We start from the raw sequence: 72089 nt of genomic DNA on the forward strand, positions 1-72089 counted from the left end.
GCCTTGGAGGACTTTCACAGTGTGTCATAGTAGTTACTAGCAGAGATCTGGCCCATGATCAGAGCAGATTGATGGACTGTTGTAGAATTGCTCAGAAAGGAAAGGAGATTCAGACTTGCCAGAGGGCTGCCATAGGATGAGTCTGGGAGAAGATGACTGAGATCCTTCAACTCAGGAATACCTCTCCTTCTTTCTCTCTTTCTTTGTAAAAATACTGTTCACAGGGGTTACAGTTACATGAGTAAGGTAATGAGTACATTTCTTATGGTGCATTGTTATCTCCTCCTTTGTTTTTCCCCTACCATCCCTCCAGTCATCCCCAACTCCTCACTCTCTCCCGCTGAAGCATTAAAGTCTGTTTTCAACATAGTTGTACATCTCATTGTTACAATGGCTCAACCTGTATCCCTATTTCAGCATTTTGTTATTTCCCTTCCCCTCCCCAAATTAGAAAAATGTATAAACAAGATGCAGGGCACTGGAATCAAATACCATGAAAACAGGAGTTATCACATGGGGGAAGAACATGCCAAAGAAACAAAAATAAAATTATTTGTGTCTCCATCTTGTGATTCATTTCACTTAGCATCATCTTATATGGTCATATGTATATAGCTTTTGACCTTTTCTGCATGTCCTAGACACATACTAGTTATTGCAAATAAGGGAAAACATGGGATCTATGTTTCTTTGGGCCTGGCTTACTTCACTTAATGTAATTTTTTCCTGTCTTTCCATTTCTGAACAAATGGGGGCAATGTCATTCTTTTTGATGGAGGTATAAAATTCCATTGTGTGTGTGTGTGTGTGTGTGTGTGCGCGCGCGCGCACATGTGTATGTGTGTATATAGCACATTTTCTTGATCAATTCATCTCCTGGGGGGCATCTGGGTTGGTTCCATATCTTAGCTATGGTGAATAATGCTGAGATAAACATACTTGTGCTAGTAGGTTTAGTGTAGCCTTGTTTCTAAACGTTTGGGTAAATGTCCAAAAGTGGGATTGCTGGGTCATAGGGGAGCTCTATATGGATTTTTTTTGAGGAACCTCCATAATGCTTTCCAAAGTAGTTGAACAAGTTTACACTCCCACCAACAATGTAGTAGGGTTCTCTTTTGGCCATATCTCCTCCACCATCTGTTGTTATTAGATTTCTTGATTCTAGCCATTCTAACTGGGGTGAGGTAGAATCTCAATGTTGTTTTAATTTGCATTTCTTTTATGGCTAGAGAAGTTGAGCATTTCCTCATGTGCCTATTGGCCATTCTTATTTCCTTTCAGAGAAGTTTCTCTCTAAGTCTTTAGCCTATTTATTCATTGGGCAGTTGTTTTTTTGAGGATTTGTTGTTGGAGGATTTAATTTTTTGAGTTCTAAGTATGTTTTAGATATGAAACCCTTGTCCATTGTATGGCTAGTAAAGATCTTCTCCCAGTCTTGCTAGCTATGTCCTTTGCCATGCAGAAGCTCTGTAGTTTCATACAATCCCATTTGTCCAACCTTTCTTTGATTTGTTGTGTTTCTGGGTTTCTATTAAGAGAATTTCAGCCTGTGCCAAGGAGCCCTAAGGTTTCTCCTATTCCATCCTGTAATGTTTTCAGAGTGTCTGCTTTGACTCCGAGGTCTTTGATCCATTTGGAGTTGATTCTGGTGCAGGGTGATATATAAGGATCCAGCTTTAGTTTTCTACAAGTAGTTAACCAGTTTTGCCAGCACCATTTACTGAAGAGGCTGTCTTTCTTCCATTCTATTTTTTTTACCTCCCTTATCAAAGATTAGGTGGCTGTAGATCTGTGGGTTCATTTCTGAGTCTTCAATTCTATTCCATTGGTCCTGAGGTCTGTTCTTGTGCCAGTACCAAGCTGTTTTGATTACTATGGCTTTGTAGTAGAGTTTGAAATTTGGTATTGATATTCCTCCAGCACTGTTCTTTCTGCTAAGGTTCATTTTTGCTATTCAGGGTCTTCTGTTGTTCCATATGAATTTTTGTGTTGCTTCTTCTATTTTGTTGAAGAATGACGTTGGAATATTGATAGGGATGGCATTGAATTTGTAGATAGCCTTTGGCAGTATTGCTATTTTCACAATGTTAATCCTCCCAATCCAGGATCATGGGGGGGTTTTCCCAATTCTTTAGTTCTACTTTAGTTTCTTTCTCAGTTTTTTAAATTTTTCACCTTAAAAGTTCCTTCACTTCTTTTTATTTTTTTGGGTCCAGTCGTGGGGCCTGAACTCTGGGCCTAGACACTGTCCCTGAGCTCTTCAGCTCAAGGCTAGCGCTCTACTACTTGAGCCACAGCGACAGTTCCCACTTTTTTCTTTTTGCTTATGTGGTGCTGAGGAATCTAACCCAGGGCCTCATGCATGCAAGGCAAGCACTCTACCACTGAGCTACCTTCCCAGCCCTGTTCACTTTTGTTTAAACTCCTAGGTATTTTATTTTTTGTGGGGCTATTACAAAAGGAGTTGTTTTCCTGATTTTAGTTGCACTCTTTTCATTGTTGGCTTACAGAAAAGCCATTGATTTTTGAGGGTTAATTTTTTTTTTTTGGTCCGGTCCTGGGGCCTGAACTCTGGGTCTGGGCGCTGTCCCTCAGCTCTTCAGCTCAAGGCTAGCACTCTACCACTTGAGCCACAGAGCCAATCGAACCCAGGGCCTTGAGCATGCAAGGCAAGTGCTCTACCACTGAGCCACCTTCCCAGCCCCTTGAGGGTTAATTTTATACCCTGCTACTTTGCCAAAGTTTTGGATCAGCTCTAGTAATTTGGGAGTAGAGTCCATGGGGTTCTTTAAATACAAGATCTTGTCATCTGCCAAGAGGGAGAGTTTTACTTCATCTTTTCCTATTTGGATCTCCTTTATGTTTTCATCTTGTATAATTTCTGTAGCTAGGCATTGTAATACTAAATTGAAGAGGAGTAGAGAGAGTGGACCTCCTTATCTCATTGCTGAGTTCAGAGGAAAGGACTTTAGCTTTTTGCCATTAAGTATAATGCTGGCTGTAGGTTTGTCATACACAGCCTTTATTATATTGAGGAATGTTCCATTGATTCCTAGCTTTTCGAGAGTTCTCATCATAAAGGGGTGTTGGATCTTGTCAAATGATTTTTCTGTATCTATTGAGAAATCATATGGGTCTTATCCTTGTTCTTGTTGATGTGATGAATTATATTAATTGCTTTGTATATATTGATCCAGCTTTGGATCGCTGAAATGAATCCGGTTTGATCATGGTGTATAATTTTTTTGATGAGTTGTTGAAGTCGATTGGCCAACATTTTGTTGAGAAGTTTTGCATCGATGTTCATCAAAGAAATGAGTCAATAGTTCTCTTTCTTTAATGAGTCCCAACCTGGTTTTTGGGATGAGGGTTATGATGGCTTCATAGAAAGAGTTTGGCAGTGAACTTTCACTTTCAAGTTCATTGAAGAGTTGGAGGAGTATTGGTATGGGTTCTGCTTTGAAGGCCTTGTAGAATTCAGATGTAAATCCATCCGGTCCTGGGCTTTTCTTGGGTGTGAGGTCTCTTATTGCTGCTTCTATTTTGATGCTTCATATGGGTCTGTTGGTTTAAATCATCTTGGTTTAGTTTGTGCATGTCAATCTTTGCTAGAAAGTGGTCCATTTCTCCCAGATTCTCAAATTTATTAGCATAAAGGTTTGGGAAGTATTCCCTTATAATGTTCTGAATCTTTGTTGTTTCTGTGGTAATGTTTCCATTCTCATCTCTGAGTTTGTTTATTTGAGTGGTTCTGTTCTTTTTCTGATAAGATTTGCTAAGGATCTGTCAATTTTGTTAATTTTTTCAAAGAATTAACTATTTTGTTGATTCTATGTTTTTTTGGGAATCTAGTTTATTTAATTCTGATTTAATTTTAATTGTTTGTTTCCATCTACTGGATTGGGGTTTAACTTGTTGCTCTTTTTCAAGGAGCTTCAGGTGCCTCATTAAATTGTTGTTTTCAGATCTCTCCATTTTGTTGATGTAGGAACTCAGAGCTATGAACTTGCCTCTGAGTACTGCATTTGCTGTGTCCCAGAGGAGCTGGTAATTTGTGTTTTCATTTTTGTAAAATATCATGAACATCTGAATTTCCTTTCTAATCTCTTCCATGATGCACTGGTGGTTCAAGAGTGTGTTGTTCAAAATCGTTTAAATAGGGATATATGTGGTCCCATTGCAACAATGAGACGTACAAGTCATTATGTCGAAAATGAACTTTAGAACTCTGGTTGGGGGGGGAGGAGGGTTGTGTAGGGGGATAGGGGTAAAATGGGATGGGAAGGGGAAACAAAGGAGGAGGCTACAATGCTTGATCAGAAATGTACTCATTATCATTACATTACATTATCATGTAATTGTAACCCCTGTACAGTATTTTCACAATAAAAAAGTTCATTATCATTACATTACATTATCATGTAATTGTAACCCCTGTACAGTATTTTCACACAAAAAAAGTTCCTATAAAAAAAAGAGTGTGTTGTTCAGCCTCCATGTGTTCTTTGGTGGCTTTTGGTGTTGAGTTCTAATTATTCCATTGTGGTCTGAGAGAATGTAGGGCATAATTTCAATGTTTCTGAGTTTGAACAAATTTCCTTTGTGACCTAAAATGTCTATTTTGGACAATGTTCCATGTGCTGCTCTTCTTTCTTATATTACCTCCTCTTTATTCCTCTTTTCTCCTCTATGAAAAAAGCAATTTCACTTTTTGATCTACATCTGTACTGCTCCACCCCAAGTGACAGATAGTAAGACCACCAGCAAATTCAGTTTCCTTGCCACCCCATCAATGTTTATTTTCTATTTCCAAAGTCAACAGATTTGAAGTTTCAGAATCTTGTGTGGTGGGTTTGCTCAATCATAAATAATCTCCTCAGTGAGGTAGAGGACACTATTCAAATGGGCCTCTTCTAACCCTTTGCTCAGTAGGGTACTGGGTTTCCTTTTCCCTCCACAGGTACTACAAGCTTCCTGACTACCACTCCCTGCTCTGTTTCTAGGATTTCCTGAATGCCACCATGCACTTCCTGAAGACACCAACAACCTATGGAGTGGAACTCTCCAAGGTTGTGATCTCGGGAGACAGCACTGGAGCTACCATGTTGGCATTTGTCAGCCAGGCCTTGGTGGGCAGAACAGATATTTTAAAGCTCTGGGCTCAGATCTTTATTTACCTTGCTCTTCAGGGCAGCAATTTGCAGTTACCATCAGATCAACAGAACAAAAACTTTCCCATTGTTGCCAGAGACCTCTGCTGATATTTTACAATTGACCCCTCCTGGAAAAGTTCCTTGTGAAAGGTACTTGTGTTCCTGCCAATATCTGGAAGAAGTATAAGAAATGGCTGAGCACTGACAATCTCCCTGGATGGTTCAGAAACAAAGACTGCCAACCTGAATTTCATGCACCTTTTAAAGAGGCTGCCTAACTGGAAACCAGACATATTTTTGAGGTAGAAAATGCATCCCCCATAGCTGATTACCAGATTATTGTTCATCTTCCTGAGGCTCTCCTAGTAACCTGTGAGTGGGACATCTTCTGAAATGAAGGCCTGCTGTATGAGAAGCGTTTGGAAGACCAAGGAGTCCTTGTGACCTGGTACTACACAGAAGGTGGTTTCCATGGATGCCTAATATCATTTGATAGTATGTTTTTCTTCTCCCCCTAATCTGAAAAAATTATGTGTTCCATAGTCAAATACCTAAGGGAAATATGATGGAATTGTTGTGTTTCTCTGTGGTAATGAATTTACCTAGTGCCTACAAGGTCCTGGGCTCAATTTGCAGCACCAAAAATGGAGGAGAAAAGAAAACAAGAAACAAGAAAATAAACACCACCAAGTAAACAGAAAGCCAGAATACATGGCACTAACCAGGAGGCCCTGAGTAAGTAGACACTTGAATGATCTCTCCACCAGATGAGGTCTTAGTGAAGTTCTATAACACTGAGGAAAATGATACTTAATAATGCATGGTCCAGGTCATGAGGATGAGAGAACAAGAAAGGTCACCTGGCTTCATAAACATAGAATTTGAACCTGTCTCCAGCACCCAAAATATCTAGTGTCTCAGTTGGCAAAATTCTCTGCCATTCTCATTCAGAGGATGACTATCAAAGGAAGAGAAAATGGCTTTGGGTTTGGTCTTTTCTTTGCAGCATATGAGCCTGTGCAGAATAAATTGCACTTATTTGTCATGCTCTCACTGGGTAAATCCATGCTCTAGATGACAAAGCTTTCCAGGGGCACACTCTTACTAAAGGTAGAGTCACCTCATTACTCCTGAAGTCATCATCTGTCAAACAAAGTCCAACTCGCAATGCCTCCAGCTGATCTGTAGAACAGGTTACCCTTGGGATGGACTACAAAAGAGGGCTTTATAGGAAAGAGAGAGAGAGAGAAGGAGGAAAATGAAGAGAAATGGCAGTCAAATATGAGTTCCGATAAGCTTCAAGCTTTGTGTAGTTCAAGTCTTTAATCAGAATCTTTGAGGTAGATCCCTGACTCCCAAGAACCAGGATCTTAGGGCCAAGTTTTTCATGGGAAGTGTAGAGGGATGTGAACGCCCATCCCTAAGGGACTTGGGTACAGACTCTTTTCTCAGGAGAGATTGTGTGTCCTGCAGGTGGTTAGAGAGTACATAGTTCTTGCTTCTCCAGTGTCATTCTCTCTGTTCATAGATAACTGATGGGGACCTCTTATTGCCGCAGGGTCAGCTGCAGTAGTGGCTGCAAGAACAATGTGCATCTGCGAGAGCCCCAGCCCCATTGTGGTCCTGATGCAGGGAAGAGATGAAGCTGGAAGATCTCTTCCGTGCTAACATCACTTCTCTGGGTGCCAATACTGTGTTAGTCACACTTTTCATTCCTATAACTAATGCACAAAGAACCATTTAAGATAGGAAGCATTGATGGGGGTCTGTGTAATTCAGAGCTTTTCAGAAGTTCAATCAATAGTGGTGGAGAGGATATTGCAAAGCTAGTCCCATCATGGCAGTCAAGAAGCAGAAAGAGAAAACAGAGATGAAGAATGGAGGGAGGTTAGGAGGAAGAGAGAAGAGTGTACACCCACTGGCTTTCTGCTTTCCTCGTTTTTGTGAGTCTGGTCCCTTTGGGATATTGCATCCTAAATTCACATGGGTCTTTCTCCTTTATTTAATTCTCTCTAGGAACATCCTCATAGAGAACAATATGCTTTTCTAATCTCTCACACATCTTTCTATGCAATTAAGTTGTCAATCAAGAATAATCAACCTAAACAGCAATGATGACACTCTTCTCTAATACCAGAAGGCATGTGGTGGCATCACAGGCATAGCAAACTCTGCTAAACTCTGGGCTACATAGCAAGTTCATGTCTGAAAATAATGAAACACATGATTTATGGTGCCCATCCCCCTCATCCTCTATGATTGATGGAGGCTGTTGTCGTTTAGGTCTCTTGTGTGCACATGTGAAATTAAATTGTATTGGGCTATTCGCAAACGAAGCAGACATAGTTCTTGTTTTACATACCAGCAACTTCCTGAGTACAGTCCCTGAGCTTTTTTGCTCAGTTCCACTTCTGTTTTTCTGGTGGTTAGTTGGAGATAAGAACCTCATGGACATTCCTGCCCAGGCTGGTTTTAAACCATGATCCTGAGGTTTCAGCCTCCTTGGTAGCTAGCTCTACAGGCATGAGCCACAGGCACATGGCTACATTGGCCCCTTCAATGGGCAGGGATATATCCTTCTCTTTCTACAAAACAAATGTATTACAAGTTTGGTAACAATGAACACATTATATCTCCGTATAACATGCTTTATGAAGGTCAAAGGTCTCACATAGCTCAGCTAAGTTCTGGCTTATGGCTCCACTGGGCTTCCAGGAACATGTTGGAGTTCTGTCTCAACAGTCTGAAGTAGAAATGATCCATATTCAACCTTCTGTTGTTGGGTAGAGTACAAACTCCTCAGGTGAGAGATTGAGAGCCTGTGTTTTTTTCTAGCTGTTGGCCAGATGTCAGCTCTCCTGTCTTCTCAAATCCACTTAGACTTCTCTCCTGACTTTCTCTAAATGGCTGCTTCTCCATAAACAAGCAGGAGGGACAGACTGGAGAAAGATAGTCACCAGAACTACTCATGGAGTCACAAACATGTAGTTGTGTGCATTCAGTCACCAATGCTGTTTGCTCAGAAGCAAGTCGGAGGGCTGGTGACACACAGGATATGAATCACATGCATGGAGGTTAGAGACCTTAGGACCTGCTCTACATGGCAGCTATTTGTTTGGAATAACAACGTCATTTGTGAGTTAGGGGTTGGTCTCCACTAGTAACAGATTATCATTGGATAGCATTAAGAATCATATCAGCCTTGATAGAATGGCTTACTGTATACCTATCCCACATCCCTTTGACTACCCATGTTCACAAACATAGTCACTTATTACAACACAAATGTATTGCCTTGCAGTCTGAGGTCAGAAATCCAAAATGTGTCTACACAGTTGCTTTCTTTATTTAGGCACTATGTAAACCTGTTTTAATTTTAAAGCAGACTTCGTGTGTGTGTGTGTGTGTGTGTGTGTGTGTGTGTGTGTGTGTGTGTGTGTGAGTGTGTGTGTGAGTGTGTGCACGCGTACATGCAAGTGGATGTGCACTTACCAAAACATCTATTTAGGGGTAAAGGAAATTTGCTCTAAAATGGTAGAATCCTTCATTGTGATTCTCCTACATGTATCACTGGAACTTCAGATCATGAGTCTAAGTTCAAGGTTTGTTTTCACTACAGCCTAGGCTGCCCTCAGTGCTGAGGCTCCATTTCTTTGCTAAATGTTGTACTGGGAATAGTTCCACTAGAGTCTATAATGTAGATTATGTACAGTGTAGAGTAGATAGAATGTACATTGTGCAATTATGTACAATGTAGGGTATACAGGTTGCAAGAGCCATTCTCATGCCTTCAAAAGTCCATATTTGAGGAATTACCTGGCCACTAAAATTTACTTATAATCTCAAGATTAAATTTGGATGCACTGAGTATCTTACTCAGTTGTATATACTTCAGAACTGCAAAACCTTTGAGTCACTGAACAGACAAAAGTTCCCCATTGAAGGCGAATGAGGTGTAGCTGTACTTCTACTTATATCAGCCCTCATACTATAAAAGAGTTCTCTTTTGAGGTATATTTATCTCACAGTTTTCGTGTGTGTGTGTGTGTGTGTGTGTGTGTGTGTGTGTGTGCGTGCGTGTGTGTGTGTGTGTGTGTGTGTGTGTGTGTGTGTGGTGGAGACAGTCATTTTGTCAAATAACCCCTCTTGGTGCTGGACCTCTAGCGACTTGACTTGTTTCTATATTCTGAATGTATGCATGACTATACCGATGGATGCATGACTAAATGCATGAAAGTGACAGTTTGCAAATGAACAAATGGATGAATAGATGTGTCCATGGAGAGATTGGTGCATGTGTGTTGAAAATTGTCCCAGTACAGAGCCTATCTTTTACCTTGTGCTGAACCTTCCTTGAGTGATGATCATTTACTACCCCCTTGTGGTGAAAATTACCATGGCTGTTCTAGAGCTAACAGCATGGCAATGATAGCCTGTCTCCAATGAGGGAGTAAACGCTGGGTATGTGCCATATGTAGTCCTGGCCCTTGTCCAGGAGCACTCTTCCTTGTCACATTCCCCTGGGAGTTTGCACCCCAGCTCTTCAGGTACTTACTGAATGTAGACAAAGCTCAGATGGTCTCTAAGCTTATGAGACAGACACCAAACACCTAATCTTCCAATGTACTATGGTGTGTGTGTGTGTGTATCTATATCTATCTATCTATCTATCTATAGTTGTTTTTGTTGTTGGTCGTGGGGCTTGAACTCTGGACTTGGGCACTATCCCTCAGCTCTTCAGCTCAAGGTGAGCACTCTACCGCTTGAGCCACAGCGCCACTTCCAGTTTTCTAGTGGTTTATTGGACATATGAGTCTCATGGACTTTCTTGCCTGGGCTGGCTTTGAACTGTGATCCTCAGATCTCAGCCTCCTGAGTAGCTAGGATTACAGGCATGAGCCACTTGTGCCCCCATTAGCAGCAAAGAAAGCAGGTGCCCAAAAGGCTAAGTGCTGTGTGCAAGTGCCAAGCTGGAGCCTGGCTCCAAATTTATTACTATGTTCAATATGACAGGTTGGGTCATTCCTTCAGGCATTGTAAAATATTGCATCTAACTACTACTTCTCTGGAAGATGATGGGTCATGGTACCCAAAGGCAATGTTTCACTTACCTGGTTAGTTCATGTAGGACGGGCTGACAGATGCATAGCTCTGAGGCAGGGGTGATAGGAGACACAGGAGAACAGAAAAGATGGCAGATGGCAGAAGTGGGAGTGAAGCCAGCCAGGACATGTTGGTGGCCATGTCTTCCTTCCTTAGTTCACTTCAGGTCCTCGAACCTTCCTGGTCCCCAGTTTCCCAAAACATAGAGCTTAATAAATGTTGCACAATGTGAGCCTAAAGGTCATCTTGAGCACCAACATTTAATTAGTAGGGTGAGGACATATGTCTGGTTTTGCCCAAGCAGACAGTTCCAGGGTCATTTTGGAAGAAGCAAGAACAGAAGCAGGGAGAGAACATCACTGTCACAAGCTGCAGCCTTGAGGCTCTGATAGGAAAGTGCTAGACTTGTTCTTGTCATACAGCATTTTACCACAGTGTAACCTACTCACCTGGGAGGGAGATTTGGTACTATATCAATGGGATGAGTGGTCCAAACTTACTGCTTGATTTTCCAAGGCGTTGGAACATCCCCTGACTATCAATGAGAGAGGTGTGATTTCAGAGATAACCTGGCCCATGGAGCCATGGAGACAGAATCTGTATTTTTTTAATTTTCAGAAAAATGACCATCGCTGAGGAGATCGAGGAGAGGCCATGCTGCACCTAATTCTAGTTTACATAGTATTTAATGCAACTTAATATTACCTAGCCAGTTATTGGCAGAGATACAAGCACCTTTCACCAAGGCATTTTCTGAGGAGGGGTCAATTGTAAAATATTGGCAGAAACACAAAATGAGGTCTCTGGAAACAATGGGAAAGTTGTTGTTCTGTTGAAAGGGTGATAACTGCAAATTGATGCCCTAGAGCGTAGGGTTAGTCAAGATCTTAGCCTAGCGATTTGGAATATCTGTTCTGTATACAAGGCCTGGGTGACGAAAGTCACAGTGGTATCTCCAACACTGTCTCCAGAGACCACAACCCAGGAGGGAAGTGGATGGTGGCATTCAGGCAATCAGGGAAACAGACCAGGTAGTGGTAGTCAGGAAGCTTACAGTACCTGTGGAGGGAAAAGGAAACTCAGTACCCTTGTGAGCAGGGGATTACAAGAGGCCTTTCGAACCATGTTTTCTACCCACAGAGGATTAAGTCCTCTGAATGTTTCTCAAAACTAAAATCCTCATTTACATTGTGTGTGTGTGTGTGTGTGTTTGTGTGTGTGTGTGTGTGTGTGTGTGTGTGTGTGTGTGTGTGTGTGTGTGTAGTGTGGAGGAAATAGATCACTGATGGTGCCTCTGAAGTCTACCTTGTGTCTCTCTCTGCTTTCTGGTTTGTACATAGGGAACAATGCCATGCTGTCTTGCTTCCACCATTTTTAGCTTATAGCAACTTCATAGCAGTAGAGCAATTTGGTCATGGCCTTATATATCTGAAACTCTTATGTAAAATAAATCTTTGAGAGATAGCTAGAATGATAACGTTCTGAGAAGGAAAGAAAATTTGCCAGAGAAATGGGAATGTTGCAGTGACCACAGGATAATATCATTCTTAAGACCTTGGAAGTGGTAAAAGAAATATAAGAAAATGTTTGGTATGAAAGGTGGCAAGTGCCCAGAAATGCTCCTATGAGAGTGAGATTGGTAATACTGAGAGAAGCTCTGATGACTAGAATACCAATAAGAATGTACCCTGAGAGACTGAGTTCATGAGGTTGCAGATGGAAAATGTTCCATTGACAATCAATGCCTTTCATGCTGCAGTATGGCAAAGCACTTGCCTGCATTTTGTCCATGCCTTAAGCTTTTGTGAGAGACTAAGTATAAAGTTAAAGGGCTCATTAGAAAGAGTGATATTGTACTATTTGTAAAGAAATGGAAAGATCTGGAGAAAAGTTGTTATGTGAAGTCAGGCCCTTTCATGTGGAAACTAGATTTAGCCTATAAATTTATAAGTAAATACATTGGAATGTAACCAAGTGTATACAAATTTATTAACTGAAATACAATAGATTCAATTGAGAAGTCAAATAGTGTAATTCCTTAAAAAGGCAAAATCAAAGTTCAGCAAAATGGAAACCAGGAAGCATGACTGCAAACAGAACACAATAAGATCCTCTTGTTTCCAATTCCTGGACTTCATTTTAATATGCTTCATTTTAATATGCACTTAGAGATTGGGTTATTGTGATCCCCTGCTATGAATATCATAGACATTTTCTACTTACTACAAATGAGGGAAACCATGCAACCTACATTTCTTTGGGCCAGGCGTGCTTCACTTAGTGAAGGTATTTCCTTCAGGTATTTCCATTTCCTTACAAATGATATTTTTTTCTGATGGAAACATAGACCTCCACTGTGTATATAAACCACATTTTCTTGATCTGTTCATCTACAGAGGGGCATCTGGGTTGGTTCCAGGTCTTAGCTATGGTAAACAATGCTGCAATGAAAATGGTTGTGATGGTAGCTTTAGTATGGCCTTAATTGTGGTCATTTGGGTAAATCAGTTCTCAGGAATGGGATCACTGGGTCATAGGGGAGCTTTATGTTTAGTTTTTTAAGGAACCTCCATACTGCTTTCTGGAGTGGTTGAACAAGTTTCCTCTCCCACATACAGTGGAGTAACATTCCCTTTGGCCACATTCCCACCAGCATCTGTTGTTATTAGATTTCTTGATAATGGCCATTCTAAGTGGGGTAAGGTGGAAATGAATGTTCTTTTGATATACATTTCTTTTAAGGCCAGAAGTGTTGAGATTTCTCCATGTGACTATTGGCCATTTGTATTTACTCTTGAGAGAAATCTTTCTTGTTATTGGGAATAGTTGTTTCTTTGGGGATTTATTCTTGAGAGATTTAATTTTTTGAGCTCTAAGTATATTTTAGGTATGTGGCCCATGTCTGTTGTATGGCTAGTGAAGATCTTCTCCCAATCTGTGGGCTTTCAAAAGTTTTGACCTGTGCCAAGTCACCCTAGTGTTTTCCCTATCCTTCCTATATTATCAGGGCATCTGCTTTTACCTCAAGGTCTTTGATCCATTTGGAATTGGTCCTGGTGCAGGGTGATATATATGGATCTAACTTGAGTTTTCTGCACATGTTTAGCCACTTCTGCCAGCACCATTTGTTGAGGAGGCTATCTTCCTTCCATTCTCTTTATTTTACTCCCTTATCAAAGATTTGGTGGCCATAGGTCTGCAGGTTCATTTTTGTGTCTTCATTTGTATCCCATTGGTCCTCAGGCATGTTTTTGTACCAATACCAACCTGTTTTTGTTACCAGGGCTTTATAATAGAGTTTGATGTGTGTTAGGGCTTTATAACACAGTTTGAAGTTTGGTACTGATATTCCTCCCACACTGCTAAGGATTGTTTTTGCTACTTGGGGTCTTTTATTATTCCATGTGAGTTTTTGGATTGCTTCTTCTATTTTATTAAAGAATGATGTTGGTATATTGATGGGATATTCCATTGAATATGTAGATAGCTTTCGGCATATTGTCATTTTCTCGATGTTAATCCTCCCAATCTAGGAGCATGGGAGGTTGTTCCACTTCTTTACATCTGCTTTAATTTTCTTTTCAGGTTTTTAAAGTTTTCATTATAGAGGTCCTTGACTTCTTTGTTTAAGTTAGTGCCTAAGTATTTTATTTGGGGGTTGGGAGCTATTACAAAAGGAGTTGCTTTCCTGATTGCAGCCTTTCTCTTGTCATTGTTGGCATACAGGAAAGCTATTGGTTTTTGTGGATTAGTTTTATACCCTGCTATTTTGCCAAAATTTGGATCAGCTTGAGTACCATGGAAGTGGAGTCTATGAGGTTCTTTAAATACAGGATCATGTTATCTGCAAAGAGGGAGAGTTTTACTTCTTCTTTCACCATTTGGATCCCCTTTATGTTTGCCTGTTGCCTCATTGCTCTAGCTAGGAGTTCCAATACTATAATGAAGAGGAGTAGAGAGAGTGGACATCCATGTCTGTTTCCTGATTTTCGAGGAAATGTATTTAAATTTTCCCCATTAAGTATAACACTGGCTGTAAGTTTGTCCTATACTGCCTTTATCATATTGAGGAATGTTCCATGGCTTCCTAGTTTCTCAAGATTGTTATTCATAAAGCCATGTTGGATCTTTCAAAGTCCTCTTTTGCAGCTATGGAGAAGATCATGTGGTTTTTTTCCTTGCTCCTATTGATTTGATGAATTACATTAAACGAGTATATTAGACCAGATTTGCATCCCTGGAATGAATCCTGTTTGACCACAGTGTATATTTTTTTTGATGAGATGTTGAATTCAATTGGCCAGGATTTTGTTGAGAAGTTTTGCATCAATGTTCATCAAAGAAATGGGTCTATAGTTTTTTTTTTTTTGCTAAGTCCCTGCCTGCTTTTGGGATAAGGGTTATGCTGGCTTCATAGAATGAGTTTGGTAGTAACCTTTCACTTTTCATTGCATTGACGAGTTTGAGGAGTATTAGAGTGAGTTCTCCTTGGAAGCACTTTTAGAATTTGGTTGTGAATCTATCTGGCCCTGATCTTTTCTTTGATGGGAGACCTCTTACTGCTGTTTCTCTTTTATTAATTGGTATGCATCTATACTTAGTTGGTTTACATATTCTTGGATTAGTTTGGGGGTATCAATATTTGCTAGAAATTCTTCCATTTCTTACAGATTCTTGAACTTGTTAGCATAAAGGTTTACAAAGTGTTTCCTTATAATGTTCTGAATCTTGCTTGTATCTGTCATGATGTTTCCAATCTTGTCTCTGATTTTATTTATTTGGGTGTGTTCTCATCTTTTTTGGCCAGATTTGCTAAGAATCTGTCGATTTTATTAAATTTTTTTAGAAGAACCAACTCTTCATTTTGTTGATTCTTTCTATGGGTTTATTTTGGATGCTACTTCATTTAATTCTGATTTATTTTAATTGTTTTTTCCCATCTACTAGGTTGGGGTTTGACTTGCTGCTCTTTTCAAGGAGCTAAAGGTGTAACATTAAATTGTTGGTTTGAGATTTTTTCAACTTGCTTATGTAGGCACCCAGAGCTACAAATTTTCCTCTAAATACTGTCTTTGCTTTGTCCCAGGGGAGCTGATATTTTGTGAGCTCATTTTATTGACTTTTTTCTTTTTCTTTTTCCTTTTCTTTTTTTTCCCCATCAGTCATGGGGCCTGAACTCTGGGCCAAAGCACTATTCCTCAGCTCTTCAGCTCAAGGCTAGTGCCCTACCACTTTAGCCACAGAGCCACTTCTAGTTTTTTTCTGCTTAAGTGGTGCTGAGGAATCAAACCCAGGGCCTCATGCATGCGAGGTAAGCACTCTACCACTGAGTCACCTTCCAAGCCCCCTGTGAGCTCATTTTAAATGCTATAAACTTATGAATTTCTGTTCTGATCCCTTCAATGTCCCAGTGGTGTTTCAACAATGCATTGTTCAGCCTCCATGTGTTATGTGATTTTCTATGGTGGTATTTGGTGTTGAGCTCTAATTATATTCCATTGCGATCTGAGAGATTGCAGGGAATGATTTCAATATTTCCGAATTTGCACAGACTTTATTTGTGCCTAACGTAAGATCTATTTTAGAGGAATAGTCCATATACTGCTGAAAGAATATATATTCTGATGCTTCTAAGTGAAATATACCGTAGATGTCTGTTAAGTCTAGTTGGTCTATGCAATGGTTTAATTCTGAAGTTTCTCTATTGAGTTTTTGTTGTGTTGATCTATCTAGAGCTGACAGTGGTATGTTAAGGAAACCAATGAGATATATGTGTTTTTAGGGTAAGTAGTATTTGTTTGATTAACTGGCTGCTTTGGCATTGGGTGTATAGATATTTAGGATTGTTATATCCTCTTGTAAGAGACATCACTTTATTAGTATGTAATGACCTTCTTTGTCTCTCTAATTTTAGTTTGAAGTCAATTTTGTCTGATATTAGGATTGCATGTCCAGCCTCTTTATAGGGGCCATTTGATTCATAGATTTTTTACTCCAACCTTTTGCTTTTAGAGTATGTTTGATTTTTGAGGGCAAGATGTGTCTCTTGAAGACAGAAGAAGGATGGATCTTGATTTATAGCTAAGTAGTCAGTCTTATCACTTAATTGGAGAGTTAAGCCCATTAATATTGAGAGTTAGGTTTGAGAAGTGTTTGGTAGTTGCTACCATGTTATCCATTTTCTTAGGGGCTGTGTCTTGTCAAGTCTTACTATAATTGTCTGGTTCTCTATTTAGGGGGTCATTTCTCTGGCCAAATAATGTTCTTGTTGGTTTTCTATGTGTAGAACATCTTTGTGCATTTTCTGTAATGCTGGCTTGGTGGAGATACATTGTTTCCACTTTTCTTTGCTGTAAAAAATTTTATTTGTTCTTCACTGATGAATGAGAGATTTTCTGGGTACACTATTCTTGGTTCGTTGGTTGTCTTTAGGGCAGAGAATACCTCAATCCAGGCTCTGCTTGCTTTCATGGTCTCTGCTGAGAAATCTGTAGTAATTCTTATTGATTTGCCCTCATAGGTGATTGATCTCTTCTTCCTGACAGCTTTAATGTTCATTTCCTTGGTCTCTATTGATCCTGTGTGGATTACAATGTGGCAGTGAGAAGTCCTATTCTGGTCTGGTCTGTCTAGGGTTCTAAAGGATTCTTGTAACTGGATGAGCCTATCTTTTTGGATATTTGGGACATTCTCTGCTAGGATTCTGTTAAATACATTTCCTACTCCTTTAGCTGTTTTCTCTAGACCCTCCTCAATACCAGCTAGCCTAAAATTAGGTATTCTGATTGTGGTTTTTAAATAATTTTAATTGAGATTAAGTGATTACATAAAATTCACACATTTCACAGTATTATAGGATAGTAATAGTGAAAATCACAAACACATTTTAACTTTCACAGGGCAAATTGTCAGTATCATGGTCTATACAGTTTGTGAATTCTATGAGCTTTGACAGTACAGCTATTTTTTCCACATTGAGTGATATTTGCATTTCTTTCCTTTTGCTTAGTGCAAGCTGTTCCCTCTTTCTCTCTCATTCCCTTCTTCCCATCGCTGCTGGATTGTGTTTTGTATCTCCTGTAGGAAACTATCTTATTTCATGGACTTGTTTTGAATAATTGTCTGTACAATCTTCAATTCCAGAGATTCTACATTCTATGTTGTAGAACCTGTTGTCCAGACTTTCTACATTGAGTTTTATCTCCCTTCCTTCTAACTGTTCATTTTTTTTATGGCTTCCATCTCTTTACTGAAGCTTTGTTTGAGATCTTGTATGGACTTCTTTACTCCCTTGACTTGATTCTCTTTCTCTGTCTCTCTCTGTCCTTCTGTCTGTCTCTGTCTCTCTCTTTGTCTGTTTCCCCTCAAGCCTTTAGCTGGGTGGCCATATTTTCATTGGACTTCCTTTTCTTTGGTTGGAATTCTTTCAGTTTTCTATTTTTGGATTCTTGAATTCCCCTGTTAATCTTGGTTCACCTCATAATATTCACACAGAGACATTTCAACCTTTTCATTCACTATATTTGCTGGCATGATTTTTTTTGGTTGCTGGTGGGACTTGAATTCTGGGCTTGGGTGTGGTACATGTGTCCTTCAGCTCAAGGCGAGCGCTCTACCGCTTGAGCTACAGCACCACTTCTGGTTTTCTAGTCATTTATTGGAGATAAGAGTCTCACAGACTTTCCTGCTTGGGCTGGTTTCAACCATGATCCTCAGATCTCAGCGTCCTGAGTAGCTAGGATTACAGGTGTTAGCCACCAGGGCCCGGCTGTCGGCATGTTTTTTAAAGCATTTTGAGAACTATCCTCTAGGTCTTTCCATGACTACTCTATTGCCTGTTTATTTTGAGTGGGAATTGAATTTCATGTTTCTTATGTTTCTATGGTTTATTTTTCCCACTTGGATACAAAAGCCAATTCGATAGGACAAGAGAACACTATTTTAAAACAAGAACTAACCCGGCATGCTATAATTGTACAGATGTTAAAGGCTCAAAATCATAGAAAGGTATTCCTGTATCTACCTCTCCTTTTCTTTGGGGAAGGCTATTGTGATTCAGGAATGGGGATTACATATACTTGTCACAGTGAACAAATCTATTGTTAGCAATAAAACTGGCTGAACTGAAAGGATAACAAAATAAGCCACTTGGGCTCAGTCATAATGGAACTAAATGCAGTCTGACTCAGATACAAACAATTAGAGATCAATGAACTAAAGAAAATGGAGGAGGAGAAAAGGGCTAGAAATGAAGGGAAACAGATTATAGAGAAATTAGAAGAAAAATTGGGGGGGGGGTATAGGAAAACCAGTGGGAGGCACAGATAAGAGTAGTGGAATATATAGAAGAAAAGGAGCAGAAGGAAGGGAAATAAGGGCTAATTTTAGAGGAAAACAGAAAAAAAAGAAAAGAGGAAATAAAAATAAAAGTAAGCAGAGAAATTATGTATGTAAAAAAGTAATGCTAACATAAAAATGAGATTGGTAGCAAAATAGAAAATTGAGTAATCAACAATATAGCCTGTAATTATTATGCACGTAAAGAGGAAAAAAGCCTAGTAGTCACCTTACTGTATATCTAGAACTAAACTCATGGTACTGAGGGTAAAGAAGGAAACCCAAACTCTGGAGACAACTATTCACTCTAGTACAGCTTTTCCATCCATTGCCCAGCCATGAAGTCATTCCAGAATTCTGCTGTTTCCCTCAATGCTGTGCTCAGGTGCTTGGGTTCATTTTCAAGAGTATCTCAGAGGTACTTATGGTGAGGCAGATCATCATAGCAGTAGAAGGATATGATAGAGCAGAGGTGATCACATTGTGTTAACCAAAAACCAGACCAGGGAAGGGGGAGGGAAAGAGCCAGGGATAGCACAACAGTTTATAATAGGCAGGCATCGACCTCCTTTGTCCAAATAAGACCCAACTATTACCACAGAAGGTAGAAATGTGGTGTCTGTTGATGGGGATTGAATCCAGAGCCCCATGTATGTGTGCATTCCACCCCTGAGCCATACCGCCAGCTACTGACTTTATTACTAGACAGTTTGAGATTCAATAAGGACACTAGTTCAGCAGATAATTTCCTCTGAAAATACACCTTGTTCTTCCCAGTTCCCATGAGGGAAGCATTCATATCTGGGACAGGCAGCAGCAGTGAAGCAACAACTGCTCAAGAAGCAGAAAGATAGGAGGCAACATGCAAAGAAGTGTCTATGGTGTTTCCACGAAGACATGAGCAAGACTAAGTCACCCAATTAATAGTGGATGGCTGAAATGATTTCAGTGTGCACTGGGACAAATATGTTGCCCTTATTTGTCTAGTCCCTGGTCAATGAGTAGTCATGGCAGGTGGATAGTGGCTTAGCATTGAGGAGCCAAGAACGATGGTGGTTGAGGATGTGGAGTCTGCACTTCTTGGATTATGTATGATAAGTATAGTCACAGGTAAGGTTTTGCTGTCTCTCAAGCCTAGAAATTTCTGTCCATTTTTGGTCAGCAAGGTCATACATGTCAAATCATGAGTATAAAAAAACAGGTCACTCAGGCTGGTAGAGTGCTTACCTAGCATGTAAGATGCCCTGGGTTCGAATCCTCAGCACTGGATTAAAAAAAACTGGAAGTGGTGCTGTGGCTCAAGTGATAGAGTACTAGCCTTGAGCACAGAGAGACTCAGGGGCAGCAGTGAATTCAAGCTCCAGGACTGGGGAAAAAAGAGAGAGAAAAAAAACTGGTCACTAATATAAAGACTAATTGTGAGTTTTTAGTTTAACATACTGAAGAATTGAGGAGGAAGAGCAAGACTGGGGTACGGGTGATAGTTCTTCCCCTTTTATCATGGTACAGATTCCACCTTGGTAATGTCTGATTTTCCAATTGAGAGGAGAGACACAGGGCTCCTGACAGGGCTTTCGCAAAGTTTCTCCAAACTGAGTAGACCAGCAATGACCGAGCAACATCTCATAGAAGCCTCTTTACGACTTTCTGTCCCTCTGATGACCACATTGGAGAATATTAGGTGGTGTGATAATACACAGCCTTGACCTGGAACCAGGTGCCAGGGCTTCACCAGATGTTGGGCCACAACGTGTCCAGGGGGGGATCTGATGCAATCTCTTTTATCTGTTTTCAATGTGGCAAAATCTTTATCTCTGGTGGTGATCCAGACACTGCTAGTTATATTGTGCCTAGGTCTGAGGGCAAGAGATAATCTTAAGACCTTCTCCAGGTGGCAGGAGTTCCTCAGCCCATTCCAAAGGAAGCAGGACACCATGATTGCTTTGTTGGTGATCCTTCTCACTGTTGGGTACATCCTGGTCCTGGGGTTCAGCTTGTGGATTCTCATAGAATATTGGATGGTTATTGATGTTCCACCTGCCATCGTCCACACCATGAAGTTTCGGATTCTGCACTCCTATGGCCACCTAATATTCACATGGGTAAATTTGTTCTATTAATTATTGTATTATGCCAGAGTACTGAGAAGGGAAGCCTTGGGACAACATTTTGCAAAAAGGCAGATAGTCTGCAATTTCAGGCTAATACATATATTGGTCAGTGAAAAGATGTCATTCCTTTTGCTCTGAGCTCATTGTAGAAAAACAAAGCAAGTGTGAGGGCCATAAAAATGAACCTTGACTGTCTTTGTGTCCATTCACCGAATAGGCAGTTAACAGAAGAAACTCATAGAGTAGGTTCAAAAAGAAAGAATCTGTGGTCTTTTGAGTTAGACAATGAGTTGGTATAGTGCCTAGTGGCCCTGCCTATGCAGGACAGCATAGTTTAAACAGTGCATAACAGATTGGGTAAAACATATCCTGTTGCTTATCTAACACTTAGGCAAGTGAGGCTGTGGGATTCGCTGGCTGTTGATCTGTTTTGGAAGATTGGAACCAGCAGTTATGCACCAGAGTAATGAGGTTAAATTCTCCGGGACAAAAGTTTGCTGCCAGGGAATTTCCTTCATAAAATTGGGGTGGGAAAAAAATGTTATCTGTACCTAATAGCATATGTCCTTGAGCTTTGAAACTTAGCCAAGACATAGAACAACAAGAATAATGTATGATGTTAATACTTGAATATTTTTCATGTTTAAGTACTTGGGTTAGAGCTCAAGGCCTCATGCCCTCACTCAGCTTTTTTGCTCATGTTTGGTGCTCTATCACATGAGCCACACTTTTACTTCACCATTTTGTTGTTTTACTGGAGGAAAAGGAAGTCTCCCAGAGTTTCCTGCCTGTGCAGGCTTCCAGTCATGATTTTCTGAACCTCATTCTCTTAAGTAGTTAAGATTAGAAGCATAAGGCTTCAGTGCCCAGTGAATGTTACTCATTTTATTTGGCAAATAGCTTTTTGTCTAAACCATAGGAAGTTGTTAGGCATGAGAAGTCAATGCAATCCTAAAAACAGAAACAATAATAATGATGTAGAGAAGACAAAGGAAGCAGAGTATATTTTGGTGGCAGAAAATTATGTGAGGGTGCTCATTTATATATATACATATTGTTTATGTAATTACATATATAAACTGAGATAAATATTGATATACACGTATATATACCTTTTTCTGTAAATATATAAATTGGTACATACCTATGGAGAGGGGAGAGTCTGTGTTGTCTTAGTCTGCCTTTCTGCCCCAGGATACTAAGTGCTATTAGGGAGATCAGAAGGCCTTAAGAACATTCTAGGTCTTTGGCGTCCTCCAGTGAGATAGGAGGCCAATTGGCAAGTCAAAAGGCACCTCAAATGGGAACCAGATTCCATGCTACAATTCCCATTGTGATAATGAATCTGTGTCAGGCATAACTAGCCAAACTCACCTACTAAATCCAAGCCTCAGTAGTATAGCTAATCAGAAAGCAGATGCACAATCATAGTGAGAAATTGAAAGCTACCAGAGTCCATTGCCTGTAACTTAGAATTGTCATAGAATCAGGGTAACTCTGGAGTGCCTTCATCATACTTACAACATGTCATTTGTCCCTGACAAGAAAGGGCAGATGCTGAAGAAATCATGAAAAAGGCAAATCATCTTTGCAAAGTTCATTCTATGCTGATTTTATGCAGAAAACCATGCTGTTCTGAAGAGAGCACCGCCAGGAAAGGTGAAGTTGAATCACTTCATTCAAGGTTGAGGCAGCAGTCAGCAGCATTCACATGCGGAGTAGAGTTTCCAAGTCTGGGGATGCAGGGCTGAATTTGCAGCAGGTTCATAGTCAATCTTTGTCTTTGCAGTGATATGTATGGAAAAAGAGGACCCTAAGAGTTGTATCTTATGACTTTAGTGGTGTGAATTTTCTCATATATGTGTACAAGGAATGAGGGAAGTAATAAAAGAAGACTCCATTTGACCTTGGTAATGAGGTGCAAGATGGTAGAAATTATGTAAGAATCAGATTTAATCCAAGGCAAGTAGCAATAAGAATTCCATCTGATGAGAATGAATAGCTTTCCTGGATTTCCTGCTTCTCCATTCTCACAACCACTTGAGAAGTGTCAATATCCATAAACCTTAGGAGAATCTGATGAACTCATCTCCACATGGGAGCAGTGTGCACATTGATTCACACTGGTTTCAAAATGGCTCATATAGATCATTGAAAGGAACTGAGTCTTCAACGACAATTCAAATTTGTCTCCAACTCTCCTCCAGGGGTGTATACTTGAGAAGCTAAGAATTTGCTCGATGCCCAGATTTTATCAATTTGCACTACATCTACTGCCAATAAGGAAGGACCCTAGAGTGGTGGTGACCAACCGGCGATTTGGGACAATCCGCGTGAGGATGTTCCAGCCGAAGGCAGTGTCCTCCTGCCCTCGTCCAGGCGTCATCTTCTACCACGGAGGGGCTGCAGTGATAGGCAGCCTGGGTAAAGAGCTTTCCTGTGGTGTGTGGTCATGGAGGAAGGGCCTCATTACCCATCAGCCTCAGCTAGCTATCCAGTGACCCCTGGGTGGGGCCAATTCTAGCAGTCAATGGAGCTTAGTGGAGCTCAAACAAGTAGAGGTGAGGAACACATCATCAGTGGAATTGCACCTTCCTGGCAGTGTTTTTCACAATATGGTCCCTCAGTGCAGGTGCAGGTCAGGATATCCCCAAAGGGGCTTCTAGATACATGGCTATGACTCCTCCCTTCCTTTCCATTACTGCCTTTATCATATCTTCTCTGCCTGTAGAACCTGTGACAAACCCCTGCATTAATCACAGTGGGCCACCCAGAGACATTAATTCCTCACCAAAATCAATAGATAAGATTGTTAATCTTCCTCCTTCTAATCCCAACTCCTTAGTCCAAACTTCTAGTCCAAAGTCTATTTCAGATGCCTATGCCTTCTAGGGTCTCAATTTACCCTATTGTAAAATAAGCATTGCAGAAGTTAAGCCTCATGGTCCATTTGATCTATGACATGTGGTAAATTGTACATAGATATGTGATGTTGCCTACACAGAGATTCACAGTGTTATTTCAGAGGAGATAATAATAGGACACAGGCAGTCTGTAATCCAGAGCCCTACAACAGCAGCTGCTCTCAGTGGGCCTGTGGTGGCAAGTATTTGTCCCCATCATGGCCTGAACTCTCTTGTTCCTGTCTTGCAGATGTGTACCACAACACATGCAGTTTCATGGCCCTGAAGACAGACTCAGTGGTGCTCTCAGTGGGGTAAGTGGAGTAAGAGAGGGAGAGTAGCAGCCAGAGCAGTCTAGAAGGAGGATGTACAAGATCCAGGAGTCCTGACCACAGGTGTCCTTTCATACATTCACTCCCAGCCAGAGGAAAAGTGCCATAGGGTATCAGAAGGGTGGAAAATCCTCACCAACACTGGGCATGCAAGGATCAGCTGTGGTGGAGTAAACACAAGATTTCATCTTTCCATTTTACACAGTCTCCATCACTTTAACAAACACAGGAGGAAAGTATCTTATAGAGAAATAGGATTTTAATTTTGCTCACTATTTGAGGAGTTTAGTCCATGCAGGCTAGCGAGCTTGTTTCATTTCTCTGTTAAGGTATGTCATGATTGTGGCAAGAGGACATGACAGAGCCTAGCTGCTCTCACAATTGTAGTCAGGAAGCAGAAAGAGACAGAAATGTATCAGAAATAAGACACCAATTAAACACACTTACCTACTTTCTGCATGTAGCACCCAAATCTTATTATGTCCAAATAATACCCTGAAATTATTAATTCATCAGTGGATTCATTCATGTGTAAATTTAGATCCTTCCTTTTCCTATAACTTGCAATAATTGGTGTCAATTACTATGAAACCAGCCTTCAACCCTGAGGTTTTAGAGATACAACATAACACCACAACATTCTGCCATGGACTTCAAGGGCTCAAGGCCATCTCACAATGCAAAAGACATTGGTCCCTGTCCAAGAGTCCTAAAAGTGTTACTTGTTACAAAATTGTTCACAAGTTCAAGTCCAGGGACCGAGAATGTGGCTTAGTGGCAGAGTGTTGGCCTAGCATGCATGAAGGCCTGAGTTTGATTCCTCAGTACCACATACACAGAAAGAGTGAGAAGTGGTGCTGTGGTTCAAGTGGTAGAATGCTGGCCTTGAGCAACAGAAGCTCAAGGACCATGAGTGCCTAGACCCTGAGTTCGAGAACCAGCACTGTCAAAAAAGTTCAAATCCAAAGTAGTTTCTGAGACTCAAAATAAATTTCTATCATGGGTCCTTGAAAACTTAAGAGCAAGTTAAATTCTTCCAAGATGAAATGGGACAGAGTAAATAATCTCATTCCAAAAGGAAAGTATGGGAGTTCCAGAGCAAGAAGGAGAACAGAGCAAGCCCAAACCATTGCTGGGAAAGCATGAAGCCATGTGGTGCCTTTCCATCATCTGGAGCAGTTGTTGCTCCAGCCTGTGGGCTATGTGATTAAAACCCAACTTCTTCTGTGTTGCACTGGCTCCCATCACTGCCTGCAGATTTACTTAGCATAAAACCCATTTTCCTGACATCATCAACTTCTTTGTGTCTCCACTGCAGCATAGCTTCAGCCTCACACCTTCCCCCACCAATTACCCATCTCAAGGACTGCCTGCCTGCGGGGACTCCAACACTGCTTTGCTTTGGCTAGTTTCTCAGGCTTTCCTTTGAATTCTTAGTGGAACTATACCAAACTTTTCAGAGTAGTCATGAATGATGCCAAAAATTGTGTACCAACAGCACATGGAGTAGCTGGGCCTCTTTGGACCACTGTGGCATTAGCCAACTAGTGCAAGGGTTACTGAATCCTAGACACATAACTTCCTATAAGTCCTATGGAAAGAAGGTGCTCAAGTGTGAGTATAAACTTTCACACATGATCTCCTAATCAGATGGTGTCTAGACAATGTTTATTATTTTTGTTTTTTTTTTTGTCCGTAGTAGGACTTGAACTCTTGGCTTGGGCACTGTCCATGCGCTCTTCAGCTAAAAGTGAGCACTCTATGACTTGAGCCACAGCACCACTTCTGGTTTTTTAGTGGTTTCTTGGAGATAAGAGTCTCATGGACTCTCCTGGCCAGGCTGGCTTTGAACTGTATTAATCAGATCTCAGCCTCCTGAGTAGCTAAGATTACAGGCATGTAATCTAGTGCCACTAGTGCCCAGAAAGTCTGCATAATTCTTGAGATCCTCTCGAGGGATCTTTCCCATTCCTTAAGTGAAGTGTTCTTTCCTTTTTCTTAACTATTTTCTTTACTCAACTATTCCCTTTAACAACCATACCCTCTTTGTCCAACAGTTTTAATAATAACTTTCTGCAAGAGACTATCTATTTTTCAAATGTTCCTGCTCTGTCTCTTTGTTTCCAATTGTCTGTATCTCCCACAAAGTCTAAAGGCATGGGCAAAGTGGAGAGTTCTTTGCCAAAATGTCACACGAATGGCATTTAATCCGATTCACAAAAGAATCTGAGGTGTCTCCACCTCAGACCTCATGAGCAACATCTGTTATGTCAACATTCCTGTCAGCATGCTAGTCTTCAGAACTTCTCCCAGAATCACCTACTTCCCTCTAGGTCCACACTTGGGGGCCTTGCCACCTTACATACCAATGTTTTCCATATTCCTTCCACAGACAAGTTCCTAGGGCTTAAGAACCATATTCTAGTGTGGTCATAGCAACCATCCTACTTCTCTGCACATCAGTTCAAAATTTTCCTCACTCTAACCACTTTGTAAAGATATATTTTAGCTCATGGTTCCCAAAGTATTATCTCATAGCCAATTTGCTGCACTAATATGGACTGATCATATATTCAAAAACCAAAGCAAAATTGTCATTGAGTGGTATCAGAAAGATGACAGTGAGAGTCAGTGTCCAGAGAGAAGGTATACTTGAACAGCACCTTCAGTTTTCTACTTCTTCTAACTAGGTCTGACCACTAGTCACTGCCCTTTAATGCTGAGAGATTGTGAGTCAAGAAATGTTCCATCCAATGTTGAAGTAAGACCCTCACCATCTTGTTACCAGACTGCCGTCTCAGTTGGGTGTCATTCCAGGTTCACAAAATTTCCAGCAAATAATTGAATGAGACATACTTGACCTGTGATCCTAGCTATGCAGGTGACTGAGATCTGAAGATTACAGTTCAAAGCTAGCCCAGGTGGAAATGTCTCTGCGACCTGTATATCCAATTACCTGCCATTGTCAGATGTGTACCTGTGGTTCAAGTGCTATATTAGTTAAAAGAAAAAGACCCTTAGGAATCGCTCTGAGTTCATGTACCAAACCAAAACACCACACACATGAGTAATGAGAGAAGCAGAAGTTCATTGAAGGGAAAATGAGCTATAGTGAGTAGGCTACACTCCACAGGTAGGGAGTGAACCTGAGCAAGAGAGAGGCAAGGCCAGAGGAATGTTAGGCTGTTTAGGCAGAGGGAAAGGATAGAGAATTCCTCGCAAAGGAAGGATGCTTCATGATGGGAGATATTTGAGTGGCTGGTGGTGGTAGTATAATAGTTATGTAACTGTGTGTCTGTCCTAACAATGCATTCTGTTACAATAATATTAATGATATGTAGCACATAAACATAGGAGTTAATTGTAGGGGGGTTCTTCCCAGAATTCTCTTAAGAATACCCTGGCAGTGCACTGTGCATATGATGTGACACGAAGTAGAATTTTATTTAGTTAACCAATCAAAATAGTTTGCCAACAGTGCTTTGTGATAGTTATAAAGGGAAATTCAGGAGCAAATTAATGGGCTGCTCTTACAAGTGAGTATAGAACAACAGATCCTGGTTTCTCTGTCTGATTCAATCAGGTCATGTCTCAAGAATTGGCTCTACCAAGTAGGAAACAAGACATGGATAAATGAGCGTTTCCAACATACCTCCTATCCAAACTATAGAATGACTGAGCTAATAGGGAACATTCAAGAGATCTTTTGCAAAGGAACCCTAAGAATAGTTAAGATGTTAAGTAATCTTAATAAAATTAAGGGGAAAATTTTCACAAGTATATGAAAAGTCTGCTAATAAGCTTGAGAATTAAAAAAAACACCAAATCAATATTTAAAAATTTTCCTCGACCCAAACAACAGTCTAAAAAGAAAAGGACAAAATAAGGTGAATCTGAGGGTAGTATGTCTCTCAGAGGAGATATAGATGAAGATGGTAGGGAAGCAGCATTGTCTGCAGGCCCAGGTCAATGTCCTGTTCACTGTACACCATCCTTGATGGTTCTACAGGTTGACAATTCTTCCTTTAAACACCTACATATTTATCTACCTATGTACCTTCCTATGTACTTGCCTACCTGCGTATGTACATACTCCCCTACCTAAGAACTGCCAAGAATGGGGAGATGAATGTGGAGAGTAACTAAATATAAATCACTGTTCTTAGAGATAGCAACAAATCATTGGAGTGGAGAAAAAAATAGTAGGCACTGGTACTGGTATGATTCTATATTTAAGTACAAAGAGTCCTGAAAAGTCAGTGTGATACAGTTTGGAGAAGGGAGTGAGTGAAGTTTTTAAGAAGACTATAACTTTATGCCTCCCTGATGGACTCATTCCATTTGGATTTCCTCTGCATGAGGCTCCACAGCAGCAGTAGGACTCCAGTAAGTTACTAAGCATCTCTAGACTATTTTGAAATCACTAAGGAGAGTGATTTTACAGTGTCAAGTCTTTACAGTGTAAAGACTTGATCTCAACTGGCTACTATAGTACCTGAGCTTCTAACATAATAGTCCATGATCCAAAAAGCCTTAGAGAAAATGAAATTGCCTCACAGAGACCACAGCAAGGTGTCCTCGAGCACCTGCACTGATGGCTGTGAGGAATTTCACCGTGTGTTGTTATAGCAGATACTTGCAGAGATCTGGCCCATGGATCAGAGCAGATTGATGGGCAGCTTTGGAATTATGCAGAGAGAAAAGGAGCTTCAGACTTACCAGAGGGTTCCATAGGAACAGTCGAAGAGAAGAAGGCTGAGAGAAGTTTCCATTCAGAAATAAGTCCTTCCTTCTTACATTAGCCCTCTTCTTTCCTGTTTATTCCTCTGTGAAAAAAAAGGACAATTTCACTACGACATCAATCTTAGCTTCCAATGAATGCTGAAAGACTATGAGACCACCAGTAGCTGAAGTGCTTCCCTGCCCCATCATTGTGTATTTTCTGTTTCCAAAGCCAACAGATTGGATGTTTCAGAAACTTGGGTTTGCTTGCCTGTGGAAGCAGATAGGGGTTTGTATTGGGCCACTCTGACTCTAAGCAGGTTCTTCATATGCACACATAGAAAACATAGGAATCCACGTGTTTTTTGGCTATACACAGTCTGAGGACTTTATCGGAAGTGGTCTCCTCAGTGTGGTAGAGGACGCTGTTCAAATGGCATCTTCTAAACCCTCTGCTCAGTAGTGTACTGGGTTTCCTTTTTCCTCCACAGGTACCGCAAGCTTCCTGACTACCACCACCCAGTCTCTTTCAGGGATTGTCTGAATGCCACCATCCACTTCCTGAAGACACTAGATACCTATGGGGTGGACCCCTCCCGGGTTGTGGTCTCTGGAGACAGCTTTGGAGCTATCATTGTGGCATTCGTCAGCCAGGCCTTGGTGGGCAGAACAGATATTCCAAAGCTCCGGGGTCAGATCTTGGTTTACCCTGCTCTCCAGGGCATCAATTTGCAGTTACCATCACATCAACAGAACAAAAATGTCCCAATTCCCCTCACAGAAGTCATGACAGTTTTATGCCGTTATTTTACAATTGACCCCTCCTGGAAAGATGCCTTGTTAAAAGGTGCTTGTGTTCCTCCCCATATCTGGGAGAAGTATAAGAAATGGTTGAGCGCTGACAATCTCCCTGAAAGGTTCAGATACAAGTACCAAGCAGAATTTCCCGCACTTTTTAATGAGGATGCCTATCTGGAAACCAGACATGCTTTTGAAGTAGAATATGTACCCCTCATAGCTGATGACCAGATTATTGCTCAGCTTCCTGGGGCTCTCATAGTGACCTGTGAGTGGGACTCCTTCAGAGATGATGGCCTACTGTATAAGAAGCGCTTGGAAGACCAAGGGGTCCCTGTGACCTGGTACCACGCAGAAGATGGTTTTCATGGATGCTTGCCATTTTTACTAAAATTATTTTCAATTTCCCCTGTTGTGAGAAAGTTATGTCTGCCATAGTCAAATACTTAAGGGAAATATGATGGATTTGTTGTGTCTCTGTTTTAATGACTGTGCTTAGTAACTAAAAGGCCCTGGATTTGATATGAAACATTGATAATAGGGATGAGAGAAAAAAAAACAAAGACAAAAACAGCACCAAACAAATAGAAGCAAGGACTAAATGGTATATACCCTAATGAAGATGAAAGATGATCTATCCACCAGGTCTACAGCACTGAGGAAAATGATGCTATCAAAGGCAGAGAAAATAGCTTTGGTTTGGTCTTTTCTTTGCAGCATATAAGCATGTGCAGAATAAATTGCACTTATATGTCATGCTGTCACTGGGTGAATCGTTCTCTTGATGCTAAAGCTTGCCAAAGGCATACTCTTACTAAAGGTGGAGTCACCTCATTACTCCTGAGGTCATCGTCGGTCCAACAAAGCCCAACTCCCAATGCCTCCAGCTGACCTTTGTAAGCAGTTATTCTTGGGCTGGACTTCAAAAATAGGGCTTTATAAGAAACAGAGAGAGAGAAGGAGCAAAGTGAGGAGAAATGGCAGCCAAAATGAGTTCTGATGAGCTTCAAGCTTTGTGTAGTTCAAGTCTTATTCAGAATTCCTGAGGTAGATAGATCCCTGACTTCCAACAGCCAGGTTCTTAGGGCCAAGTCTTCCCTGGGAAGTGTACAGGGATGTAGAACATCCATCCCTAAGAGAGTCAGGTGCAGACTCCTTTCTCAGGAGACCCTCTGGGTCCTGAAAGTGGTTAGAAAGTACATAGTCTTTGCTACTCCAGTGTCATTCTCTCTGTTCATAAATAACTGATGGGGACCTCTCATTGCACACTAGGTCAGCCACAGTAGTGGCTACATGGCCAATGTGCATCTGTGAGATCCCCAGCCCCATTGTGGTCCTGATGCACTGAAGAGATGAAACTGGAGGATCTCTTCTGTGCAACCATCGCTTCTCTGGGTTCCAATACTGTGTTAGTCACTCTTTCATTCTTATAACTAATGCACAAAGAACCATCTAACGGAGGAAGCATTGATGCTGGTCCATTGGGTTCAGAGCTTTTCAGAAATTCAATCAGTTGTGGTGGAGTGGATATTGTTAAGCTAGTCACATCACAAAAGTCAAGAAGCAGAAAGAAAAAAGACAGGGGCAATGGAGGGAACGTGGGAGAGAGGGAGAGTGAGGAGTGTACACCCACTTGCTTTCTGCTTTCCTCTTTTTTGTGAGTCTGCTCTCTTTGGGATATTGCATCCTAAATTCATATGAGTCTTTCTCCTTTATTTAATCCTCTCTAGGAACATCCTTACAAAGAAAAATATGCTTTTCTAATCTCTCACACAACTCTCAATCCAATTAAGTTGTCAATCAAGAATAATCAACATAAATAGCAATTAAAACACACTCCTCTAATACCAGAAGGCATGTGGTGGCATCATAGGCATAGCAAAGTCTGGGAGACTCTGGGCTCCATAGCAACGCCATATCCCCAAATAATGAAGCACAAATCAATGGTAACAATGCCCCTCATCCTCTATGATTGATGGAGAGTGTTGTCCTTTAGGCCTCTCCTGTCCACATGGTAGATCCAATTGTATTGGGCTCATGAGACTCTAAGCAGACATGGTGCATGGTTTACACATCAGCAGCTTCCTGAGTACAGTCCCTGAACTCTTCTGCTCAAGGCTAGCATTCTACTGGTTTGATACACAGCTACACTTCTGGTTTCCTGGTGGTTAGTTGGAGCTAAGAACCTCATGGACTTTCTTGCCAAGGCTAGTTTCAAATCAAAATCCTCAGGTCTTAAACTTAAAAAGTAGGTACTTTTACAGTCATGAGCCAGAGGCCCCTGGCTATATTGGCATTCTTTTCTTTCTATACAGCAATTGTATCACACATTTGGTAACAACAAAACATACTCATTATATCGTGGTTTCTGAAATTCAAGGGTCTCACATAGCTCAGCTAAGTTCTGGTTTAGGGCTCCACCAGGCTTCCAGGAACCCGTTGGAGTTCTGTCTCAGTCTCAGCTGGAAATGATCCATATTCAACCTTTCGTTGTTAGGTAGAGTACAGACCTCTCAGGTGAGAGATTGAGAGCCTGTGTTTCTTCTAGCTTTTGGCCAGATGTCAGCTCTCCTGACTTTAGGTGATTACATAAATTTCACATATTTCCCAGCATTTTTTTTTTTTTTTTGGTCGGTCGTGGGGCTTGAACTCTGGGCCTGGGCCCTGTCCCTCAGCTCTTCAGCTCAAGGCGAGCGCTCTACCACTTGAGCTACAGCGCCACTTCCGGTTTTCTGGTGGTTTATTGGAGATAGGAGTCTCACGGTCTCTCCTGCCCGGGCTGGCTTTGAACCGCGATCCTCAGATCTCAGCCTCCTGAGTAGCTAGGATTACAGGCGTGAGCCACCAGCGCCCGGCGTTTCCCAGCATTTTGGAATAGTAATACTTACTTAAAATCACAAATAAATTTTAACCTTCACAAGACAAATTGTCATTATCATGGTTTATGAAGTTTGTGAATTCTATGAGCTTTGACAATACAATTATTTTTTCCACATCAGGTGATGTTTACATTTCTTTTCTTTTGCTTGCTGTAAGCTGTTCCCTCTTTCCCTCTCATTCCTCCCTTCCCATCGCTGTCTTCGGGTTGCTTAGTTCATGTTCATCTTTGTCCGCTGCAGCTGATGGGGCCTTTGTTGTGTGGTGTTCCATTTCTCACTTATTCTGCATCCTCCTTCTAGCTTCCCTCCATTGTGTGCATATATATATACCATATATATGGTCAAGAACATGGAGTCATTTAGCAATGATATGACAAAATGAGAAGCTGTCCATTGTCTCTACAGTCCTGCTACTTTGTCATATTTACTTGCATATTGGATTTAGCATCCACATATCAGGGAGACCATGTGCCATTTGTCTATTTGTTTTCGGGATACCTCTCTCAAAATGGTTCACTCTAGTTCCATCCATTCCCTTCAAAATGCCATTGTTGAATCCTTTGTAATGGCCGAATAATATTCCATTGTATATAGGTAACACAATTTTGGATCCACTCATCAGGAGTGGGGCATCTGGGTTGTTTCCATATCTTGGCAATTGTGAACAGTGCTGCAATAAAAATGGAGGTGTATGTATCATTGCATCTTGGTTCCTGTGGTTCAGGGTAGATGCCTCAGAGTGGTATGGCTGGGTCATAGGGGAGGTCTATATTTAGTTTTCTGAGGTACCTCCAGACTGCTTTCCAAAGTGCTTGTATCCATTCCCACCAGCAATGCAGTATGGTTCCTCTTTCTCTCCAACCCCTCCAGCGTTTGTCGTTTGCTTACTTTAGGATGTGGGCCACTCTGACTAGCATAAGGTGGTATCACAGGGATGTTTTTATTTGCAATTCCTTTACAGCCAGGGAAGACGAACATTTCTTCTTCTTCTTCTTTTTTTTATTTTTTAAATTTTATTTTATTTTATTTGAGAACATACTGTACAGAGGGGTTACATTTACATGGGCAGGATAATGCATACATTTCTTACCAAGCATTGCAGCCTCCTCCTTTGTTTACCCTTCACCTCCCTTCCCAGCCTCCCCCCTCCCCCCTACCCAATCATACCCCCCTCCCCCCCAGACACCGACATTGTAAAGCTGGTTTTGACATGACACTTTGTACTTCTCATTGTTGCAACAGGTCCACCTGAATCCTTAAACGACTTGTTTGTCCCCATCTCCTCCACATGTTATACTGACATCAAATATAGTGAAAGCGGGGGTTACACTGTGGGGGAGGGACATACAAAGCAACAAAGAAATAACCTTATAAATGCATTCTTCTTCTTCTTCTTTTCCATTTTGATCTCTTCTTCTGAGAAGTCTCTCTTTAGCTCCCTTGCCCATTTCATGTTTGCTTTGTTAGATTTGGGAGGGGTTAGTGTCTTGATTTCCCTGCATATAATGGCTATTAAGACATTGTCTGATATATTGCTGGTAAATATTTTTCTCAATTAGATGTCTTTCTTTCTAGTTTGGTTGCTATGTCTTCAGCTGTGCAGAAACTTTTTATTTTAAGGTGTCCCTTTGATCGAGTCCCTCTCTAATTTGTTGTGACCCTGGGACTCTGCTCAGCAAGATCCTGCCTGTGCGGATAAGTTCAAGTGTCTCTCCTACTCTTTCCTGCAGTAGTTTCAAAGTATCAGGTTTGATGTTAAGGTCTGTGATCATCCATTTTGAGTTGATGTTAGTGCACGGTGAGAGGCTAGTGTCCACTTTTAGTTTTCTGTTTGTGGCCACCTATTGTTCCCAGCACCAGTAGTTGAAGAGGCTATGATTCTTCCACTGTATGTCTTTCGCTCCTTTGTCAAATATCAACTGACTGTATATATGCAGTTTTATTTCTGGGTCCTCTAGTTTATTCCATTGGTCTTTGGGTCTCTTTTTGTGCCAGTACCAAGCTGTCTTTGCTATTAGGTCTCTATAGTAGAGCTTGAAATCTGGTATCATGATGCCTCCTGAATTCTTTCTTTTGTCTAGAATTGCTTTGGCTACTCTAAGTCTTTTGTTTTTCCACATGAATTGTAGGACTGTTTTCTCTATTTCAGCATAGTAGGTCATTGGGGTTTTAATGGGAATTGCATTGAATATGTATACCAATTTTGGCAGTATGGTCATTTTCACTATATTAATTCTGCCTATCCAGGGACATGAGAGGTCTTTCCATTTCCTGGTATCCTCTATGATTTCTTTATTTTTTAAGGCTTTTCTACTTTTCATGAAATAGATCCTTTACATCTTTGGATAGGTTAACTCCTAGATGCTTTATTTTTTTGAGGTTATTGTGAATGGGATTGTTTCCTTCATTTCCTTTTCTGCTTGTACATGGTTAGTATACAGGAAGGGGACTTATTGTTGTGGGTTAGTTTTGTGTCCTTATACTTTGCTGAAGTGGTTTATAAGCTCTAAGAGTTTGGGGATGGAGCTTTGGGATCAATAAAATATAAAATCATGTCATCTGCAAAAAGAGATAATGTAACTTCTTCCTCCCCTTTGTGGATCCCTTTAATGCCTTTCTCTTGCCAAATTGCTCTGGTTAAGGATTCCACATCTATACTGAAGAGGAGTGGAGAGAGTGGGCATCCTTGCCTTGTTACTGTTTTTAGGAATATTGGTTATAGTTTTCCCCATTAAGTATAATATTGGCTATTGGTCTGTCATATAAGGCTCTGGTTGTTTTAAGGAATGTTCCTTCCTTTTTTGGGCGGGTCCAGTCATGGGGCCTGAACTCTGGGCCTGGGCGCTGTCCCTCAGCTCTTCAGCTCAAGGCTAGGGCTCTACCACTTGAGCCACAGCACCACTTCTGGCATTTTTCTTTTTGCTTATGTGCTGCTGAGGAATCAAACCCAGGGCCTCATGCTTGCAAGGCAAGCACTCTACCACTGAGCCACCTTCCCAGCTCAGGAATGTTCCTGCTATTCCTATTTTTACCAGAGCTTTTAACATGAATGAGTGCTGTATTTTATCAAAAGCCTTTTCTGGGACAATGGAGATAATCATGTGGTTCTTGATCTTGGATCTGTTGATTTGATGGAATACATTCATTGATGTATGTATGTTAAACCATCCCTTCATGTGTGGGATGAAGCCTACTTGGTTCTAATGTATGATGTTGTGATATGTTCTGGATTCTGTTGGCTAGAATTTTATTGAAGAGCTTTGCATCTGTGGTCATCAAAGAGATTGGTCTGTAGTTCTCTTTTTAGTTGGGTCTTTGCCTGGTTTGGAGATGAGTGTGATATTGACTTCATAGAATGATTTTGGGATTGCTCCATCCGTTTCTATTTCTCTGAAGAGCTTTAGCAATATGGATGTTAGTTCCTCTTTAAAGGTGTTATAGAATTCCATAGTGAATCCATCTGGTCCTGGGCTTTTCCTTGTTGGAAGGCTTCTGATTACTTCCTCTGTCTCATTGTAGGTTATTGGCATATTTAATTGCCTTTTTTTTTTTTCTAGTTTCTGCTTGGGCAAGTTGTATTTATCCAGAAATTCATCCATTTCTGCTAGGTTTTCCTTCCTTAGTGAGTATAGAGTCTGCAAGTAGTTCTTTATTGTTTGGATGTCTTCGATGTTTGTTGTAATTTTTCCTGTGGCATCCCTGATCTTGTTGATTTGGGTCTTCTCTCTTCTATTTTTAGTTAATCTTGTCTTTGGTTTGTCCATTTTTATTGATTTTTGTTTAAAATAACCCAGCCTTTTATTACTTTTATTTGTAGTTTTCCTGGTCTCTATCTCATTAATTTCAGCTATTTTGGATATCTTGCTCTGTCTGGCAACTTGAGGTTCAACTTTTTCTTATTTCTCTAGCAGTTTTAATTGTGTCATGAAATTGTTTACTTGGTCTATCTCTGTTTTCTTGATGTGTGCACTGAACGCAATAAATTTGCCCCTCAGACTGCTTTTGCCATGTCCCATATGTTTCTTTGTAATTATGTCTTCATTTTCATTGCATTGTAGGAACTTTTTAATATCTTCTTTAATTTCTTCTGTGTCCCAGGTGTTGCTCAGATATGTGCTGTTTAATTTACATGTGTTTGAGTCTTTTCTACTTTATGTCTTGTTATTGAGAACTGGTTAGAACCCACTATGGTCAGGTAGAATGCAGGGAATTATATCAATCCTGTTTTTTTTCTTGTTGTTGTTGTTGTTTTTGCTTAAATTCCTTGTATGAACTGTGGTATGACCTATTTATGAAAAGTATTATGGGCTGCTGAGAATAATGTCTACTGGGTTGCTGTTGGGTGGAAAACTCAGTATATGTCAGTTAAGTCCACTTGAGATATGGCATCACATAATTCAGAAATGCCTTTGCCAATCCTTTGGGTGGTAGACTTGTCCTTTGGTGATAGTGGAGTATTAAAGTCCCCTAGTATTATTGTATTTGGATCTATCTTTTCCTGTAAATCTGAGAGTATTTGCTAAACATATTTGGGTGCACTGATGGTTGGGACATATAGATTAACAATGGTGATATCCTCTTCTTGGATTGTTTCCTGTATTAGTATGTAGTGACCTTCTTTGTCTTTTTGAAATGATTTTAATGTAAAGTGTATTTTATCAGATATCAGGATGGCAACTCCTAACTTCTTACTGGGCGTATTTGCATGGTAGATCTTCCTCCATTCTTTCACTTAGAGTTTGCTTTTATCTTTGGCTGTAATGTAGGTCTCTTGTTTCTTTTTTGTCGGCCATGGGCCTTGAACTCTGGACCTGGGCATTGTCCCTCATCTGTTTGGCTCAAGGCTACGGCTCTACCACTTGAGCCACAGCTTTACTTCCAGTTTTCTGGTGGTTAATTGGAGATAAGAGTCTCAAAGACTTTCCTGCCCAGGCTGGTTTTGTTTATGGTTATTATGGAGAGGTATATTGTGCTTCCTGTCATTTTCCTACTTTCCTACACTTTTCTTTTCTTTCTTCCTTCTTTTACTAAGTTCGTCTCCTAGAGATATGTATGTGGTATGGGTTTCTGATCTTATTTCTTAAGAATGTATTTCTCCTCAATATTCTTTGTAATGTTAATGTACTGTTTATGAATTCATTGAGATTTTCTTTGCTATTAAATTTTAGTTTCTCCATCGAATATGAATGATAGTTTTGCTGGATTTACCAGTAAGGGCTGGCACTTATTGCTTCTCAGGGCTCAGATAGTACTTTCCCAGTCTTTCCTTGCATTCAGTGTCTGTGTGGAGAGATCTGCAATGATTCTACTTTTTTCCCATTGGAAGAGAGCTCCTTCTTTGCTTTTGCTGGGTGCAAGACTGTTTCTTTAGTGCTAAAATCTAGCATTATTAGTATAATGTTTCTAGCTGTGCTCCTCCTGTGATCTTGCTTGTTAGGTGTTCTGTAAGCCTCTGTTATGTAGGTAAGATTTTCTCTTCTAAGTCTGGGGAAAATTTCAGTGATGATTTATTGAATAAGTGTTGCATTCCTTTGTTCTGGTATTCCTTCCCTTCATTCACCACATATATATGAAGGTTCAATTTCTTGGCACTGTCTGCTTGTTCTTGGACTTCCCTTTGACATATTTTCAGGGCTTTTTCCATATCTGTAACTTTTTTTCCATTGCCTGCATTTTGTCTTCAGTATCTGATATTCTACTTTCCAATTCATTCACTCTATTTACTGCAGCTTCCATTGTGGTTTGCATGGAGAAAATTGAATTTTGCATGGAGGAAATTGAGCCATTTACAATTTCTATGTCGTTTCTTAGAGAATTAATCTCATCTTTTAGCGAGGTGTGCACTGCATCTATTTTTGAGTGTATTTCTTGTTTGGAGGCCTGGATCTCTTTTGATAACTTATTCCTTTGTTCTTTAAATTTCTGATCTATTTCTCACTTTAATTCTTGTGTCATTGTCTCTCTCATCTTTTGGGTGTAGCGTTTGTCTTCCATTTCTTTTGTACTTCCACTGGTGTTCTCCCAAGTGTGGTTGCTGGCCTAGGGTCTGATTTGCTATCTTGGCCATTGATGAATCTTGTACTCTGTGATTTTTGCATGTGGTTTCAGGGATTATTGGAGACCAATTCCAGAACTCTGACTGTCTTGGTCACTAGGTGGCTACCTTTGCTTGTTTCTGGATTTAATCCTGGATCAATTGATGTAGCTTGCTCTTGGCACTGGGCTGGTTGAGAATACTTTTTCTGGTCCCAGTTCTACTTCAGGAGGGGCTGCTTTCCAGTTGCTGGTCTGACCCACACAAGGCCTACTCTTGTTAGATTGTGCTGGGCAGACACATTCCGCCCTCTGCTGTGGTGTGCACTCAGATCCTGACCAGTCAGTGACAAGCGGTTAAGATAGCTCAGGTTTCTGCCTGGGATGCAGGTAGGGTTCCTTCACGTGCCTCCTGGATATCCTAGGCAGTTCCTGCCTTTAGTCAAGGACCAGCATCCTAGACTGCTCCTCTTTCCTCCCAGGGGTGCTCTTGGTCAAGCCTGGCCAGCTGGGTGTGCCCACTGGTTTCTGGTGCACTTGCATATTTCCCAGATTCTATAGGACCTGTAGCCCAGGTATTAGAATGGGGGTGTCCCAGTCAAGTTCTGGGAAGTTCCCACCAGTGCTGGTCTCCTACGGCAGGGGGGGTAAGGTACAGGGGGAGGTAGGGGGCGGTTTCCCGCTGCGGGGGTACTTACTTATCCTTGTACTGGTTGGTAGCTGTCCAGGGGTCCTGTGTCAGATCCCTGTTTTTGTCGACTGTAGGTCACCACTGTGTTGCCTGTTCGTTGAGATGACTGTGGGCTGTGCTGGGTGGTGGTGTGGGTGGAGCTGTGTTTCACAGTGTTTGCCACTGTTTATGGGGTCCGCATCGTTGCTGCAGTTGTTTTTTGCGCTGTCATTCTTCGGGTTGGACCGCTGGGTTTCTGGGGTCCCCTGCCACCACCGCCACTGCAGGCCAGGCTGCTTCCACAGGACCTCACGGGGTCACAGCGGGTCAGGGGTCACTCCACCCTATCCCCCCCCCCCCCCCACCGCCGCTGCCACCACCACCGCAGGCCGGGACGCTTCTATGGGACAGAGCAGGGAGGTGCAGCTCCACGATTCTGGGCTCCCTTGCTGCAGCTGTCCGCGGCCAGAGCAGAGAGGCGCTGTCCCGCGAGTCTGGGGTTCCTCCCCGCCCCCTGCCCGGACTGGACCGCTTCTGTGAGCCCGAGCGCAGGGAAGCCGCACTGCGAGTCTGGGGTCCCCGCCGCTGCCGCCGTCGCGGCGGATGCTGCCCTTGGCTGGGCTGGAGCAGAGGGTCAGGGGGTCACAAGTCCACTGCCTCCACTGCAGCCTCCTCTGCTGCCCCAGCCTGGGCCCCTTCTGCGGGCCTGAGCAGACAGGGGCTGGGACACAAGCCTGAGGGCCGCCGCTGCCGCCGCTGCCGCCGCTGCCTGGGCCCCTTCCGCGGGCCGGAGCACACAGGCGCTGCTACTCAAGCCTGAGGGCCGCCGCTGCCGCCGCTGCCGCCGCTGCCTGGGCCCCTTCCGCGGGCCGGAGCACACAGGCGCTGCTACTCAAGCCTGAGGGCCGCCGCTGCCGCCGCTGCCGCCGCTGCCTGGGCCCCTTCCGCGGGCCGGAGCAGACAGGCGCTGCACTGGAAACTGGGATCCTTGCCTGTCGCCGCTGCAGCCGCCACCCGGCTGGGCTGGGCCGCTTCCACGGGCGGGAGCAGAGACTCCGCGGCGGCTGAGGGCCTTCATGCGGGTTCTGAGTTCCTGTATTCTCCCAGTCAGCACCGGCTCTTGGGAATCTTCTGGAAGCCTCAGACCCTTGTGGCTCTGTGGTCCCCGGTGGGTCCCCAGCCAGGCCGCCTGGTGGCTCGGCAGGGCCGCAGCCACAGGTGGGGACGGGTCTTCCCGCTTTACCGGCGCTGTGTGGCTTCCCACGCGTTTCCTGTTCTTCTGCTCATTCCCGTCTCTCTCTGAGTGCTCGCCTCTTTGCTGGTGTCGGCTCTTGTGGAAACAGCTTGGAGGCCCAGCTCTCCATTCGGTGGAGAGCCGGTGGTGTTTCCGGGCTTGGCCCCGCCCTCTCAGTGGTGATTGGATTTGCCTTTCTTTGATGGCCAGAGATGCTGAGCATTTCTTCACCTGTCTCTGGGCCATTCGTTTTTCCTCTTATGAACACAGATCAGTCCTAATGCAAGTTTTCCACTACTGACCAAAGAAACTACTGTCCTCCCCACTCTGCCCCTAGTTTTGAAAGAGCATGAACAACGCCTAGCTGTATTTCTGTGTATGATGGTGTTTTATTTGATCCTCCAGAGTGAAGATGCTTAAAATGCTCTCTTTTGTATATGTATACTTCCTACCAGAGTACTGTACACTTTGATGAAGACAAAGAAATGTACTCTTACCTGTAGGGCTCAAGTTGTTTATGATATGTATAACCAACATATTATAATTGTTTTGATCTGTAGCAGACTTTCTTCTGTGTGTTACAGTGTCACATCCTCCATGAAACAAGATTTTTGAGTATGATGATAAAAAAAATATTTATTTTACTTGGAGCAGTAGAATTGATTTCTGACACATCTGCCAAACAAGGTTTTGCGAGCTCACAAGCATGAGATACCAGTGTCTTCTGAAATAGAAAAGGTAAGATACCTATGTTAGTAAGATGTTCTACAGTTTACTTTGAAGTTCCACTTTTAAACGTTTTCTAAATATAAATATACAACCCCAGTTTTTGGTGTGTGTGTGTGTGTGTGTGTGTGTGTGTGTGTGTGTGTGTGTGTGTGTGTGTGTGTGTGTGAATTCTGGAGCTTGAATTCAGGGCCTGTGCACTGTCCCTGAGCTTTTTGCTCAAGGCAAGCAGTACACCTGTGGAGATACAGTTTCACTTCAGGCTCTTCTGGTGATTAATTGGTGATAAAAGACGTAGACACTTTTCTGCCTTTGCTGGATTTGAACCAAGCTCCTCAGATCTCAGCTTACTGAGTTGGTATGTGTACTGGTATGAACCACTAGCACCAGAAAAGAACCCATGTTTTATACTTCAGAATCCCCTTAGGACATAAGATTTGCACATTAAAACCCAAGGACTTAACCAAACCAGTCCTCACAATCATATTATAGTCTATCACCTACGTGATTTCTTGTATTAATTTTGTCTCAATGTTGACCAAGAAGGAAGCAGACAGCACACAGGAATTTGAACAGAGAAACTGAATATAAAGAATATTTTACTTACCAGAGAAGATTGAAGAGGTAGGTTCCTGGATTTGAAACATAACAAAACAAACAAGAAAAAGACACTTTTAAGGAAGCACAGATGTAAGGAATAGCCACCATTTACAGAGAACCTGGCTTCAATGTGTATGGTCCTGCAGAGCATGAGCACAGAGGTGCTGGGTTTGGAAAATACGCTGAGGAATGACGGGGAAGTCTTCCTTGAGTACCTTTTGGCTGCATGTGAAAATACATAAGAGACTAGGCTCAGACAGGATCAGAGAGCACCTGTGAGTGACATGAGCAGATAGCTACTTCTTTGACTATCAGCATCTACTTCATTAGCTTCTCCTTCCCCAGAGTATGTCTATGGCCTCTGGAAGTTTCTTGAGAAACATATAGAGACAAATTGAGGAACATAGGTAAACAAAGAAACGGGCTTGTTTGTTTGCAAATTGATCTGCAACAACATTTGTGTACCACCAGAGGGTAGATGGATGCCACCAAATAGACTAATCAGGGCTGACCAGAAAAGAGAAGGACATCAGTGGGATCGTGGGACCATAATCTGGTACCTTTGTTTCCAAGAATCGGAGTTGTGTCTTAGTAGATCTCTGTTCATCTTTGTTTCTGGTGGCTGTGTACAAGTAGGTATTTTAACAATTTGATGGACACTTGCCAAACCATTTTATTCACAATGACCCGATGACAAGAAAATTGACTGTGATCTGAGGCCAACGCTCACTACCCCATCATCTTGGCCTAGTTGATTCCCTTTTGCCAATGGAGGAAAGGATTTGCCTGAATATTCTACATATTCTTCCCTTTCTTTCTTTGTATAGAGTTTTAGTGGTAATATATCCATTCCTAACATTTTCCCTTTTGAAAACAATGTGTCTGACATGTTACATTTGAATTATTTACTTAAACTATTCTTACTTCAAGCCCATCACATTAGTTCATTTACTGAGTGATTATGTAATACCCTATAGCAAACTAAAACTTTGAAGACCACTATTCACTCTAGTACGGATTTTCTATCCATTGCCCAGTTATGAAGTTATTACAGGAATCTGCTGATTATCTCCAAGCTGTGCTCAGGTGCTTGGGTTCATTTACAAGAGTATCTCTAAAGTAGTTCTGGTAAAGCAGATCATCATAACAGCAGAAGGATATGATAGAGGGAAGGTGATCACAGGGGAAGGGGGAGAAAAGGGCCAGGGATAGCACAACAATTTATAATAGGCAGGCATTCACCTCCTTTCTCCATATAAGACCCAACTATTACCACAAAGATGGAAATGTGGTGTCTGTTGCTGGGGATTGAACCAAGAGCCTCATGCATGCATGCATGCATTCTCCACTTGAGCCATACTACCAGCTACTGACTTTATTAGTAGACAGTTTGAGATTCAGTAAGGCCACTGGATCAGTAGATAATTTCCACAGTCCCCATGAGGGAAGCATTCATACCTGGGACAGGCACAAGCAGTGAAGCAATGTCTGCTCAAGAGGCAGAAAGGTAGGAGGCAACATGCAAAGAAGTTTCTATGGTGATTCTATACATAGGAAGACAAAAGCAAGCCTGAGTCACCTGAGTGACTTCAGTCCAAACCAGAGCAATCACGTTGCGCTGGGCTATCTAGTCCCTGTTCAATGACTGGTCATAGCAGTGGATAGTGCCTTATCATTGAGGAGCCCGGAATGTTGGTAGTTGAGAGTGTGGGGTCTACACTCTTGGATTATGTATGAAAAGTGTACTCATAAGTAAGTTGTTTGCTGTCTCTCAAGTCTAAGAATTGCTGTCCCTTTTGGATCAGCAAGGCCATACATGCCTAAACATGAGTATAAAAAAAGAAATCACAAATATAAAGACTAATTGTGAGGTTAGTTTTTAGTTTAGCATACCCGGGAATTGAGGAGGAAGAGCAAGACTGGGGTAAGGGTGATTGTTCTTCCTCTTTTACCATGGCACAGACACAACCGTGCTAATCTCTGATTTTCCAAATGAGAGGAGAGATACAGGGCTCCTTACAGGACTCCCTCAATGTTTCCCCATCTCTGAGTAGCCTGGCCATGGCTTCTCACCATCTCACAGAAGCCTTTTTACCACTATCTGCCCCTCTCCTGACCACATTGCAGAATGTTAGGGTGGTGTGATAATACACAGCCTTGACCTGGAACCAGGTGCCTGGGCTTCACAGATGTTGGGCCACAACGTGTACAGGGAAGAATCTGATGCAATCTGTTTTCTCATTTTTCAATGTGGAAAAACCTTGTGGATTCACATAAAATATTGGACGTTTATTGATGTTCCACCTGCAATCGTCCACACTATGAATTTCAGATTATGCACCCCTTTGGCCACCTAATATCACATGGGTAATGTTGTTTTTTTAATTATTGTATTATGCCAAAGTACTGTGAAGTGAAGCCTTAGGCCAGCATTTTGCAAAAAGTCCCATAGACTATAATTTCAGGCTAATACATATTGATCAATCAAAAGATGCCACACCTTTTGCTCTAGGCTCATTGTGGAAAAACAAAGCAGTGTGATGGCCATAAAAATGAGCCTTGACTGTCCTTGTGTCCACTCACCCAACAGGAAGTTAACAGAAGAAATTCATAAAGTAGGTTCTAAAAAGAAAGAATCTGTGGTTTTTGGAGTTAGACAATGAGTTGGTATAGTGACTAGTGGTCCTACCTATGCAGGACAGCATGGGTTAAACAGTCCATAGCAAACTGTGTAAAACACATCCTGTTACTCATATATCACTTAGGCCAGTGAGGCTGTAAGAGTTGGTGGCTGTTGATCTGTTTTGGAAGATTGGAACCAGCAGTTATTCACCAGAGAAATGAGGTTAAAATCTCCTGGACAAAGGTTTGCTGCTAGTGAAATTCCTTCATAAAACTGGGGCAGATAAAAAATGTTATTTGTAATCTAATAGCATGTGTCCTTGAACTTTGAAACTTAGCTAAGACATAGAGCAACAAGAGAAATGCATGATGTTAATACTTGAATTTATTTAATGTGACAGTACTTGGGTTAGAACTCAAGGCCTCGTGCCCTCACTCAGCTTCCTTGCTCATGTTTGGTGATCTATCGCATGAGCCACACCTTTACTTCACCATTTTGTTGTTTCGTTGGAGGAAAAGGAAGTCTCCCAGATTTTCCTGCCTATGCAGGCTTCCAGTCATGATTTTCTGAATCTCATTCTCTTAAGTAGTTAAGATTAGAAGCATAAGGCTTCTAATGTTACTCATTTTATGTGGCTGATAGCTATTTGTCTAAAGCATAGGAAGTAGTTAGGCATGAGAGATCAATGCCATCCTAAAAAACAATAATAAGGATGTAGAGAAGACAAAGGAAGCAGTGTATACTTTGGTGGCAGAATATTATGTGAGAGTATGTCCAAATGGTTCTTGTGGAATATCAAATTGTTTATCTATCTATACATATCTACTGAGATAAATATCGATACATACATATATGTTGATATAAATATATAAGTTGATACACACCTATGGACAGGGTAGAGTCTGTGTTGTCTTAGTCTGCCTTTCTGCCCCAGGATGTTAAGTGTTATTAGGGAGATCAGAAGGCCTTCAGAACCTTCTAGGTCTTTGGGGTCTTCCAGTGAGATAAGAGGCCATATAGCAAGTCAAAAGCCACCTAAAATGGAAACCAGACTCATGTTACAATTATCATTGTGATCATGAATCTGTGTCATGCATAACCAGCCAAACTCACCAACTCAGCCCCAGCCTCTGTAGTATAGCTGATCAGAAAGCAGATGCACCATCACTATGAGAAATTTATAGCTACCAGAGTCCATTGCCTGTAACTTAGCATTGCCATAGCATCAGGGTAACCCCAGAGTGCCTTCATCCCACTTAGAACATGCCATTGTCCCTGACAAGAAAGGGCAGATGCTGAGAAATCATGAAAAAGGCAAATCATCTTTGCAAAGTTCATTCTGTGCAGATTTCATGCACTCTAAAAACCCTGGTGTTCTGAAGAGAGCACCGCCAGGAAAGGTGAAGTGGAATCACCTCATTCAAGGTTGAGACAGCAGGTTGAGGCAGCAGTACAACAGCCTTTACCTGAGGATTAGAGTTTCCAAGTCTGGGGAGGCAGGGCTCACCTTGCAGCAAGTCCATAGTCAACCTTGGTCTTTGCAGTGATATGTGTGGAAAAAGAGGACCCTAAGAGTTGTGTCTTAGGACTTCAGTGGTGTGACTTTTCCCCTATGTGTATACAGGGTTTGAGTGAAGCAATAAAGGAAGTCTCTATCTGACCTCAGTAATGACGTGCAGGTTGGTAGAAATAATGTAAAAATCAGCTTTGATCCAAGGCAAGTAGCAACAAGAATTCCATCTGATGAGAATGATTAGCTTTCCTGGATTTCCTGCTTCTCAGTTCTTACAATTACTTGACAAGCATCAATATCCATAAACCTTAGGAGAAACTGATGAACTCATTCCCACATAGGAGTTGTGTGCACACAGATTGACACTGGTTCCAAAATGGCTCATATAGCTCATTTAAAGAAACTGAGTCTTGAAGGGATAACTGAAATTTGTCTCCAACTCTCTTCCAGGGGTGTATACTTGAGAAGCTAAGAATTTGCTCGATGCCCAGATTTTATCAATTTGCACTACACCTACTGCCAATAAGGAAGGACCCTAGAGTGGTGGTGACCAACCTGCGATTTGGGACAATCCGCGTGAGGCTGTTCCAGCCGAAGGCAGTGTCCTCCTGCCCTCGTCGAGGCGTCATCTTCTACCACGGAGGGGCTGCAGTGATAGGCAGCCTGGGTAAAGAGCTTTCCTGTGGTGTGTGGTCCTGGAGGAAGGGCCTCATTACCCATCAGCCTCAGCTAGCTATCCAGTGACCCCTGGGTGGGGCCAATTCTAGCAGTCAATGGAGCTTAGTGGAGTTCAACCAAGTAGAGGTGAGGAACACATCATCAGTGGAATTGTACTTTCCTGGCAATGTTCTTCACAATATGGTCCCTCAGTGCAGGTGCAGGTCAGGATATCCCCAAAGGGGCTTCTAGATACATGGCTATGACTCCTCCCTTCCTTTCCATTACTGCCTTTATCATATCTTCTCTGCCTGTAGAACCTGTGACAAACCCCTGCATTAATCACAGTGGGCCACCCAGAGACACTAAATCCTCACCAAAATCAATAGAAAAAATAGTTAATCTTCCTCCTTCTAATGCAAACTCCTTAGTCCAAACTTCTAGTCCAAAGTCAATTTCAGATGCCTGTGCCTTCTAGGGTCTCAATTCACCCTATTGGAAAATAAGCATTGCAGAAGTTAAGCCTCATGGCCCATGTGAGATATGATATGTGGTAAATTGTAGATAGATATGTGACGTTGCCTACACAGAGATTCACAATGTTATTTCAGAGGAGACAATAATAGAACACATGCAGTCTGTTTTCCAGAGCCCTACAACAGCAGCTGCTCTCAGTGGGCCTGTGGTGGCAAGTATTTGTCCCCATCATGGCCTGAACTCTCTTGTTCCTGTCTTGCAGATGTGTACCACAACACGTGCAGTTCATGGTCCTGAAGACAGACTCAGTGGTGCTCTCAGTGGGGTAAGTGGAGTAAGAGGGGTAGGGTAGCAGCCAGAGCAGTCCAGGAGGAGGATGTGCAAGATCCAGGAGTCCTGACCACAGGTTCCCTTTCATACATTCACTCCCAGCCAGCGGTAAACTGCCATAGGATATCAGAAGGGTGGAAAATCCTCACCAACACTGGGCATGCAAGGATCAGCTGTGGTGGAGTAAACACAAGATTTCATCTTTCCATTTTACACAGTCTCCATCACTTTAACAAACACAGAAGGAATGTATCTTATGGAGAAATAGGATTTTAATTTTGCTCACTATTTGAGGAGTTTAGTCCATGCAGGCTAGCAAGCTTGTTTCATTTCTAGGTCCTTCTGTTAAGGTATGTCATGATTGTGGCAAGAGGACATGACAGAGCCTAGCTGCTCTCACAATTGTAGTCAGGAAGTAGAAAGAGCCAGGAATGTATCAGAAATAAGACACAATACAAACACACTTACCTACTTCCTATAGGTCCTATGGAAGGAAGGTGCTCAAGTGTGAGTATAAACTTTCACACTTGATCACCTAAACGGATGGGGTCTGGACCATGTTTGTTTGTTTTTTTCTTTTTGTCAGTTGCAGGGCTTGAACTCTTGGCTTGGGCAATGTCCCTGTGCTCTTTTGCTCAAGGTGAGCACTCTAATTCTTGAGCCACAGGGCTACTTACTGTTTTCTGGTGGTTTATTTGGGATAAGGGTCTCACAGACTTTCCTGCCCAGGCTGACTTTGAGCTGCAATTGTCAGATCGTAGCCTCCTGAGTAGCTAGGATTTCAGGCAAGAGTCACTGGCGCCCAGCTCTGGACAATTCCTGAGATACTCTCAAGGGATGTTTCCTATTCCTTAAGCAAAATGTTGTTTCCTTTTACTTAACTCTTCTCTTTACTCAACCATACTCTTTGACAGCCATACACAATATGTATAACAGTTTTAATAATAGTTTTCTGGAAAAGAGTATCTATTTTTCCAATGTTCCTGCTTAGTCTTTTTGTTTATAATTATCTCTATCTCCCACAAATTCTGAAGGCATGGACAAAATGGAGCGTTTTTGCTATAATGTTACATGAATGGCATTTAATCCGATTCCCAACAGAATGGTGTCTCCACCCCAGACCTCATGAGCACAATCTGTTATGTCAACATTGCTGTCAGCATTCCAGGCTTCAGAACTTCTCCCAGAATCACCGACTTCCCTCCAGTTCCATACATGGGGGCCTTGCACCTTACATAGTGAAGTTTTCAATATTCCTTTCACAGACCAGTTCCTAGGGCTTAAGTGTGGTCATGGCAACCGTCCTACTTCTCAGCACATTAGTTCAGAGAAGTGTCCTCACACTGACCACTTTGTAAAGATTTATTTTAGTTCATGGTCCCCAAAATATCAACTCATAGCCAGTTTGCTCCACTGATTTGGATTGATCATAAGGTCAAAAACCAAAGCAAGGGGCTGGGAAGGTGGCTCAGTGGTAGAGTGCTTGCCTTGTATGCATGAGGCCCTGGATTTGAGTCCTCGGCCACACATAAGCAAAAAGAAAAATGCTGGAAGTGGCACTGTGGCTCAAGGGGTAGAGCGCTAGCCTTGAGCTGAAGAGCTGAGTGACAGCACCCGGGCCAAGTTCAGACCCTGCAACCGGACCCCTCCACCCCAAAATAAAAAACCAAAGCAAAATTCTCATCAAGTAGTTTCAAAAGAAGATAGTGAGAGTCAGTGTCCAGAGACAAGGTATACTTGAACAGCACCATCAGTAATCTACTTCTTGTAACTAGGTCTTATAAACACTGCCTATAATGCTGAGAGATTGTGAGTCAAGGAGTGTTCCATCCATTGTTGAAATAAGAGCCTCACCTTCTTGGTAACACACTGGCATCTCAGTTGGGTGCCATTCTAGGTTCACCTAATTTCCAGCAAAGTATTGAATAAGACATACATGACCTGTCATGCCAGCTATGCAGGTGACTGAGATCTGAAGGTTACAGTTCAAAGCTAGCACAGGTAGAAATGTCTTTGAGACTTCAATTACCTGGCAGAAATGCCAGATGTGTACCTGTGGCTTTAGTGCTACATTGGTAACCTTGAGAAAAAGAAGCTTAAGGACATCCCTGAATTGAGGTACCAAAACAAAACATTACACACATGAGTACTGAGAGAAGCAGAAGTTCATTTGAGGGAAAGTGGGCTTTAGTGAGTAGGCTACACTCCCCAGGAAGCCAGTGAACCTGAGCAAGACTCTCTCTTGCGAGACTCTCTCTTGCAAGGCCAGAGAAAGGTTGGGTGGGATATTAGGCTGTTTAGACCGAGGCAAAGGGTGGGGAATTTCTCCCACAGGACAGATGCTTTGTCATGGGACAGATTTGAGTGGCTGGTGGTGGTAGTATAATAGTTATATAACTGTGTGTCTGTCCTAACAATGGATTCTGGTACAATAATATTAATGGTATGTAGCACATAAACATAGGAGTTAATTTTAGGGGGGTTCTTCCCAGATTTCTCTTAAGAATACCCTGGCAGTGCACTGTGCATATGATGTGACAAGAAGTGGAATTTTATTTAGTTAACCAATCAAAACTGTTTGCCAAATGTACTTTCTGATTGTTTTAAAGGTATAAAGTCAGGAGCAAATTAATGGGCTGCTCTTACAAGTGACTACAAAACAACAGATCCTGGTTTCTCTGTCTGATTCAATCAGGTCATGTCTCAAGGATTGGCTCTAGGATTTAGGAAACAAGACATGGATAAATGAGCCTTTCCAACATACCTCCTATCCCAATTGTAGAATGACTGAGCTATTAGGGAACACACGAGAGATCTTTTGCGAATGAACCCTAAGAGCAGTTAAGATGTTAAGTAATCTTAGTAAAATTAAGGGAAAATTTTCACAAGTATACAAGAAGTCTGCTAATATCCTTGAGAATTAAAAAAAAAAAGAACACCAAATCAATATTTAAAAATTCACCTAGACACAAAGCAAAAATGTAAAAAGAAAAGGAGAAAAGAAGGTGATCTGAGGGTAGCATGTCTTTCAGGGGAGATATGGATGAAGATGGTAGGGAAGCAGCACTGTCTGCAGGCCAAGGTCAATGTCCTGTTCACTGTATATCATACTTGATGGTTCTACAGGTTGACAATTTTTCATTTAAACACCTACTTATTTACCTACCTATGTACCTTCCTATGTACTTGCCAACCTGCGTATGTACATATTTCCCTACCTAACCACTTCCAGACATGCAGAGATGAATGTGGAGAGTAACTAAGAATAAATCACTGTTCTTGGAGAAATCAACAAATCATTGGAATAAAAAAAGAACAGGCATTGGTCAATATGAATCTGTATCTAAGTCTAAAAGGTCATGACGAGTCAGTGTGATACAGTTTAGAGAAGGGAGTGAGTGAAGTTTTTAAGAAGACTATAACGTTATGCCTCGTTGATGGACTCATTCTATTTGGATTTCCTCTGCATGAGGCGCCAAGGCGCTTTAGGACTCCAGTAAGTTACTAAGCATCTCTAGACTATTTTGAAATCACTAAGGAGAGCAAAATCTTTACAGTGTCAAGACCTGATCTCAACTGGCTACTATAGTATCTGAACTTTTAACAAAATAGTCCATGATCCAAAAAGCCTTGGAGAAAATGAAATTGCCTAACAGAGACCACAGCAAGGTATCCTCGAGCACCTGCACTGATGGCTGCGAGGAATTTCACCGTGTGTTGTTATAGCAGATACTTGCAGAGATCTGGCCCATGGATCAGAGCAGATTGATGGGCAGCTTTGGAATTATACAGGGAGAAAAGGAGCTTCAGACTTACCAGAGGGTGCCATAGGAACAGTCGAAGAGAAGAGGGCTGAGAGAAGTTTCAATTCAGAAATAAGTTCTTCCTTCTTATATTACCCTTCTTCTTTCCCATTTATTTTTCTGTGAAAAAAAACAACAATTTCACTATGACACCAAGTATACTTCCCCATGGCTGCTGAAAGGCTGTGAGATCACCAGTAGCTGAAGTTCCTCCCTGTCCCCATCATTGTGTATTTTCTGTTACCAAAGCAAACAGATTGGAAGTTTCTGAAACCTGTGTTTGTTTGCCTGTGGAAGCAGATAGGGGTTTGGATTGGGAACTTCAGCCACGCTGACTCTAAGCAGCTTCTTCATATGCACACACAGAATAGATGGGAATCCACATGTTTTTTGGCTACACACAAGTCTGAGGATTTTATCAGAAGTGGTCTCCTCAGTGTGGTAGAGGACGTTGTTCAAATGGTCTTCTAACCCTCTACTCACTAGGGTCGTGGGTTTCCTTTTTCCTCCACAGGTACCGCAAGCTTCCTGACTACCATCACCCGCTCTGTTTCAGGGAATGTCTGAATGCCACCATCACTTCCTGAAGACACTAGATATCTATGGGGTGAACCCCTCCTGGGTTGTGGTCTCTGGAGACAGCATTGGAGCTACCATTGTGGCATTCGTCAGCCAGGCCTTGGTGGGCAGAACAGATATTCCAAAGCTCTGGGGACAGATCTTGTTTTACCCTGTTCTGGAGAGCATCAATTTTCAATTACCATCATATCAACAGAACAAAAATGTCCCATTTCCCACCAGAGACCTCATTATGTTTCTGCTGATATTTGACAATTGACCCCTCCTGGAAAGATGACTTGTTAAAAGGTGCGTGTGTTCCTACCCATATCTGGGAGAAGTATAAGAAATGGTTGAGCGCTGACAATCTCCCTGAAAGGTTCAGATACAAGTACCAAGCAGAATTTCCCACACCTTTTAATGAGGCTGCCTATCTGTAAACCAGTCATGTATTTGAGGTAGAAAATGCCCCCCTCATAGCTGATGACCAGATTATCACTCAGCTTCCAGGGACTCTCATAGTGACCTGTGAGTAGGATGTCCTCCGAGATGATGCCTTGCTATACAAGAAGCGCCTGGAAGACCAGGGGGTCCCTGTGACCTGGTACCATGCAGAAGATAGTTTTCATGGATGCTTGCCATTATTTCCTAAAATTCTTCTCCATTTCCCCTGTTGTGAGAAAGTATTATCTGCCATAGTCTAATACTTAATGGAAATATGATAAAATTGTTGTGTCTCTGTTGTAATGAATTTTCCTAATACCTACAAGCCTCTGGGTTTGATTTGTAGAACTGAAAACAGGAAAGAGAGAAAAGTAAACAAAAACTATTAAAAAAAACACAGCCCAAATAAACAGAAAGAAGAACTAAATGGCATATACAAGAGACCCTGATGAAGATGAGCTCAGATGATCTCTCCACCAATTCTACAACACTGAGGAAAATGATACTATCAAAGGCAGACAACATGGCTTTGGGTTTGGTCTCTTCTTTGCAGCATAGAGGCCTGTGCAGAATAAATTGTACTTATGTGTCATGCTGTCACTGGGTGAATCATCCTCTTGATGGTCCAAAAGAGCCCAACTTGCAATGCCTCCAGCTGAGCTGTTAAACCAGTCATCCTTGGGAGGGACTTCAAAAAGAGGTCTTCATAAGAAAGAGAGAGAGAGAAGGAGCAAAGTGAGGAGAAATGGCAGCCAAAGGTGAGTTCTGATGAGCTTCAAGCGTTGTGTAGTTCAAGTCGTTAATCAGAATTTCTGAGGTAGATCCCTGATTCTCAAGAACCAGATTCTAAGGGCCAAGGGATCCATGGGAAGTGTAGAGGGATGTGAATGTCTATACCTAAGAGAGTCGGTGCAGATTCCTTTCTCAGGAGAGCCTCTGTGTCCTGCAGGTGTTTAGAGAGTACATAGAGAGTACATACATACTGCTTCTGCAGTGTCAATATCTCTGCTCATAGATAACTGATGGGGACCTCTCATTGCATGCTGGGTCAGCCGCAGTAGTTGCTGCATGGCCAATGTGCAAGATGGGCATCTGTGAGAGCCCCAGCCACATTGTGGTCCTGATGCAGGGAAGAGATGAAGCTGGAGGATCTCTTCTGTGCAACATCGCTTTCCTGTGTTCCAATGCTGTGCTAGTCACACTTTTCATTCCTATAACTAATGCACAAAGAACCGTTTAAGGGAGGAAGCATTGATGGGGGTCTGTGGGGTTCAGAGCTTTTCAGAAGTTCAATCAATTGTGGTGGAGAGGATATTGCAAAGCTAGATACATCACCGAAGTCAAGAAGCAGAAAGAAAAAAGAGGGGGGGCATGGAGGGAGTGAGGGAGAGAGAATATTCACCCACTGGTTTTCTGTTTTTCTCTTTTTTGTTAGTCTGCTCCCTTTGGGATATTGCATCCTAAATTCATATGGGTCTTTCTCCTTTGTTTAATCCTCTCTAGGAACATCCTCACAGAGAACAATATGCTTTTCTAATCTCTCACACACCTCTCAATGCAATTAAGTTGTCAATCAAGAATAATCAACAGAAATAGTAATGGTAACACACTTCTCTACTACCAGAAGGCATGTGGTGGCATCACAGGCATAGCAAACTCTGGGAGAGTCTAGGCTCCATAGCAAAGCCATGTCCCCAAATAATGAAGCACAGATCAATGGTAACAATCCCTCTTATCCTCTATGATTGATGGAGGGAGTTGTCCTTTAGGCCTCTTGTGTCCACATGGTAGATCCAATTGTATTGGGCTCTTGAGAGTCTAAGCAGACATAGTTCATGGTTTACACATCAGCAGCTTCCTGAATATAGTCCCTGAGCTCTTTTGCTCAAGGTTCGCATTCTACCACTTTGATACACAGCTCCACTTCTATATTTCTGGTGGTTAATTGGAGATAAGAAACTTATGGACTTTCCTGCCTAGGCTGTTTTCAAATCAAAGTCCTCAGGTCTCAACCTCCTGAGTAGCTAGGTTTATAGGCATGAGCCACAAGCCCCAGGGTACATTGGCATCCTTTCCTATGTACACAACAAATGCATCCCAAATTGGGTAACAACACAACACACTAATTATGTCTGGTTTCTGAAGCTCAAGGGTCTCACATAGCTCAACTTAGGTCTGGTTTATGGCTCCACTGGTCTTCTAGGAACATGTTGAAGTTCTGTCTTAGTCTCAACAAGAAATGATCTATATCCAACCTTCAGTTGTTACTTAGAGTATAGACCCGTATGTGAGAGATTGAGAGCCTGTGTTTCTTCTAGCTTGGGACCTGATGTCAGCTCTCCTGCCTTCTCAAATCCATTTAATCTTTTCTTCTTCTGACTTCCACTAAATGGCTGCTCCTCCATAAACAAGCATGAAGGACAGAGAAATATCATCACCAGAAATACTCATGGAGTCACAAACATGTAGATGTGTGCATTCAGTCACCAATACCATGTTTGCTCAGAAGCAAGTCGGAGGTCTTGCTCACATGAGGTAATCACACAGAATATGAATCACACTCATGGAGGTTATAGGACTTTAGGATCTGCTTACATGGAAGCTATTTGGTATAACAATGTCATTTGTGATTTAGGGGTTGGTCTCCACTAATGACAGATTATCACTGGAAGTATTGAATCATATCAGCTTTGATAGAATAGCTGATTATATACTTATACCCTGTCCCTTTGACTAGAGTAGCCCATGTTCACACACATAGTTGCTTTTTATAATACCAATGTATTGTCTTGCAGTCTGAGGTCAGAAATCCAAGATGTGTCTACACAATTGCATTCTTTATTTAGGCACTATGTAAATCTGTTTTAATTTTAATGCAGACTTTATGTATGTGTGAGCATGGGTGTGTGTGTCTGTATGCATGCATGTGTTTGTGTGTGCGTGTGTGTGCAAGTGTATACCCACTTACCAAAACACGTATTTAGGGGCAAATTTGCTCTAAAATGCTACAATTTGATTCTCCTACATGTATCACTGGGCCTCCAGATCAAGAGTCTAAGTTCAAGGTTAGCTTTCACTATAGCCTAGGCTGCCCTCGGTGATGAGGCTCCATTTTTTGCTCACACTTGAACTGGGAATAGTTCCACAAGCATCTACAATGTAGATTACATACAATGTAGAGTAGATAGGCTGTACATTGTGCAATTATGTACAGTGTAGAGTAAATAGACTGCAAAGGGTGCAGCACTATCTCATGCCTTGAAATGTCCATATTTGAGGAATCACACAGCCACTTAAAGTTACTTATAATTTGAAGATTAAAATTGGATGCACTGAGTATCTTAGTTGTATATACTTCAGAACAGCAAGACCTTTGAGAATCTGTTTCTAGCAACTTACAGCCTTAGAAAGGTTTTTCTTTTTCTTTCTTTATTATCTTTAAGTAGTTGTACAAAGAAGTTCTCATTCTACAAAACAGTATATGAGTACAAGGTGTCTGACAACATTGTCACCCATCGCTCCTAACCCATCCCTTCTCTCACGTTTCTTTCTTTTACTATTGAGATTAGGTGATTACATAAATTTCACAGTATTATGGAATAGTGACAGTTAAAGTCGCAAACACATTTTAACCTTCACAAGGCAAAATGTCATTATCATGGTCTATGAGGCTTGTCAATTCTTTAAGCTTTGACAATACAATTTTTTTTCCACATCAGGAGATGTTTACATTTCTTTCCTTTAGCTTAGTGTAAGCTGTTCCCTCTTTCCCTCTCATTCTTCCCTTCCCATCGCTGTCTTTGGGTTGCTTTGCTCATTTTCATTAATGTCCAGTGCAGCTGATGAGGCCTTTGTGGTGTGTTGTTGTGTTTCCTGTTAATTCTGTATAATACTGCAAGTTTCCCTCCTTTGTGTGCATATATATCCCATATATATGGTCAAGAACATGGAGTCATTTAGCAATGATACGACAAAATGAGTGGCTGTCCTTTATTTCACGAGTCTTGTTTACTTGGTCATATTTCCTTGTATGTTGGCTTTAGCATCCACATACCAGGGAGACCATGTGCCATTTGTCTCTCTTTTTTTTTTTTTTTTTGGCTTACATCGCTAAAATGGTTCACTGTAATTCCATCCATTCTCCTGCAATGCTGCATGATATTCCATTGTATATAGGTACCACAATTTATGGATCCACTCATGAGGAGTTGGGCATCTGGGTTGTTTCCATATCTTGGCAATTGTGAACAGTGCTTCAATAAAAATGGAGGTGCATGTAACCTTGTATCCTGGTTCCTGTTGTTCAGGGTAGATGCCTCAGAGTGGTATGCCTGGGACATAGAGGAGGTCTGTATTTAGTTTTCTGAGGTACCTCCAGACTGCTTTCCAAAGTGCTTGTATCAGTATCCATTCCCACCAGCAATGCAGTAGGGTTCCTCTTTCTCCCCATCCCCTCCAGTATTTGTCGTTGGCTGACTTTAGCATGTGAGCCATTCTGACTGGGGTAAGGTGGTATCACAGGGTGTTTTTATTTGCAATTCCTTTACAGCCAGGGAAGATGAACATTTCTTCTTCTTCTTCTTTTCCATTTTGATCTCTTCTTCTGAGAAGTCTCTCTTTAGCTCCCTTGCCCATTTCATGATTGCTTTGTTAGATTTTGGAGATGTTAGTGTCTTGAGTTCCCTGTATTTAATGGCTATTAGGACCTTTTCTGATATATTGCTGGTAAATATTTTTCTCAATTAGTTGTCTTTCTTTATAGTTTGGTTGCCATGTCTTTAGCTGTGCACAAACTTTTTATTTTCAGGTGTCCCTTTGATTGAGTCTCTCCAGTTTGTTTAGACCCTGGGACTCTGTTCAGCAAGATCCTGCCTGTGCCTATAAGTTCAAGTGTTTCTCCTACTCTTTCCTGCTGTAGTTTCAGAGTATCAGATTTGATGTTAAGGTCTTTGATCTATTTTCAGTTCAATTTCAGAGAAATTGAACCCAGGGCCTCAGGCATGCAAGGCAAGCGCTCTACCACTGAGCCACCTTCCCAGCCCTTGGCTAGGATTTTATTGAGGCGCTTTGCATCTGTGTTCATCAAAGAGATTGGTCCGTAGTTTCTCTTTTTTGGTTGGGTCTTTGCCGGTTTGGGGATGAGTGTGATATTGACTTCGTTGAATGAGTTTGGGATTGCTCCCTCTGTTTCTATTTCTCTGATGAGCTTTAGGGTAAAGGTATTAATTGCTCTTTAAAGGTCTTATAGAATTCCATAGTAAATCCATCTGGTCCTGGGCTTTTCCTTGTTGGAAGGCTTTTGATTGCTTCCTCTATCTCATTGTAGCTTACTGGCATATTTAATTGCTTTATTTCTTCTTGGTTCAGTTCGGGCAAGTTGAATTCTCCAGAAATTCATCCATTTCAAAGTTTATGGAGTCTTACAATAGGTCTTTATAATCATTTGGATGTCTTGGATGTTTGTTGTAATTTTTCCTGTGGCATTCCTGATCTTGTTGATTTGGGTCTCCTCTTTTCTTTTTTTACTTAATCTTGCCAGTGCTCCATCAATTTTTATTGATTCTTTTTTTAAAAAGCCTTTTGTTTTATTCATTTTATAGTTTCATATTCTCTATGTCTCAATTTCTGCTATATTGGATATCTTGCTCTGGCTGGCAACTTTAGGTTCAAATTTTTCTCACTTCTCTAGCAGTTTTAGTTGCATCATGAGATTGTTTACTTGGTCTGTCTCTATTTTCTTGATGTGTGCACTGTAAACGATAAATTTCACCCCCCCCCCCAGGTCTGCTTTTGCCACGTCCCATCCCATAGGTTTCTTTTTCATTTTTTTATTTATTGTGAAAATACCGTAGTGAGGGGTTACAATTACATGGGCAAGGAAATGAGTACATTTCTTATCTAGCATTGATGCCTCCTTCTTTGTTTCCCCTTCCCATCCTCCCATAGTTATCTTTGTGATGTTTCTTCATTTTCATTGAATTGTAGGAACTTTTTATTTCTTCTTTAATTTCTTCTGTGACCCAGGTGTTGCTCAGATATGTGCTGTTTAATTTCCAAGTGCTTGAGTTTTTTCTACTTTATGCCTTGTTATTGAGAGCTGGTTTGATTCCACCATGGTCAGATAGAATACAGGGAATTATGTTGATCCTCTTGAATTTGCTTAAATTCCTTGTACAAACTAGGAAATGATCTATTTTAGAAAAAGTTCCAAGGGCTGCTGAGAAGAATGTCTACTGGGTTATTGTTGCGTGGAAAACTTAGTATATGTCAGTTAAGTGCACTTGAGATATGGCATCACATAATTCAGAAATGCCTTTACCAATTCTTTGGGTGGTAGACCTGTCCTTTGGTGATAGTGGAGTATTAAAGTCTCCTAGTATTATTGTATTTGGATCCATCTTTTCCTGTAAATCTGAGAGTATTTGCTTAACATATTTGGGTGCACTGTTGTTTGGGGCATATAGATTAACAATGATGATGTCCTCTTCTTGGATTGTTCCCTGTATTAATACCTTAGTGAACTTCTTTGTCTTTTCATAATGATTTTTATATAAAGTGTATTTTATCAGATATCAGGATGGCAACTCCTGCCTTCTTAATGGGGGCATTTGCATTGTAGACCTTCCTCCATTCTTTCACTTAGAGTTCGCTTTTATCTTTGGCTGTGATGTAGGTCTCTTGGTTTTTTGTTTTTGTCGGTCATGGACCTTGATCTCTGGACCTGGGCACTGTCCCCCAGCTGTTTGGCTCAAGGCTACTGCTCTACCATTTAAGCCACAGCTTCACTTCCAATTTTCTGGTGGTTAATTGGAGATAAGAGTCTCACACACTTTACTGCCCCATGTGGCTTTTAACCATGTTCCTCAGAGCTCAGCCTCCTGAGTAACTAGGTGTGAGCCAGGAACACCCAGCTGCCAACGGTCTCTTGAAGACAGCAAACTAATGGATCTTGTGTTCTGATATAACCTGTAGTTCTTTTTCTTTTGATTAGTGAATTAAGTCCATTAACGTTTATGATTATTATAGAGAGGTATACTGTGCTTCCTGTCATTTTCCTATTTTCCTATGCTTTTTTTCTTTTCTTTCCTCCTTAGTTTACTAAGTTGGTCTCCTAGAGATATCTGCCTGGAATTGTTCCCTGATACTGTTTTTTTCAGATTGTAATCCCCCGCTGGATATTCTTTGTAATGTTACAGTACTGTTTATGACTTCATTGAGATTTTCTTCACTATTAAAAATTTTAGTTTCTCCATCGAATATGGTGAATGCTAGTTTTGCTGGATTTACCAGTCAGGGCTGGCAGTAATTGGTTCTCAGGGCTCAAATGGTATTTTCCCAGGTTTCCTTGCATTTAGTGTCTGTGTGGAGAGATCTGCAGTGATTCTTTTTTCCCATTGTAGTATAGCTCCTTCTTTGCTTTTGCTGGGTGCAAGATTGTTTCTTTAGTGCTAAAATCTAGTATTTTTACTATAATGTGTCTAGCTGTATTCCTCCTGAGATCTTGCTTGTTAAGTGTTCTGTAAGCCTCTGTTATGTAGGTAAGATTTTCTCTTTTAAGTCTGGGGAAAATTTCGGTGATGATTTTATTGAATAAGTGATGCATTCCTTTGTTCTGGTATTCCTTCCCTTCATCCACCCCAAATATATGAAGGTTCAATTTCTTGGCACTGTCTGCTTGTTCTTGGACTTCCCTTTGGCATATTTTGAGTGTTTTTTCCATATCTGTAACTTTTTTCCATTGCCTGCATTTTGTCTTCAGTATCTGATATTCTGTTTTCCATTTCATTCACTCTATTTACTGCAGCTTCCATTGTGGTTTGCATGGAGGAAATTAAATTTTGCATGGAGGAAATTGAGCCACTTACAATTTCTATGTGGTTTCTTAGAGTATTAATCTCATCTTTTAGCAAAGTGTGCACCGCATCTATTTTTGAGTGCATTGCTTTTTTGAAGGCCTGGATCACTTTTGATGACTCATTCCTTTGTTCTTTAAATTTCTATTTTTTTGGGGGGTGGTCCAGTCTTGGGGCCTGAACTCTGGGCCTGTGCACTGTCCCTCAACTCTTCAGCTCAAGGCTAGCGCTCTACCACTTGAGCCACAGTGCCACTTCCGGCATTTTTCTTTTTGCTTATGTGGTGCTGAGGAATCGAACCCAGGGCCTCATGCATGCAAGGCAAGCACTCTACCAGTGAGCCACCTTCCCAGCCCCTGTTCTGTAAATTTCTGATCTATTTCTCACTTTAATTCTTGAGTCATTGCCTCTCATGTCTTGGATGTAGCATTTGTCTTCCATTTCTTTTGTGCTTCCACTGGTGTTCTCCTATGTATGGTTGCAGGCCTTGGGTCTGGTTTGATATCTTGACTGTTGATGAATCTTGTACTCTGTGATTTTTTTGCATGTGGTTTCAGGGACAATTGGACGGTTTCGGTCACTATGTGGTACCTTTGCTTGTTTTTGGATTTAGTCCTGGATCAATTGATGTAGCTTGCTCTTGGCGCTGGGCTTGTTGAGAATACTTTTCTTGGTCCCAGTTCTACTGCAGGAGGGGGCTGCTTTCCAGTTGCTGGTATAATCCATGTAGGGCTTACTCTTGTTAAGTGGTGCTTGGCAGACACATTCTGCCCTCTGCTGTGGTATGCACTCAGATCCTGAGCAGTCAGGGGCAAACAGTTAAGACAGCTCAGGTTTCTGCCTCTGATGCAGATAGAGATCCTTCAACTGTCTCCTGGATAATCTCAGCAGTTCCGATCTTTATTCAAGGACCAGCAGCCTTGACTGCTCCCATTACCTCCCGGGAGTGCTCTTGGTCAAGCTGACCAGCTGTGTGTGCCCACTGATTGCTGGTGCTCTTGGACATTTCTCAGATTCCTTAGGACCTGTAGCCTAGGTGGTAGAGGGGGATTATCACCACTGGGAGTTTCCACCCGTGCTGGTCTCCTGTGGAAGGGGTGGGGGTGAGAGGGAAGCAGTGGGCCCTGTGGGTACTCACTTATCCTGGTACTGGTTTGGAGCTGTCCAGCGGTGCTTTGGAAGATGTCTGTTTTTGTGCACTTTAGGTTGCTGGTCACCACCGTGTTCCCAATTTGTTGAGATGATTGTGGGCTGTGCTGGGTGGTGGTGTGGGCTGGGTCTGTGTTTCACTGTGTATGCCACTGTTTATGGGGTCCAGTTCAGCACTGCGGGTGTTTTTGCACTGTCCTTCTACGTGTCCAACCACCTTGTTTCTAGGGTCCCTGGCCACGATTGCCACCACTGGCCAGGCTGCTTCCACAGGACCGCACGGGGTCACATCACGGGTTTAGGAGAACCCCCCCACACTTTTGCCACCTGTGGCCTGGGGGCTTCTGCAAGAAGGAGCAGAGAGTGGTCACACAGCGAGTCTGGTGTCCCTCACCTCTGCAGCCTCTGCCGCTGTCCCGGGCTAGACTGCTTCCGCAGGCCACTGCCCTGGGCTACATCCGGGGGGCTAGAGCAGAGCAGTTGGCTGCCCGAGCGTGTGAGGGCCTTCATGCGGGTTCTGAGTTCCTGTACTCTCCTGGTCAGCACCGGCTCTTGGGAATCTTCTGGAAGCCTCAGACCCTTGTGGCTCTGTGGTCCCCGGTGGGTCCCCAGCCAGGCCGCCTGAGCGGCTCGGCAGGGCCGCAGCCACAGGTGGGGACGGGTCTTCCCGCTTTACCGGCGCTGTGTGGCTTCCCACGCGTTTCCTGTTCTTCTGCTCATTCCCGTCTCTCTCTGAGTGCTGGCCTCTTTGCTGGTGTGGGTCTCTTGTGGAAACAGCTTGGAGGCCCAGCTCTCCATTCGGTGGAGAGCCGGTGGTGTTTCCGGCTTGGCCCCGCCCTCTCAGTGGTGATTGGATTTGCCTTTCTTTGATGGCCAGAGATGCTGAGCATTTCTTCACCTGTCTCTGGGCCATTGGTATTTCATGTTCAGAGACGTCTCTCTTCAAGGCTTGAACCTACTTTTTAATGGGGTGGTTGTTTTATGGGGGGTTGGTTTGGGAGCAATTTAATTCTTTTTGGGGGGGGGCGAGGGGGTCCGGTCATGGGGCCTGAACTCTGGGCCTGGGCGCTGTCCCTCAGCTCTTCAGCTCAAGGCTAGCGCTCTACCACTTGAGCCACAGCGCCACTTCCGGCTTTTTTCTTTTTGCTCATGTGGTGCTGAGGAATCGAACCCAGGGCCTCTGGCTTGCAAGGCAAGCACCCTACCACTGAGCTACCTTTCTAGCCCAAGTAATTTAATTCTTAAGCATGAACAACACCTAGAAGTATTTCTATGTATGATACTGTTTTATTTGATCCTCCAGAGTGAAGATGATTAAAATACACGCTTTTTATACCTTCTATCAGAGTACTGTACACTCTTTATGATGACAAAGTAATGTACTGTTATCTGTAGGGCTCAAGTTGTTTTTGATATGTATAATCAACATTTTATCATTCTTTTGATCTGTAGAAGAGTTTCTGTGGTGTGTTACAGTGTCACATCCTTCATGAAATAAGATTTTTGAGTCCCATGATAAAAAAAATGTTGATTTTACTTGGAGCAGTAGCACTGATATCTGACATGTCTGACCAACAAGGTTTTGAGAGCTCACAGGCATGAGAGACCAGTGTCCTCTGAAATAGAAAAGGTAAGCTACCTTCATTAGTAAGATTTTCTACAGTTTATTTTGAGGTTCCAGTTTTCAATGTTTGCTAAATTTAAATATAGAACCCCAGTTTTTGGTGTGTGTATGGCAATCCTGGGGCTTGAACTCAGGACCAGTGCACTGTCCCTGAGCTTTTTGCTCAAGGCTAGCAGGACACCTGTGGAGATACAGTTTCACTTCAGGCTCTTCTGGTGATTAATTGGTGATTAGAGACTTTTCTGCCTTTGCTGGATTTGAACCATGATCCTCAGATCTTAGCGTCCTGTGTTGGTATGTGTACTGCTATGAGGCACTGGCACTAGGCAAGAGCCCATGTTTTATACTTCAGAATCCCCTTAGGACATAAGATTTGCACATTAAAACCCAAGAACTTAAAAAAGTCAGTCCTCACACCATATTATAGTCTATCACCTACATGATTTCTTGTATTAATTCTGTCTCAATGTTGACCAAGAAGGAAGCAGACAGCACACAGGAATTGGAACAGAGAAAATGAATACAGAGAACATTTTACTTACAAGAGAAGATTGGAGATGTAGATTCCTGGATTTAAAAGATCATAAAACAGGGCTAGGAAGGTGGCTCAGTGGTATAGCACTTGCCTTGCATGCATGAGGCCCTGGGTTCGATTCCTCAGCACCACATAAGCAAAAAGAAAAAAGCTGGAAGTGGCACTGTGGCTCAAGTGGTAGAGCACTAGTCTTGAACCGAAGAGCTGAGAAACAGTGTCCAGGCCCAGAGTTCAGGCCCCATGACCGAACCCAAAAATAAATAAGTAAATAAAACATAACAAAACAAACCAGAAAAAGACACCTCTAAGGAAACACAGATATAAGGAATAGCCACCATAGACGTAGAAACTGGCTTCTTAAATATGGATGTGGCTATGCCCTGCAGAGCATGAGCACAGAGGTGCTTGGTTTGGAATGTACTCTGAGCAATGAAGGGGAAGTCTTCCTTGAGAAACTTTTGGCCACACGTGAAAATACATAAGAGACTAGGCTCAGACAGGATTAGAGACAGCCTGTGAGTGACATGAGCAGATAGCTAGTTCTTTAACCACCAGCATCTACTTCATTGGCTTCTCCTTCCCCAGCATATGGCTATGGCCTCTGGAAGTTTCTTGAGAAACAAAGATAGACCAATTGAGAAACAAAGGTGGACAAACAAACGAGCTTGTTTGTTTGCAAATTGACCTGCAACAACATTTGTGCACCACCTGAGGGTAGATGGATGCCACCAAATAGACTAATCAGGGGTGACCAGAAGAGATAGACATCAGTGGGATTGTGGGAGCACAATCTGATCTTTTGTTTCCAAGAATCAGAGTTGTATCTTAGTAAATCTTTGTTCATATTTGTCCCTGGTGGCTGTGATGTAAGTAGGTATTTTAACAATTTGATGGACACCTGCCAAACCATTTTATTCACAATGACCCGATGACTAGAAACTTGACTGTGATCTTAGGCCAACGCTGACTACCCTATCATCCTGGCCTAGTTGATTCCCCTTTGCCAGTGGAGGAAAGGATTTCCCTGAGTATTCTACATATTATTCCCTTTCTTTCTTTTTATAGAGTGTAGTGGTAATATGTGCATTCCTAACATTTGTACTTTTGAAAAGAATGTATTTCACTTAGGTTAAACTTCAATTTTTTACTTAAATCATTATTACCTCAAGCCCATCACTTGAGTTTATTTACTGATTGATTATGTAATACCGTATAGCAACCTAAAACTCTGGAGACCACTATTCACTCTAATACACCTTTTGTATCCATTGCCCAGCAATGAATTTATTCCAGAATTTTGCTGATTTCCTCAGTGAGGTGCTCAGGTGCTTGGGTTCATTTTCAAGAGTATCCCTAACGTGCTTCTGGTAAAGCAGATCATCATAGCACTAGGAGGATATGATAGAGTGAAGGTGATCACATTGTGCTAACCAAAAATCAGACAGGGGGAGGGGGAGAGAAAAGGCCAGGGATAACACAACAGTTTATAATAGGCATGCATTGACCTACTTTCTCCAAATAAGACCCAAGTGCTCGCATGGAACATAAAATTGTGGTGTCTGTTGCTAAAGCTTGAACCAAGAGCCTCATGCATGCATGCATTCCCCCCTTGAGCCATACCACAGCTATTGACTATATTGCCAGACAATTTGAGACTCAATAAGGCCACTGGTTCAGCTGATAAGTTCCACTGAAAATACACCTTGTTATTCACAGTTCCCATGAGGGAAGCATTCATATCTGGAACAGGCACAAACAGTGAAGCAGAAAGATAAGAGGCAACATGCAAAGAAGTTTCTATGGTGTGTCTATATATTTGAAGACAAAAGCAAGGCTGAGTCACCAGATTTACAGTGGGTGGCAGAAATGATTTCAGTCCACACTGGGGAAAACATGTTATCCTTGGTTGTCTAGTCCCTGGTCAAATTGAGTAGTCATAGTGTCTTAGCATTGAGGAGCCAAGAATGGTGGTAGTTGAGGGTGTGGGTTCTGCACTTCTTGCATTGTGTATGGAAAGTGTACTCACAGGTAAGTTGTTTGCTGTCTCTCAACCCTAGGAATTTCTGTCCCGTTTGGATCAGCAAGGCCATAGATGTCAAAACACGAGTATACAAAAACAAGTAACTAATATAAAGACTACTTGTGAGGTTAGTTTTTGTTTAGCATACCTGGGAATTGAGGAGGAAGAGCAAGACTTGAGTAAAGTGATTATTATTTCTCTTTTACCAGGGTACAGAGATAATCTTGTTAAGCTCTGATTTTCCAAGTGAGAGGAGACACACAGGGCTCCTTACAGGGCTTCCTCAATGTTTTCCCAATCTCTGAGTAGCCCTGCCATGGCTTGGCAACATCTCATAGAAGCCTCTTTCCCACTATCTGTCCCTCTCCTGACCAGATTGGAGAATATTAGGGTGGTGTGATAATACACAGCCTTGACCTGGAACCAGATGGCCGGGCTTCACAGATGTTGGGCCACTTCGTGTCCAGGGCAGTATCTGATGCAATCTCTTTTCTCATTTTTCAGTATGGCAAAACCTTTATCTCTGTGGGTGATTCAGACTTTGCAAGTTATAAAGTACCTGGGTCTGTGGGCAAGAGATAATCTTAAGACCTTCTCTAGGTAGCAGGAGTTCCTCCGCCCATTCTGAAGGAAGAAGCACACCATGATTGCTTTGTTGGTGATCCTTCTCACTGTTGGGTACATCCTGGTCCTGGGGTTCAGCTTGTGGATTCTCGTAGACTATTGGATGTTTATTGATGTTCCACCTGCCATCGTCCACACAATGAAGTTTCGGATTCTGCACTCCTTTGGCCATCTAATATTCACATGGGTAAATTTGTTTTTTAATTATTCTATCATGCCTGAGTACTGAGAAAGGAACCCTTGGGACAACATTTTGTAAAAACATGGATAGTCTACAATTTCAGGCTAATACATATTGATCAATGAAAAGGGCTGAGAAGGTGGCTCAGTGGTTGAATGCTTGCCTTGCATGCCTGAGGCCCTGGGTTCGATTCCTCAGCACCAAAAAAGGAAAAAGCAAAAAACTGGAAGTGGCACTGTGGCTCAAGTTGTAGAGGGCTAGCCTTGAGCTGAAGAGCTGAAGGACAGCCCCCTCCCCTCAGCCAAAATAAAGAAAAGAAAAGATGCCACACCTTTTGCTCTAGGCTCATTGTGGAAAAACAAAGCAAATGTGATGGCCATAAAAATGAGCCTTGACTGTCCTTGTGTCCACTCACCAAACAGGCAGTTAACAGAAGAAACTCATAGAGTAGGTTCTAAAAAGAAAGAATCTGTGGTCTTTTTGAGTTAGATAATGAGTTGTTATAATGCCTAGTGGCCCTGCCTATGAAGAACAGCATGGGTTAAATAGTCCATAGCAGACAGTGTAAAACATATCCTGTTACTCATATATAACTTAGACGAGTGAGGCTGTAAGAGTCCATGGCTGTTGATATGCTTTGGAAGATTGGAACCAGCAGTTATTCACAGAAGTAATGAGGTTAAATCTCCGGACAAGAGTTTGCTGCCAGTGAAATTCCTTCATAAAACTGGGGAGGGTAAAAAGTGTTATCTGTAACCTAATAGCATCTGTCCTTGAGCTTTGAAACTTAGGCAAGACATAGAACAACAAGAGTAAAGTACGATGTTAATACTAGAATATTTTTTAATGTAACGGACAGTACTTGGGTTAGAACTCAAGGCCTCATGCCCTCAGTTCTCTTGCTCATGTTTGGTGCTCTATCCCATGAGCCACACCTTTAGTTCACCATTTTATTGTTTTATTGGAGGAAAAGGAAGTCTCCAGATTTTCCTGCCTATGCAGGCTTCCAGTCAGGATTTTTTGAATTTCAACTTCTTAAGTAGTTAAGATTAGGGGCATAATCCTTCAGCGCCCAATGAATGTTACTCATTTTATTTGGCAGATAGCTATTTCTCTAAAGCATAGGAAGTAGTTAGGCATGAGAGATCAATGCATTCTTAAAAAACAATAATAAAGATGTAGAGAAGACAAAGGAAGCAGCATATAGTTTGGTAGCAGAAAATTATGTCAGAGTCAGTCTAAGAGGTGCTTTTGGAATATCATATTGTTGATATATCTATATCTATCTGTACATATATCTACTAAGATAAATATTGATATAGACACATATATGTATATATACACATTGCTGTGAATATATAAGTTGGTTCACACCTATGGTGAGAGGAGAGTCTGTCTTGTTTTAGTCTGCCTTCCTGCCATAGGATGCTCAGTGCTATTAGGGAGATTAGAGGCCTTCAGAACCTCCTAGCTCCTTGGGGTCCTCCCGTGAAATGGCAAGTCAAAAGGAACCTCAAATGGAAACCAGATTCCATGCTACAATTCCCATTGTGATAATGAATCTGTGTCAGCCATAACCAGCCAAACTCACCAGATTGGGTAAAACACATCCTGTTACTCATATCTCACTTAGGCAAGTGAGGGTGTAAGAATCAGTGGCTGTTGAACTCTTTGGAAGACTGGAATCAGCAGTTGTGCACCAGAGAAATGAGGTTAAAATCTCCTGGACAAAGGTTTGCTGCCAGTGAAATTCCTTCATAAAACTGGGGAGGGTAAAAAAATGTTATTGGTAACCTAATAGCATCTGTCCAGCTTTGAAACTTAGCTAAGGTATAGAACAGCAAGAGAAATGTATGATATTAATACTTTAATGTGACAGTACTTGGGTTAGAACTCAAGGCCTCGTGTCCTCACTCAGCTTCCTTGCTCATGTTTGGTGCTCTATCGCATGAGCCACACCTTTACTTCACCATTTTGTTGTTTCATTGGAGGAAAAGGAAGTCTCCCAGATTTTCCTGCCTATGCAGGCTTCCAGTCAGGATTTTCTGAATCTCATTCTCTTAAGTAGTTAAGATTAGAAGCATAAGGTTTCAGTGCTCAGTGAATGTCACTCATTTTATTTGGCAGATAGCTATTTGTCTAAAACATAGGAAGTAGTTAGGCATGAGAGATCAATGCCATCCTAAAAAAACAATAATAAAGATGTAGAGAAGACAAAGGAAGCAGAGTATTTTTTGTTGGCAGAAAATTATGTGAGAGTAGATCTAATGGGTACTTGTGGAATACCATGTTGTTTAATCTATCTATCTATCTATATCTACTGAGATAAATATTGATACATACATAAATGTTGATTTAAATATATAAATTGATACACACCTATGGACAGGATAGAGTCTGTGTTGTCTTAGACTGCCTTTCTGCCCCAGGATGCTAAGTGATATTAGGGAGATCAGAAGGCCTTCAAATCCTTCTAGGTCTTTGGGTTCCTCCAGTGAGAAAGGAGGCCATATGGCAAGTCAAGAGGCATCTCAAATGGGAACCAGATTCCATGCTACATTCCTATTGTGATAATGAATCTGTGTGATGTATAACCAGTGAAACTCACAGACTCGTCCCCAGCCTCAGTATCACAGCTGATCAGAAAGCAGATGCATCATCAAGGTGAAAAATTTATAGCTACCAGAGTCCAGTGCCTGTAACTTAGCATTGCCATAGCATCAGAGTAACACCAGAGTGCCTTCATCTCACTACCTGCCATTGTTCCTGACAAGAAAGGGCAGATGCTGAAGAAATCATGAAAAAGGCAATTTGTCTTTGCAAAGTTCATTCTGTGCAGATTTCATGCACTCAGAAAACCCTGCTGTTCTGAAGAGGGCACCGCCAGGAAAGGTGAAGTTGAATCACCTCATTCAAGGTTGAGGCAGCAGTACAGCAGCATTCACATGCGGAGTAGAGTTTCCAAGTCTGGGGATGCAGGGCTGAATTTGCAGCAGGTTCATAATCAATCTTTGTCTTTGCAGTGATATGTATGGAAAAAGAGGACCCTAAGAGTTGTGTCTCATGACTTTAGTGGTGTGAATTTTCTCATATATGTGTACAAGGAATGAGGGAAGTAATAAAAGAAGTCTCCATTTGACCTTAGTAATGAGGTGCAGACTGGTAGAAATTATGTAGGAATCACATTTAATCCAAGGCAAGTAGCAACAAGAATTCCATCTGATGAGAATGAATAGCTTTCCTGGATTTCCTGCTTCTCCATTCTCACAACCACTTGAGAAGTGTCAATATCCATAAACCTTAGGAGAATCTGATGAACTCATCTCCACATGGGAGCAGTGTGCACATTGATTCACACTGGTTTCAAAATGGCTCATATAGATCATTGAAAGGAACTGAGTCTTCAACGATAATTCAAATTTGTCTCCAACTCTCCTCCAGGGGTGTATACTTGAGAAGCTAAGAATTTGCTCAATGCCCAGATTTTATCAATTTGCACTACATCTACTGCCAATAAGGAAGGACCCTAGAGTGGTGGTGACCAACCTGCGATTTGGGACAATCCGCGTGAGGCTGTTCCAGCCGAAGGCAGTGTCCTCCTGCCCTCGTCGAGGCGTCATCTTCTACCACGGAGGAGGTGCAGTTTTGGGCAGCCTGGGTAAAGAGCTTTCCTGTGGTGTGTGGTCATGGAGGAAGGGCCTCATTACCCATCAGCCTCAGCTAGCTATCCAGTGACCCCTGGGTGGGGCCAATTCTAGCAGTCAATGGAGCTTAGTGGAGCTCAAACAAGTAGAGGTGAGGAACACATCATCAGTGGAATTGCACCTTCCTGGCAGTGTTTTTCACAATATGGTCCCTCAGTGCAGGTGCAGGTCAGGATATCCCCAAAGGGGCTTCTAGATACATGGCTATGACTCCTCCCTTCCTTTCCATTACTGCCTTTATCATATCCTGTCTGCCTGTAGAACCTGTGACAAACCCCTGCATTAATCACAGTGGGCCACCCAGAGACACTAAATCCTCACCAAAATCAATAGAAAAAATAGTTAATCTTCCTCCTTCTAATCCCAACTCCTTAGTCCAAACTTCTAGTCCAAAGTCTATTTCAGATGCCTGTGCCTTCTAGGGTCTCAATTTACCCTATTGGAAAATAAGCATTGCAGAAGTTAAGCCTCATGGTCCATTTGATCTATGACATGTGGTAAATTATACATAGATATGTGATGTTGCCTACACAGAGCTTCACAGTGTTATTTCAGAGGAGATAATAATAGAACACAGGCAGTCTGTTATCCAGAGCCCTACAACAGCAGCTGCTCTCAGTGGGCCTGTGGTGGCAAGTATTTGTCCCCATCATGGCCTGAACTCTCTTGTTCCTGTCTTGCAGATGTGTACCACAACATGTGCAGTTTCATGGCCCTGAAGACAGACTCAGTGGTGCTCTCAGTGGGGTAAGTGGAGTAAGAGAGGGAGAGTAGCAGCCAGAGCAGTCCAGGAGGAGGATGTTCAAGATCCAGGACTCCTGACCACAGGTGTCTTTTTATACATTCAGTCCCAGCCAGAGGAAAAGTGCCATAGGATATCAGAGGGGTGGAAAATCCTCACCAACACTGGGCATGCAAGGATCAGCTGTGGTGGAGTAAACACAAGATTTCATCTTTCCATTTTACACAGTCTCCATCACTTTAACAAACACAGAAGGAATGTATCTTATGGAGAAATAGGATTTTAGTTTTGCTCACTATTTGAGGAGTTTAGTCCATGCAGGCTAGCTAGGTTGTTTCATTTCTAGGTCCCTCTGTTAAGGTATGTCATGGTTGTGGCAAGAGGACATGACAGAGCCTAGCTGCTCTCACAATTGTAGTCAAGAAGCAGAAAGAGACAGGAATGTGTCAGAAATAAGACACCACTTAAACACACTTACCTACTTTCTACATGTAGCAACCAATTCTTATTATGTCCAAATAATAACCTGAAATTATTAATTCATCAGTGGATTCATTCACGTGTAAATTTAGATCCTTCCTTTTCCTATAACTTGCAATAATTGGTGTCAATTACTATGAAACCAGCCTTCAACCCTGAGGTTTTAGAGATATAACATATCAACACCACAACATTCTGTCATGGACTTCAAGGGCTCAAGGCCATCTCACAATGCAAAAGACATTGGTCCCTGTCCAAGAGTCCTAAAAGTGTTACTTGTTACAAAATTGTTCACAAGTTCAAGTCCAGGGACCGAGAATGTGGCTTAGTGGCAGAGTGTTGGCCTAGCATGCATGAAGGCCTGAGTTTGATTCCTCAGTACCACATACACAGAAAGAGTGAGAAGTGGTGCTGTGGTTCAAGTGGTAGAATGCTGGCCTTGAGCAACAGAAGCTCAAGGACTGTGAGTGCCTAGACCCTGAGTTCAAGGACCAGTACTGTCAAAAAAGTTCAAATCCAAAGTAGTTTCTGAGACTCAAAATAAATTTCTCTCATGGGTCCTTGAAAACTTAAGAGCAAGTTAAATTCTTTCAAGAGGAAATGGGACAGAGTAAATAATCTCATTCCAAAAGGAAAGTATGGGAGTTCCAGAGCAAGAAGCAGAACAGAGCAAGACCAAACCATAGCTGGGAAAGCATGAAGCCATGTGGTGCCTTTGCATCATCTGGAGCAGTTGTTGCTCCAGCCTGCGGGCTATGTGATTAAAACCCAACTTCTTCTGTGTTGAGCTGGCTCCCATCACTGCCTGCAGATTTACTTAGCATAAAACCCATTTTCCTGACGTCATCAACTTCTTTGTGTCTCCACTGCAGCATAGCTTCAGCCTCACACCGTCCCCCACCAATTACCCATCTCAAGCACTGCCTGGCTTCAGGGACTCCAACACTGCTCTGCATTGGCTAGTTTCTCAGGCTTTCCTTTGAATTCTTAGTGGAACTATACAAAACTTTCCAGAGTAGTCATGAATGATGCCAAAAATTGTGTACCAACAGCACATGGAGTAGCTGGGCCTCTTTGGACCACTGTGGCATTAGCCAACTAGTGCAAGGGTTACTGACCATGGTAAAATGAATCCTAGACACATAACTTCCTATAAGTCCTATGGAAAGAA

At 42.0% G+C, this 72089-nt stretch overlaps 1 protein-coding gene and 2 pseudogenes across 1 annotated transcript in view; all 3 read left to right on the forward strand.

Annotated features, from left to right (window-relative positions):
- Window positions 1-20527: 20527 nt before the first annotated feature.
- LOC122121429 lies at window positions 20528-29920 on the forward strand (annotated as a pseudogene).
- Window positions 29921-43040: 13120 nt separating this feature from the next.
- On the forward strand, window positions 43041-52266 carry LOC122121430 (annotated as a pseudogene).
- A 13564-nt stretch (window positions 52267-65830) lies between these two features.
- Window positions 65831-72089, forward strand: part of LOC122121431 (arylacetamide deacetylase-like 4) — a 10627-nt gene continuing 4368 nt past the window's right edge. The window contains exons 1-3 of the mRNA XM_042695649.1: window positions 65831-65998; window positions 69434-69650; window positions 70380-70443. Of these exons, the coding sequence (XP_042551583.1) occupies window positions 65831-65998; window positions 69434-69650; window positions 70380-70443 (449 nt within the window). The remainder of the gene's footprint in view (window positions 65999-69433; window positions 69651-70379; window positions 70444-72089) is intronic.

The sequence above is a fragment of the Dipodomys spectabilis genome, unplaced genomic scaffold, assembly GCF_019054845.1.
Source record: "Dipodomys spectabilis isolate Male_0828 unplaced genomic scaffold, ASM1905484v1 ptg000188l, whole genome shotgun sequence".
In the NCBI taxonomy this organism is placed as follows: domain Eukaryota; kingdom Metazoa; phylum Chordata; class Mammalia; order Rodentia; family Heteromyidae; genus Dipodomys; species Dipodomys spectabilis.